The sequence below is a fragment of the Oncorhynchus kisutch genome, linkage group LG30 (genome assembly GCF_002021735.2).
Source record: "Oncorhynchus kisutch isolate 150728-3 linkage group LG30, Okis_V2, whole genome shotgun sequence".
NCBI classification, from domain to species: Eukaryota; Metazoa; Chordata; class Actinopteri; order Salmoniformes; family Salmonidae; genus Oncorhynchus; species Oncorhynchus kisutch.
In genome coordinates this window covers 14,007,993-14,078,765 of record NC_034203.2, presented here as the reverse complement: position 1 = coordinate 14,078,765, position 70,773 = coordinate 14,007,993, and the positions used below count along the sequence as shown (strand labels likewise).

General features: G+C 40.8%; 3 protein-coding genes across 3 annotated transcripts in view; all 3 read left to right on the top strand.

The window, feature by feature from the left end:
- The first annotated feature begins 11,609 nt into the window (after window positions 1–11,609).
- On the top strand, window positions 11,610–24,597 carry penka (proenkephalin a). Its single transcript, XM_020467283.2, has 3 exons — window positions 11,610–11,865; window positions 12,083–12,223; window positions 22,390–24,597. The coding sequence occupies exons 2-3, from the start codon at window positions 12,086–12,088 to the stop codon at window positions 22,936–22,938; spliced, it is 687 nt and encodes a 228-aa protein (XP_020322872.1). The 5' UTR covers window positions 11,610–11,865; window positions 12,083–12,085; the 3' UTR covers window positions 22,939–24,597.
- A 222-nt stretch (window positions 24,598–24,819) lies between these two features.
- On the top strand, window positions 24,820–36,716 carry LOC109875424 (epidermal retinol dehydrogenase 2-like). Its single transcript, XM_031810486.1, has 4 exons — window positions 24,820–24,928; window positions 34,248–34,377; window positions 34,623–34,722; window positions 36,272–36,716. The coding sequence occupies exons 2-4, from the start codon at window positions 34,315–34,317 to the stop codon at window positions 36,418–36,420; spliced, it is 312 nt and encodes a 103-aa protein (XP_031666346.1). The 5' UTR covers window positions 24,820–24,928; window positions 34,248–34,314; the 3' UTR covers window positions 36,421–36,716.
- A 31,146-nt stretch (window positions 36,717–67,862) lies between these two features.
- LOC109875284 (epidermal retinol dehydrogenase 2-like) overlaps window positions 67,863–70,773 on the top strand; it is a 9,885-nt gene continuing 6,974 nt past the window's right edge. The window contains exons 1-5 of the mRNA XM_020467583.2: window positions 67,863–68,163; window positions 68,570–68,901; window positions 69,451–69,582; window positions 69,877–69,976; window positions 70,591–70,735. Of these exons, the coding sequence (XP_020323172.2) occupies window positions 68,581–68,901; window positions 69,451–69,582; window positions 69,877–69,976; window positions 70,591–70,735 (698 nt within the window). The 5' untranslated portion in view covers window positions 67,863–68,163; window positions 68,570–68,580. The remainder of the gene's footprint in view (window positions 68,164–68,569; window positions 68,902–69,450; window positions 69,583–69,876; window positions 69,977–70,590; window positions 70,736–70,773) is intronic.

Here is a 70,773-nt window from a genome sequence, read left to right as displayed (position 1 = left end):
AGAACATCCCTCTCTCCCCCTCAGTTTCCACTCTGGGTGTAAAGCTTGATTCCTCCCTGACCTTTGACCATCCCATCAAACAACTGTGTAAAGTGTCATTTTATCACATCAGGAACATTGCCAAACTTCGTCCCACCGTCAATCAGTCTGATGCAGAGAAGCTTGTCCATGCCTTTATCTCCTCAAGGCTACTACAACTCGCTCTTCATCGGGATCTCTGGCAGGAGACTCCAGAAGCACCATTACATCCAGAACAGTGCTGCCAGGATCCTGATGAGAGCGTGGAAACACCATCACATCACCCCGATCCTGGCATCTCTGCACTGTCTCCCCGTCTCATTATGGATTAAATTCAAAACCCTCCTGCTGGCTTTCCAGTGTATTCATGGCAATGCGCCTCCTTATCTCAAAGAACAGCTCTCCCTCCGTAACCCCACCCGCACCCTCAGTTCAAGCGATAGCCTGCTCCTCCACTCCCCCAGGACCACGCTACGCTCAGCTCGACAGCTCGGCTTCAGCTCGACTGCCCCCATCCTCTGGAATGGCCTCCCGGACCACCTGAAGGCACCGCAGACTCTGGGTTCCTTTAAAACGGGCCTAAAGACCTATCTCTTTAGGAAGGCATTCGGTTGATAGCTGTATTCCTTGGTGTTCTTGTCCCTTGTAGTGTCAGCTGGGTTCTTTGTGTCACTGTCTAGTTGTCATCATTTTTTTCTATTTGGTTTTTCTTTTATGGAACTATGAGATTATTCTGTATAATGAAAAGCTCTTTACAAATGTAATAAATTATTATCATAAGATCTAACCTTGTACCTCGATCAAACCTCTTGAATTTGTTATGTCATTGTTTAATGTTGTTTGTGTTCGATCAAAAGGTGTTAACAATATGAAAAATAATGTTCTCAGCCCGGTACGTTCTATTTAAAAAAAAAAAAAAGAAATCAGACTCAAGCCATAATCTCTGCTCTTTTAAACACGATTTTCTTTTTTTTGTGTGTTGAATTGAATGTGGTATGAATTTCCAAGAACTCTTCAGTCTTGGTACATGTGTAAATTGTCTTTGTAGATGTGTGAATGTAGAAGTAAATGGATGGTGGCTGTCCTTCAGCCATCACTTGTCTCCTCGGTAATTGTACCTATTTGATAGACAGAAAACAGTGAAAGGTTTTCCTCCTCATACATATTCAAGAAGTGGATGAAAAGACAGAGGAAAGATAAAGAAACGTAGTCAATCTGAGGCTGCAGAGAGAGAACCCGGCAATTACATGTCCTTAAATGAATAGATAAATGTTCCGGGAAGATTTTTTTGCCCAATCACTCTTGATAGAAGAATTATGCAAATCTACAGTTCCATTTTGACTTTCCCCTATTATCATAGTTTCCACTGAGACAGGTCTCATTCCGAGCTGAGGATGACTGTCAATACTGTTAACAGATCATTTTAGGTATGATCGTGTCTTCAGAAATTATTCACACCTCTTGACTTTTTCCACATTTTAAAACGGATTAAATTGAGATTTTTGTGTCACTGGCCGACACATAATACTCCATAATGTCAAAGTGAAATTATGTTTAGGGATATTTGATATTCATTACACATGAAAAGCTGAAATGTCTTGAATCAATACGTTGTTAGGGAAAGCCTAAATAAGTTCAGGAAAAATGTGCGTAACACATAAGTTGCATGGACTCCCTCTGCGTGCAATAATAGTGTTTAACGTGATTTTTGAATGACTACCTCATCTCTGTACCCCACACATAGAATTATCTGTAAGGTCTATCATTTGAGCAGTGCATTTCAAACACAGATTCAACCACAAAGACCCGGGAGGTTTTCCAATTCCTCGCAAAGATGGGCACCTGTTGGAGATAGGAAAAAACTTTTTTTTTAAAGCAGTCATTGAAAATCCGTTTGAGCATGGTGAAGTTATTAATTACACATTAGATAGTGTATCAATACACCCAATCCCTACAAAAATACAAGTGTCCTTCCTAACTCAGTTTCCGGAGAGGAAGGCAACCACTCAGGGATTTCACCATGAGGCCAATGGTGTCTTTAAAACAGTTACAGTTTATTTACTGTGATAGGAGAAAACTGAGGATGGATCTACAACATTGTAGTTACTCTACAACAGTAGCCTACATAACAAAGTGAAAATAAGGAAGCCTGTACAGAATACAAGTATTCCAAAACATGGATCCTGTTTGCAATAAGGCACTAAAGTAAAATGTGGCAAAGAAATGTACTTTATGTCCTGAATAAAGAGTGTTATGTTTGGGGCAAATCCAACACAACACATCACTGAGTACCACTCTTCATATTTTCAAGCTTGGTGGTGGCTGCGTCATGTTATGGGTATGATTGTCATCAGCAAAGACTCGTTTTTTTTGTGTGGATAAAACGAAACAAAATAGAGCTAAGCACAGGCAAAATCCAGTCTGTTTTCCAACAGACACTGGGAGACAAATTCACCTTTCAGCAGGACAATTACCAAAAACACAAGAGTACCTGAAACACAAGGCCAAATATAAACTGGAGTTGTTTACCAAAATGACATTGAGTGTTCCTGAGTGGCTTAGTTACAGTTTTGACTTAAAATGGCTTGAAAATCTCTGGTATGACTTGAAAATGGCTGTCTAGCAATGATCAACAAGCAACTTGACACAGAGCTTGTAATAAATAAAAAGTACAATGTGCAAATATTGTACAATCCAGGAGTGCAAAGCTCTAGAGACGTACCAATAAAGGCTCACAGCTGTAATCACTGCCAAAGGTGATTCTAACATGTATTGACTCAGGGATGTGAATAGTTATGTCAATTATATATTTCTGCATTTCATTTTCAATAAATTAGCAAAAAGTTCTAAAAACATGTTTTCACTTTATCATTATCGGATATTGTGTGTAGATGTTTGAGAGAATAAATCGACATAATCCATTTTGAATTCAGGCTGTAACACAACAGAATGTGGAATAAGTAAAGGGGTATGAATACTTTCTGAAGGCACTATACCTGTTTACCTCAGCCGGTTGATCTGTAGCTCTCAAGCAAATACACTTATGCAACAATGAATCTACATTGTTATTCAACTTTGGGAAAACTATTTTATTATTGGATCCCTGGTGATCATAGACACTGCCCACGGGACACGCGCTGGTTGAATCAACGTTGTTTCCATGTGATTTCAATAAAATTATGTTGAACCAATGTGGAATAGATGTTGAATTGACGTCTGTGCCAAGTGGGTGTTGATTTTGTTAATTTAATTTAATCTAATTGCTCATTATGCAGTGTGGTAATTATCCGGCAGCCATAGCTCAGTGGACAGTCCCGGATTCAGACTGACAGGTAACCTTACTAAATGTCAAAGTGGCTAATATAGAGGGTTTTCATTTATCGAAAGGTTGTAGCACTTTGCTATTCCAATTCATCTCATAAAGGTCATCCTGGTTTTGATTTGCCTTGACAGAAGTTTACTTTTGTTTCCAGGAATACCTGGAACCTGATGCTAATTTGTTGTTGCATGTACATGTAGAATCAAACACAAAACCCTTTGTTCCAATTTATTTGTTTATTTATTTATTTATTTATTTGTTTTAGACATGTTTTGTTAAAACATGTACTGACACTTGCGCCTTAGATGCATTAAAGGGAATTATGAAACAAGATAAGGCCAAGAACTCACCTAATTTCTCAGGTCTAAAACAACCACTTATACAAAGGCAAGAGCTGAAAGCAGTGGATATTGTGGCCCCCGGGGAACCTTTATCTGTAGGGGATAATCTGTTAAACTGGACTTTCTACTCTCAAGTTCACAACTCTCAATCCATTTTTCTATATTTCTACCAACTAATGCCAACATTCATCTCCACATTTAGGGTCATTCACAAACATGAGATGCAGGTGGAAACCTGTCAGAATAAAGTTAGTATACTCTATGGATGTTATGTGCATCAATTTGTTTACTAATTGAAAAATATTTTTTTTTTTATGGTTTGTCCTTAAAAAATTATATTGAGTGGGATTGCATTTATTAATGTCCCAATATTGAATAATGCATAAGTGAGCTGTGTGGTCGAAAAAACCTACAGCAAAGCCACAAACGTCTTGTAAGTGTCGCTGACCCCAAATGGATTTTCAGGATTCAAACAAAATATGTTTTTCAGGTTCTGCCTCTTACTCAAATGGCATCTTGTTTTCACATTCTATTAGACTGGGGGAGTTGAATCACTCTGTCATTGTGACATTTCTCTTTATTCCTGGGTGGGTTTGCTGAATATATCTGGTCCAGCGAGAACAAAGCCCCCGGAGTCTAGACTCTAAAGCAAGGTTTTCCACCTTAGTCTGAATTCCAACAGGCAGTTGAATGAAAAGACAAGTATCCCCTGAACCATGTTCTTTCTGTTAATGAAATGTTTCACTTTCCCTTTTCATAGACACTCTTCTCCGGTGACCCAAATGCAAATGTGGCAATAGGGCCTTACACATTTGTGTCCTGCACGCATACAGATTTGTTATTATTGCATCTTTTATGTAAATGTTGAACTTTGAATAAATACATTAAGGCAACAGACAGCCGCATTTCTAAATAAGGTTCCAATTAAGACCGCAATTGAGGTTACTACAATTATACAAATCAGACGCCTTCGGTAGAAATGGATTGTGTTGAGGACATTTAAGATACCATTAGAGTGATCCGAGAGGATCCTCTATTAAAACCTGGGCAGTGGAACAGTGTAAAGTGGTTGGTTAGATAGAGCAGACCCTTTGATGGCTAACCATATGACGCATCTATAGTACAAAACATATTCGGGAAAAACAGTTGAGCTTGAGCGAAGCTCCTTGCTGATGATAATGGTGAATACATCAACTATGTTTAAGTTCCCTTTGATCCATTTCTTTGCGATATGAGGTCCAACTTTCCCTATTTAACATACAAAGCACACTCAGATGATAATGAGGGATGGATTCAATCTGTATCGCAGAATTATCACGGAAGATCTGCGTTGTAGCTCGACTGAAATGTAAAGGCAATGTTCCCGCGTTCGCTGAAAACGCTGCGTATGTCAGCTCAATCGGAAATGTATATACAGTGGGGCAAAAAAGTATTTAGTCAGCCACCAATTGTGCAAGTTCTCCCACTTAAAAAGATGAGAGAGGCCTGTAATTTTCATCATAGGTACACTTCAACTATGACAGACAAAATGAGAAAAAATAATCCAGAAAATCACATTGTAGGATTTGTAATGAATTTACTTGCAAATTATTGTGGAAAATAAGTATTTGGTCACCTACAAACAAGCAAGATTTCTGGCTCTCACAGACCTGTAACTTCTTCTTTAAGAGGCTCCTCTGTCCTCCACTTGTTACCTGTATTAATGGCACCTGTTTGAACTTATCAGTATAAAAGACACCTGTCCACAACCTCAAACAGTCACACTCCAAACTCCACTATGGCCAAGACCAAAGAGCTGTCAAAGGACACCAGAAACAAAATTGTAGACCTGCACCAGGCTGGGAAGACGGAATCTGCAATAGGTAAGCAGCTTGGTTTGAAGAAATCAACTGTGGGAGCAATTATTAGGAAATGGAAGACATACAAGACCACTGATAATCTCCCTCGATCTGGGGCTCCACGCAAGATCTCACCCCGTGGGGTCAAAATTATCACAAGAACGGTGAGCAAAAATCCCAGAACCACACGGGGGGACCTAGTGAATGACCTGCAGAGAGCTGGGACCAAAGTAACAAAGCCTACCATCAGTAACACACTACGCCGCCAGGGACTCAAATACTGCAGTGCCAGACGTGTCCCCCTGCTTAAGCCAGTACATGTCCACTCCCGTCTGAAGTTTGCTAGAGAGCATTTGGATGATACAGAAGAAGATTGGGAGAATGTCATATGGTCAGATGAAACCAAAATATAACTTTTTGGTAAAAACTCAACTCGTCGTGTTTGGAGGACAAAGAATGCTGAGTTGCATCCAAAGAACACCATACCTACTGTGAAGCATGGGGGTGGAAACATCATGCTTTGGGGCTGTTTTTCTGCAAAGGGACCAGGACGACTGATCCGTGTAAGGAAAGAATGAATGGGGTCATGTATCGTGAGATTTTGAGTGAAAACCTCATTGAAGATGAAACGTGGCTGGGTCTTTCAGCATGACATGGATCCCAAACACACTGCCCGGGCAACGAAGGAGTGGCTTCGTAAGAAGCATTTCAAGCATTTCAAGGTGGCTGATGTTTTGGTCACTTTTGAATGCTGGCGGTGCTTTCACTCTAGTGGTAGCATGAGACGGAGTCTACAACCCACACAAGTGGCTCAGGTAGTGCAGCTCATCCAGGATGGCACATCAATGCGAGCTGTGGCAAAAAGGTTTGCTGTGTCTGTCATTGTTAAAACACTTTGTTTGTGTTTCCTTCATTTTGGCAGTTACCTGTACACACGGTACAGTAGACGTAAATGTTACAGTGCACTAGATCCTACATTCGCCCCGTGGTTTCTTCAGTGTAGGGACGTGAGAGTAAGATTACACCTGACACTTCTGTCTTATCTGTGAACAATGAGTCTCTGTGTGTGTGTTTTTGCGTGCATTCGCCTCTGCATACGTGCATGTGTGCATGCATTTTTGTACGGGAGTGCGTGTATGCGTGTGTGTGCGCGAGAGAGAGCGAGACAGGGTTCTACAGTAATTAACTCTCCTGTCATCTTTCCATGCTCCAGTGTGACTGACACATCCATTACCAGGCTGATACACCCTGCTCTTCCCACACAGCAGGAAATGGGAGATGATTAGAAGCATACTTGCTCAGGCCACCACTGGCCATGTTCTGTTATAATCTCCACCCGGCACAGCCAGAAGAGGACTGGCCACCCCTCATAGCCTGGTTTCTTCCTAGGGTTTGGCCTTTCTAGGGAGTTTTTCCTAGCCACTGTGCTTCTACACCTGCATTGCTCGCTGTGAGGTTTTAGGCTGGGTTTCCGTACAGCACTTTGAGATATCAGCTGATGTAAGAAGGGCTATGTAAATAAATTTGATTTGATTTGATCACTGCACTTTATTTGAACCTGACTATTGTCTGACAGTTCGATTGCAAGAGACGCTGTTTTTCTTCTTCTTGTAGTGTCACGCCCTGACCTTAGAGAGACGTTTTATTTCTCTATTTGGTTAGGTCAGGGTGTGATGTGGAGTGGGCATTCTATGTCTCGTTTTCTATGTTTCTTTATTTCTATGTTTTGGCCGTGTGTGTGTGGTTCTCAATCAGGGACAGCTGTCTATCGTTGTCTCTGATTGGGAATCATACTTAGGTAGCCCTTTTTCCCTCCTTTCAGTGTGGGCAGTTAACTTTGTTAGAGGCATCATATCCCTGTTAAGCTTCACGGTTGTTTTGTATTGTTGTTGTTGTTGTTGGCGACATTCTACTAAATAAAAGGAATCTGTACGCCCACCACGCTGCACCTGTCACGCCCTGACCTTAGTTATATTTGTTTTCTTTATTATTTTGTTTAGGTCAGGGTGGTTGGTTTAGTTTTTGTATTGTCTAGGTGTTTTGTCCTGTCTAGTGTTTTTGTATATCTATGGGGTTTTAATGTCTATGTATATGTAGGTCTATGGTGACCTGAATTGGTTCCCAATCAGAGACAGCTGTTTATCGTTGTCTCTGATTGGGGATCCTATTTAGGTTGCCATTTTCCATTTTGGTTTTGTGGGTTATTGTGTATGTGTAGTTGCATGTCAGCACTCGTGTTATAGCTTCACATTCGTTTTGTTAGTTTGTTTAGTGTTCTTCGTTTAATAAAGAAGAATGTATTCATGTCACGCTGCGCCTTTGTCTCCTCGTTATGACGAACGTGACAGCACCTTGGTCCACTTCTTACAACGCCTGTGACATGGGGCTTATTTAAAAGTGTGAATACTTTATAATCAAGCTACTGAGAGAATGAGAGAGGGGTGACAGAGACAGAGAAAATAATGAAAGAAAATAATAATCTGGAACTGACCTAATGAACTTCAACAAAAATCCTTCACTCACATGAATGCCGTATAGCATCTTTCTGAGAAACAGTTTAATTTCGTGGTGGATGATGCATCTTTGTATTATTTGATAATAATGTAGCATTCTACTATAGCAATTTGGAGAGCGAGAAAGAGATGACAATAATGAAAATGATGACGAGACAAAAGAGGCTGACATTTATGTGTTAGGCATATAACAGGATCTATCATTTCCATAGAAGTGGGAAACCATCATTTGGTGTTTTGGTGATGGAGAAAGCTGTCTCGGGCGCTGCTTCAGAATCTTCCATAAGTGTTTAATTGGGTTGAGATTTGGTGACTGAGAGAGAGAGAGACACACACACACACACACACACTTTAAGCTCCCTTGAGACCTCTCTTTTAAAGTCACGGATATCTCTTCTAGACATGGTAGTCAATAAAGCTCATTGTTATAATTGCTCAGCATCCAGGATATGCAGTAAAAAAAAAATATAACTGATCTTGTTTAGCATGGTGTCATTCTGGATGTGTCCCCCATGACACCCTATTCCCTATATAGTTCACTACGTCTGACAAGAGGGCCCTGGTCAAAGGTAGGGCACTATATAGGGAATATGGTGCAATTTGGGATACTCAGAGTATTTACTTCCAATAACTAATAGACTCCGCATATTGAGTAGGTTCCGACAAGCTGTGTTGACAGGAGAATAATTTCCTGTGATGCTGTGAACACACGTTGCAGAGATAAACGGAGATGTGTTTGAATATCATCATCAGGGATGGTTTGTTTGTACAGTGGACATATTTGTGAAAGACTTAACAATGATTTCCTACGCTACTAATGTTCAGGTGCACACACATCACACTGGGTTGAGCTACACTGTATTTAATTTGTATCATATTCGTCGCCAGACCCACTGGCTCCAGGTCATCTACAAGTCCATGCTAGGTAAAGCTCCGCCTTATCTCAGCTCACTGGTCACGATGGCAACACCCATCCGTAGCACGCGCTCCAGCAGGTGTATCTCACTGATCATCCCTAAAGCCAACACCTCATTTGGCCGCCTTTCGTTCCAGTACTCTGCTGCCTGTGACTGGAACGAATTGCAAAAATCGCTGAAGTTGGAGACTTTTATCTCCCTCACCAACTTCAAACATCAGCTATCTGAGCAGCTAACCGATCGCTGCAGCTGTACATAGTCTATTGGTAAATAGCCCACCCTTTTCACCTACCTCATCCCCATACTGTTTTTATTTATTTACTTTTCTGCTCTTCTGCACACCAATATCTCTACCTGTACATGACCATCTGATCATTTATCACTCCAGTGTTAATCTGCAAAATTGTAATTATTTGCCTACCTCCTCATGCCTTTTGCACACATTGTATATAGACCCCCCCTTTGTTTTCTACTGTGTTATTGACTTGTTAATTGTTTACTCCATGTGTAACTCTTTGTTGTATGCTCACACTGCTATGCTTTATCTTGGCCAGGTCGCAGTTGCAAATGAGAACTTGTTCTCAACTAGCCTACCTGGTTAAATAAAGGTGAAATAAAAATAAATAAATAAAAATTTAGAAATCAGATATCACTGGATTGGAGTGGACTTTCATACATGGCAAAATGGCACTCAAAAACTGCAAAAATAATGGAATAACCATTTCAGTTGAGTTTAAATATCGAGGTTGAAGTTCATAGTTGAAAGAAAACAATCTTATAAAAAAAACAGTGTAGGTTGCAAGGTAATAGTTCGATTTAAACGTTTTTCTCTTGGTTCATACCATTATTTCCACCCAACCACAGAGATTTCCATTAGGGTTCTAGAATATAATGACATTAGGATCCAGGGGGCCTCAGAAGCCATATTGTAGCACAGTAGTATTTCATCTACCCAGCTTGTTGGCCCACTGGCTTCTCATGCTCCAGGAGAAATAACTAATTTATATGAAATAACAGCTATTACGGGGTATCATCCGACATGCCGATCTCATCAGGAGAGCTTAGTGCAGTAATATGGGTGTAATAGCACCATGGGGTTACATAAACTGCTGCTCAACAGGACTCGTCTTCATCATAGGGCACAATTGGACCAACGTCGTTCGGTGTTAGGGTTTGGCCGTGGTATGCCGTCATAAATAAGAATTTGTTCTTAACTGACTTGCCTAGTTAAATAATGGTTAAATAAAAAATATATATAAATAAATTGTCATCTTCACCATTATCATCATTATCACATCTGCATCATTATCATCATTGTCATCAACATTATTATCTGCATGATCATTGGCATTGTTTATCTCACACAATGGCATGCACATTCATATCACCTCAATAGGATTTGAAGAGAGAACCAAACGGACTAATTTTTTGACCACAGTTGTAAACTATTGTATTCAGGTCCAATAGTCTAGACAGAGGCAGAATCAGCTTTAATCAGAGGTGAACATAATTATCAAGTTCCCTCCCAACCTCTCACCTCCCTTTATCTGACTAGGTGTGCTTTTTTGTTTACTCACTCTGATAAGGACAAGACAGCTGTAGACCATAATTATGGTAACTGACTGCTCTCAACTTCATATTACTGTCTGTAGCTCCTCTTTCCTGACAAACAGTTTGACGACAAACAAGGCTGTTAACAGTGTAAGGCCAGTTTTAATTAAAAGCCGAGGTCCAATACAAAATGATCTGTCCTTGCCTGACTAGGACTTTTCTACAGAATTCAGCAAGTAAAGTTTTTCTAAGGAATCAATTTGACATATTTCATTGGACGCCTTTGTAACAAATCCCTGTGTAAAACATACACGGATTATACCAAACATTAGGAACACCTTCCTAATAACACTGATGAAGTGGATTTAGCAAGTGACATCAATAAGGGATCACAGCTTTCACCTGGATTCACATGATCAGTCTATGTCATAGAAAGAGCAGGTGTCCTCAATGCTTTATACACTCAGTGTATATTGACGAAAGAGATTGCTGATCATGATGATTCATATTGCCTTTTATTATTTTTTATACAGGTGCATATATCTTAAAATAGGTGCCGACTCTTGGCCCTATGTGACCTAATCTCCCAGAGCAAGATGAGTGTGTCTCTGAATATCGTAGCTGTAAAGTCTGGCACCATAATCCTATGGCACAGAACACAATCCACTCTATGGAGTGCTCCTTCAACAGAAAGGTGTGTGTGCTATCATCAGGATTATCATCTCATAGTTTACGACTTGACTAAGAAGTCATTTTTATTGATCTCTGTTACCTCATGACATATGTGATGTATTGTGGCAGTGTGACACAAATAACTGGTCCACCATGTTTCAAAATGAACTGAAAATTGTCATTATGTTAAAACAAATAAGTGTGGACCCCATTATTAAATGCAAACACAAAGCTTCTTATAAGAAGTGACTCACATACTACACCTGTAGTCAAAGTATGACTGAATAGCCTACATTTTCCAAACATCCTATTATAGCCTGCAAGGTCAAATAAATCTAAGGAATATGAATTGCGTCAGTCTATGCGTCAAATTCCCCTCTGACGACTGGAAACATAATGATTACGTTTTCTGAGGACTACTTATACCTATCAAGATACTGAACTTGCATTATGAACTCAGCTCACATAAGCATCCATTTTGAGCATCCTCCTGAGTATTTAGCTTCGTGAACGACGAGCTCTTCCATCCGCGAGACTTTAGAGAAAGCTGATAGGCTCAATCGCAACAGTTCTAAATGTGTTTTTTTCCAGCGACTTGGTAAGCACCGGGGGAAATACTATATTTGGTATAAAACCTCACAATCAACAGTTCCTACTGCAACACCACAGGGATTGAACTAAGCATAAAAAACAGAGGCAAGTATTGGCTTTTGATGGTTTGTTTTTTCTTGGCAACTTTGGAATGAGGATAACTGAGTTGAATTTAGAGTCCAATTAAGGATATAAATGGCTTTTTTTTGTATAGTCCATGATTTAGCACTTCGTGAGAAATGAACAGTAAGTAAAACTCTAAATAACAAACGTTTTCTAATCAAGTCTTGGTGGATTCTCTCCCAAAACACATGTTCTCCAGTCTATGGCTGTCCCGGGAAACTCACTATGGAGGCTGCTTCTCTGTGCGTATTTTGCGCTCACGGTCGGAGCGGACTGCGAGAAGGACTGTGCGCTCTGCCTCAACCGCATACTGGGACAACAGACGGCAATTAACACTCTGGTAGGTCCACAATTGGTACATTTTGGACATGTTTTAATTCAAATGTTTTTAAAGTAAAGTAACTGGGTGCTACTTTTTCCGAGTCACTTTTTCGTGGGAAAGATTGCGCAGTAGGCAAACCACCTGTTTATTTTTGTGATTTCAATGTTAGGCAATGCTGTGTGAGGTGCATGTATCCTTGGAACACGACTTTATTAAGCTGTTTTTCATTTATTTTGATGCAGGCAGACAATTAATGAAATACCAATTAAATGAGGAAACCCATCATTTTAACTGCATCAATATGAAATGTCATAATAGTTTCGGTTGAATGTTTAATGTAGGCAACAACTTGTGTTGTTGGTCTAACTGGTGACAACATGTAACCTCGAGACATTTCTATGCACCCATCATTCAGTTTTTAAAATGACATGAGTAGGGTAGTAGGGGGTAACTGCCCCCCCCCCCCCCCATGTAATTCACATAAAGACCACAAGATGTCATCAAATTATTTCTCCAACACTTTCCCCGGCTGGCACTGTTCTTGTTGAACAAAAAATATTATTTCAACAAAAGGATATTTGAGGTAAGTTGATCAATTTTTTGTAGTTGTAGATATATTCCAATGAAAATAGATCTATATATATATATACAAGTAGGAAAGCCTTAAATAATCAACTTATTTAGAGAGAAAAATGTAGATATTCTTTTAGTAAAGTAGTAATATGTTGGATGAGCGTGTTTGGGGCAACTCACAATGACTAGCCCAGTTAGCGCTAGTTTATGCTAACTTGCTTGCTAGCAACTTCTCTAGCAGTAAATGCTAGCCAGCTAACTAGTTAGCATAAGATGCTAGGAGTACTAGCTAGCAACCTTACTACCAGATCGTCTGAGGTAAAATACATAAAAAAGATTACGTAACTTAATTGCAGTGGTAAATGTTTCCACTAGTTACTGATAGCTTTACAGTTAATGCAACTTTATAGAATTTTAGCTCTTTTACACAGCATTTTATGTCATATAAATAGATAGCTTTTCAAATGATATCTCTCCCATTGTTTTCAGTCACAGGTGGGGACTGGATTAGGTGTGAGCAGTGCAGGAGGTGGGCTCATGAGTTGTGCTCCAATTTTACTGGGGATAGCTTTATTTGTGACCTACAGGTACAAACTAGAATCGTGCAATAGCAGAGCATAAGAGAATTGCCACATCAATGTTACACTGAGTTAATTACTTAAGTTATTGTTATTAAATGTTATATTCCAATGTTATTTAATGTTATTATTTATATTCCATTCCAATATTATATTCAAAAAATTTTTTCATGAATTAAAAACAACTATTAAAAACCTTTTGCTCCTGAATGTAATTTTAAAGACGGCTGGGATTTAAAATCTTGCATATTTAAGTGCAATTGTACATGATGGATTGTATGGAAAAGGAACAACAAAGAAAGAACATAAAAAATGAATGTGCAGGTGAGTTAAAAAGAGGGACTTTACATCAAATCTCCTCGTAGTGCGGATATTAATGGTGACATGTATTTTTTTTAATTCATTTTATTAGGATCGCCATGAGCTGTTGCAAAAGCAGCAACTACTCTTCCTGGGGTCCACACAACACATGAAACATGACATAATACAGAATATTAATAGGCAGGAACAGCTCAAGAAAAAAAATAAAGGCACACATAGCTTATATATCAATGCATACACACACAAACTATCTAGGTCAAATAGGGGTGAGGGGTTGCTTTATCTGTTTGTTTTTTTTACCAGGATTGCTGTTTATTTGAGCAATATGAGACGGAATGGAGTTCCATGCAATCAGGGTTGGGTAGGTTACTTTCTAAACGTAACCCATTACAGCTACTAGTTACCTGTCCAAAATTGTAATCAGTAATGTAACTTTTTGATTACCCAAACTCAGTAACATAATCTGATTACATCCAGTTACTTTTAGATTACTTTCCCCTTAAGAGGCATTAGAAGAAGACAAAAATGTATGTTACCAATTGAACCACATCTATTGCAGGATAAATCAATGTTAAAGTTCACCTGGCCTGCCATCTATGGATGTAACATTTTACTTTATGGGTTGGTTATGTAGGCTTCTTCTAAACCATCGCTTTCTACTACATATAATATGTTGATTCAATTATATCTTAATATTAAAAACCAAAGTCTATCAGAATTCCAGTCATTCCAATAAATGTTATACCCCTTGATCTTCAACAATAGGACTTAGAAAATATGGAAGTATAGATTAGCCAAATTGTTTTACCTGAGCATGACCCCAAAACTAAGGACTTATTAGCCAGCCCTACTCCGTTGTTTATGATTTTGTTGTCATGGAGGACTGATTGTGCTCATTGATTCGATTTGAAAAATAAATGCTGCGCTCATAGAATGGCATGCTTTGAGCACCACTGAAAGTGCTATTTACATGTGAAAAATGAATGCCATATGCTGCATTTGTTATAGGCCTATTGTTGACTTTTTTTTTGGTGACACTTTGATATCTTGATAATATGCAGCTGTTTAAAGTGTAAAACCACAGATGAAACAATAACAAAACCCCACCTCACCTCTGTTTTGGTAAAAGGCTGAGGGATGGGCCTGGAGAAATGTAACCACTCTCAGATTAATAGACAGAGCTATGGATGCAAGGACTGACCATCCATGATATCAAAATGATTTATTAACCATGTTATGAGGATATACAGTATATGTTTACATTTACAATGTTTACAAACATTGAAGAAAAACAAGCTTATATTTTGGGTTCTCATGTAGTGTGACAGTTGAATTAAGTTATATTCTTCAAGAATCAATGGATAAATATATATATATATATATATATATAAGTCCAAAAGTGGATGTACAGTGCCTTGCGAAAGTATTCGGCCCCCTTGAACTTTGCAACCTTTTGCCACATTTCAGGCTTCAAACATAAAGATATAAAACTGTATTTTTTTGTGAAGAATCAACAACAAGTGGGACACAATCATGAAGTGGAACGACATTTATTGGATATTTCAAACTTTTTTAACAAATCAAAAACTGAAAAATTGGGCGTGCAAAATTATTCAGCCCCCTTAAGTTAATACTTTGTAGCGCCACCTTTTGCTGCGATTACAGCTGTAAGTCGCTTGGGGTATGTCTCTATCAGTTTTGCACATCGAGAGACTGACATTTTTTCCCATTCCTCCTTGCAAAACAGCTCGAGCTCAGTGAGGTTGGATGGAGAGCATTTGTGAACAGCAGTTTTCAGTTCTTTCCACAGATTCTCAATTGGATTCAGGTCTGGACTTTGACTTGGCCATTCTAACACCTGGATATGTTTATTTTTGAACCATTCCATTGTAGATTTTGCTTTATGTTTTGGATCATTGTCTTGTTGGAAGACAAATCTCCGTCCCAGTCTCAGGTCTTTTGCAGACTCCATCAGGTTTTCTTCCAGAATGGTCCTGTATTTGGCTCCATCCATCTTCCCATCAATTTTAACCATCTTCCCTGTCCCTGCTGAAGAAAAGCAGGCCCAAACCATGATGCTGCCACCACCATGTTTGACAGTGGGGATGGTGTGTTCAGGGTGATGAGCTGTGTTGCTTTTACGCCAAACATAACATTTTGCATTGTTGCCAAAAAGTTCAATTTTGGTTTAATCTGACCAGAGCACCTTCTTCCACGTGTTTGGTGTGTCTCCCAGGTGGCTTGTGGCAAACTTTAAATGACACTTTTTATGGATATCTTTAAGAAATGGCTTTCTTCTTGCCACTCTTCCATAAAGGCCAGATTTGTGCAATATACGACTGATTGTTGTCCTATGGACAGAGTCTCCCACCTCAGCTGTAGATCTCTGCAGTTCATCCAGAGTGATCATGGGCCTCTTGGCTGCATCTCTGATCAGTCTTCTCCTTGTATGAGCTGAAAGTTTAGAGGGACGGCCAGGTCTTGGTAGATTTGCAGTGGTCTGATACTCCTTCCATTTCAATATTATCGCTTGCACAGTGCTCCTTGGGATGTTTAAAGCTTGGGAAATCCTTTTGTATCCAAATCCAGCTTTAAACTTCTTCACAACAGTATCTCGGACCTGCCTGGTGTGTTCCTTGTTCTTCATGATGCTCTCTTTTGCAGACTCCATCAGGTTTTCTTCCAGAATGGTCCTGTATTTGGCTCCATCCATCTTCCCATCAATTTTAACCATCTTCCCTGTCCCTGCTGAAGAAAAGCAGGCCCAAACCATGATGCTGCCACCACCATGTTTGACAGTGGGGATGGTGTGTTCAGGGTGATGAGCTGTGTTGCTTTTACGCCAAACATAACATTTTGCATTGTTGCCAAAAAGTTCAATTTTGGTTTAATCTGACCAGAGCACCTTCTTCCACGTGTTTGGTGTGTCTCCCAGGTGGCTTGTGGCAAACTTTAAATGACACTTTTTATGGATATCTTTAAGAAATGGCTTTCTTCTTGCCACTCTTCCATAAAGGCCAGATTTGTGCAATATACGACTGATTGTTGTCCTATGGACAGAGTCTCCCACCTCAGCTGTAGATCTCTGCAGTTCATCCAGAGTGATCATGGGCCTCTTGGCTGCATCTCTGATCAGTCTTCTCCTTGTATGAGCTGAAAGTTTAGAGGGACGGCCAGGTCTTGGTAGATTTGCAGTGGTCTGATACTCCTTCCATTTCAATATTATCGCTTGCACAGTGCTCCTTGGGATGTTTAAAGCTTGGGAAATCCTTTTGTATCCAAATCCAGCTTTAAACTTCTTCACAACAGTATCTCGGACCTGCCTGGTGTGTTCCTTGTTCTTCATGATGCTCTCTGCGCTTTTAACAGACCTCTGAGACTATCACAGTGCAGGTGCATTTATACGGAGACTTGATTACACACAGGTGGATTGTATTTATCATCATTAGTCTTTTAGGTCAACATTGGATCATTCAGAGATCCTCACTGAACTTCTGGAGAGAGTTTGCTGCACTGAAAGTAAAGGGGCTGAATCATTTTGCACGCCCAATTTTTCAGTTTTTGATTTGTTAAAAAAGTTTGAAATATCCAATAAATGTTGTTCCACTTCATGATTGTGTCCCACTTGATGTTGATTCTTCACAAAAAAATACAGTTTTCTATCTTTATATTTGAAGCCTGAAATGTGGCAAAAGGTCGCAAAGTTCAAGGGGGCCGAATACTTTCGCAAGGCACTGTAGCACCTACAGATTGCCCCTTTAAGTCTATAAAAACTGTACAAGTTTGAACATGTGTTCATTAGGCCTATGGATTACATTTTTTTATCAGCATGAATTAGATTGAGCAATAAAAGCTCATAGTCTGGGATCCACACTGTGCAGCTGTTGCAAGAGCACATTTTTCATTGGCTGTCCACTGGTTTCAAAAACAGTGATTGATAGGCAGTTTATACTTCTTGAATTCAACCATTATTGGGTTCAAATACACATTTAGATTTGTGAACAGCCATCCACAACAACCACAATCCGTAAGGCGCAAATAGCTAAATGAGAGAGCAGCAGTGTGATTCACATCAATGCTGTATGTAGATAACAATAATAAGCGATATCCGTATCGCCTCAGACTACACCACTGCTGTCATCCTTACCTCCAAGGATTTATTCAAATAGGATAATCTTTGAATGCAGACAGCAGTCGTACCAGTAAGACATAACTTGGACTGTAGCCTACAAAAGCCTATTCCTGCTCTTTTCCTACAATCCATCAAAGCCACTTGGTATGTCATCATAGTGGTCTCTGACTTGTGGTCAGGCTCGCTCAGGTGGAACAAACATAAACTTGCGCCTTTTTTCAATTCTGATTTGAATGTCATTGAGAAAACAGAGGTGTCACTTTTTTTTTTTGCAAACCTCCTTTCTGAATTTAAAAGTAATCCTCAAAGTAATCATCTAGTTTTTCAGTATCTATAATCTGATTACAATATTTTTGCTGGTAACGTAACGGATTACAATTACCGTTTTTTTTATAATCCGTTACTCCCCAACCCTGCATGCAATAATAGCTCTATATAATACTGTATGCTTTCTTGAATATGTTCCAGATTTGGGGATTGTGCAACCCCATTTCCCCCCATATTTGATTTAAATCATTAAAATAAAATAACTAGACTTAGCTTTTAAGTATTACTTACTAAAGAATTTCTAAATCAAAGTGATAAAATGGATTTTAACTCACTTGTGTGAAACCCTATGCCTTTTCTAAAAACAACATTTCATGAAACAACTAAAAAAGTGTAAACTGTAGCCATTTATTTCCCTTTATAGTTCATTCACCCAAGCATGACCTTCATCCACATACCATTTTTTTTCCAAACGTTGCTTTTTTGTGTCAGCAATTAGAGATTGTTCTTAGGGGGGGCTAGTTACCCCCTAGTACCCTATTTGGTTTAATTGAGACATTTACAACAATATAGCTTGTACTAAAACCAAGACTGTTGCGCATTATCAATTTCCAGGGACATTTTCACTTTGTTTAAAGTTTAAAGGCAGGTTTCGGAGTGTCTGAATCAGATTAGACAATTAGTAGTACTAGTTTATCCCAAATGGTCAACATCGAACAACAAATTACAAAAATGTACCACGATGAAAGGTAAGAGGGCTCAGAGTTGCGCAGCGGTCTAAGGCACTGCATCTCAGTGCTAGACGCGTCACTACAGACCCTGGTTCGATCCCAGGCTGTATCACAACCAGCCGTGATTGGGAGTCCCGTAGGGCGGCGCATAATTGGCCCAGCGTGGTCCGGGTTAAGGGAAGGTTTGGCCGGGGTAGGCCATCACTGTAAAATAAGAATTTGTTCATAACTGACTTACCTAAATAAATAAAAAGAGTTCAGTCTCCAGAAAACCTGTCTTTATTTGTGACCTTAGTGTGTTTTAGCCTCACCAGGGGGCAGCATGTTAGTAGTTATGAGCTTCAATACAGCCTCGATTAAATGTTACTCTTCATTAATTCAAGCATTTTCTCAGGGTTTGATTGACATATTTCAGAGAGAGTTTATTTAAGCAAAAAACCCTGTGGTGCCTTATTGCTATTATAGACTGGTTACCAACATAATTAGAGCAGTTAAAATAAATGTTTTGTCTTACCCGTGGTATAAAAGGTCTGTTATAAACTTGGTGGGCCGAGCCCTGAATGCAGATTGGCTGACAGCCATGGTATATCAGACCATATACCACGAGTATGACAACACATTTATTTTACTGCTGTAATTACGTTGGTAACCAGTTTATAATAGCAATAAAGCACCTCGGGGTTTTGTGATATATGGCCAATATTCCACAGCTAATGACTGTCCAGGCACTCCACGTTGCGTCCTGCGCAAGAACAGCCCTTAGCCGTGGTATGTTGGCCGTATACAAAATTCAAAATGCACTCGCACATCTGAGCAATCTTATTTGCAGGTGCATGGCAACAATTGAACAAGATGAAGGAAAAAGGAAACCGCACACTGCTCTTGATAGTATCACTGATCCTTAATAAGCTTTATGTATCGGCCTCACGGCCTTCGTCAGAGCTTTAGTAAAAAAAAAAAATGTGCACCCTTATGTAGACTTAGCCCCACCCACATCCGTTCCACACACATCGAAGGGGGTTGGAGGCAAAGGAAAAACAAATAAATGCTACCAAATATAACAATATGCATTTCATAAATATTACAAAAGTGTATAAATAAGACGTATGAAACACGTCTGTAAAACCACAATGAGGACATAGCAAGTTTCCATTAGTCATTGGGTACATCGTACGAAAAACAAGAGTCATCTTAAATAGGCACATAATTCATGTTCAAATTCACAACATAACATACATAGGCATTTCATCATGAAGCCCTTTAGGAAATAATGTCTGGCTGGTGAAAATCCCAAAACATTATCTTTTTCTCAGAGTATTATTAATATCACCTGTCTGATATCTTAACTTTCTCTATGCCACAAAATCTAAAGGTAAAAATGTCATGCTTCAGGTCATTGAAATGTACTGGGACTGGATAATCCCTGTCGTTTCTCCTGATTGAACTTTTATGTTCACTAATTCTCTGTTTGAGAACGAGAAGTTTTACCGACATAGCAGAGCCCACATGGACATTTAATAATGTAAATAACATGGGTGGTGGAACACGTAATAATGTAATTTATTTGGAACCGTTTTCCTGTGTGTGGGTGGCAGAAATATTCACACTTCATCATATTGTTGCACTGTGCGCATCCTCTGCATTAATAGCTACCATTTGGTAGAGGGCGTAAAAGAACCTGTCTGATTTTCTTTTGTGGCTGGCAGTTGGCATGAACCAATTTATCGCGTAAATTGCGACCTCTCCTATACACAATAAGTGGCGGATTTTTTAAATCAGCCAGCAAAACTGGGTCCGATGATAAAATATGCCAGTGTTTTTTGACCACACCTCCCACTTTTCGCGAGTTCAAAGTATATGTAGTTGTGGACATTACAGAGTGTTCTTTAGCTTTAGCGGGTCTTTTTTGTAACAGTTCATCTCCTGTTTTTCCCAATGCCAAATTAAGAGCTTCATCCACACATTGTGGCGAATAGCCTCTTCTTAGAAACCGAATGCGCATCTCCGCTGCTTTTTCTAGGTAATCTTCTGTGGAGTGGCATATACGGCGCAGTCTGAAAAAGTGGCTTCTTGGAAGTCCCCTTTTTAATGGCTCAGGATGGAAGCTGTCCACCTGCAATAGAGTATTCTGTCCGTTTCTTTTCTATACAGAGTTGTAAAACAGGGTTCCATTTGATTTCTCAATCCACATATCAAGGTAATGAACACGTTGAGTGTCACGTTCAATAGTGAATTTGAGATTGGGGTCAATGTCATTGAGTAGTGCCATAAAATCTGACAGCTCTTTTTCAGTTCCTTCCCATATGCAACATTTTTTGTCAATATATCGATACCACTTCAGAACTTTATTCAAAAATTGATTTTCGTTTTCATTATTAACAAAACTTTCTTCAAAAAGACCCACATAAAGGCGAATGTGGAGTCCATCAATGTTCCATTCGTTTGGAGGTAGTATTCATCATCAAACCTAAAATAGTTATACGTTATGTACCCAATGACTAATGAAAACTTGCTATGTCCTCATTGTGGTTTTACAGACGTGTTTCATAAGTCTTATTTATACACTTTTGTAATATTTATGAAATACATATTGTTATATTTGGTAGCATTTATTTGTTTTTCCTTTGCCTCCAATCCCCTTCTATGTTTGGAACGGATGTGGGTGGGGCTAGGTCTACATAAGGGTGCAAATTTCAGAATATTCACAAAAACTATGCCATAAGTAAAGCTTATTAAAGATCAGTGATACTATAAAGAGCAGTGTGCGGTTTCCTTTTCCCCTATTCCTTCATGTTGGCCATATACCACACCTCCTCGTGCATTATTGCTTAAATTTACCATGGCTGTCAGCCAATCAGAATTCAGGGCTCCAACAACCCAGTTTATAATAGTTCTTAGAGATCATTTTTTCATATTATTCAAATAACCTCCAATAAAATAAAGTCAAATAAAAATGAATCTGAGACGTTTATTTTCCATGAGATAATGTATTCAGAATTATCTGTAGGCTATACAAAAGCCCTCTTCTCTGCTGCTTTGATGTGCTCAGAAATAAAAAAGACAAGTGCTATGAGGCATTAGATGTAGGGTAGTAACAGGCTTTCTCATTAACTGTGTTTGCCAGAAGCTGTTTAATGAACCAGATAAAAGTGTCCCTCCATCTGTTTTCCATCTTACTTATTTAATTATTCTTAAAACTAATAGAGAAGTATCATAACATATTGGTATAGGCAAATAGAATCCATTTGTTTGTACATCCAACTGTGTCTCTCTGGCATTGGAGAATAGCGGCCGCACCCAGTTATTTCACGCACCAGAATTGGACTTGTTTCTGCTCCTGTTAAATATTGTCTAATTAAACACTACTCTATATGTACAATTTGCCTTTATATGGCAAAACATATATCACTATATCACTATATCACTCCAGACAATATATTATTTCTTCACGGCTGTGTACCATGTGCCCCTTGATAGAGACAAGTCTCAAATTAAAACTAGATTTACAGAAAGGAAATGGGTTTGTGAGCCTCTGCTACACTTCTGTGTTTTGAGGTTCCCCTCCCCTTCATATCTTTGCAGACATGCTCAATAGAATGTGAGGGCAGCATGGACACCACGAAGCTCCGCCTCTGCCGAGACGTCCTATTGGAGGAGGAGCCTGTCGCTGTTGACGAAATCAAACAGGAAGGGGTGGAGGGCGAGCAGCACCAGCTGGCCAAGAAGTATGGTGGCTTCATGAAGCGCTACGGGGGGTTCATGATCAGGAGGAGCCCACCCGTACAGGATGGAGGAGTGCAGGGAGGACAGAACAGCCCAGTGGCTGAGGAAGAGGACATCCGTCTGGAGATCCTGAAGATCCTGAATTCAGAGGCGGAGGCGCAGAGAGACGGAGAGTTGGCCAAGCGCTACGGGGGGTTCATGAGGAGAGGGGGGGACTTCGGGGCTCTGGAGGTGGCGGGCAGGCCATTGAAGAAGCGTTATGGGGGCTTCATGAGGAGGGTAGGGAGGCCTGAGTGGCTGGAGGATCAGAAGAACAAGGGGGGGCTCCTGAAACGCTCCTGGGAGGGGCAGGGGGTTGACTCCCCCCTGGCTGAGATACAGAAGAAATATGGCGGATTCATGGACTAGGGGCAGCCCCTTCTCCAACCCCTCCTGATGAGTCTGGACTCTCAATATTGATCAGATGATCCATTCTTATTCTGTTGTTGTGCTTGTACTGTGCTGCTTTTTGTTTGTTTGGGTTTACTGTGACAAAAAAAAACACTAAGCCTATCAGGTGATGATAACTACATTTATGACAACCAGTACTGTATGTTTTATGGGTTTGGTTATTTATAAATTAACCCGTGTTCATTGTGGTGTGCGCGGGCTGGGGCATGTGTGGAAAACCAATCATGGCATGACCTGTTTGCTCTCTCTCTTTGACTTGCCACTGTTTTTAAATCGATAGTTAACTTTTTTGAAGTGTTAGTTAATTTTAGACTTACCTAGGGTATTGTTGTGTCATCCAAACCATTTTTAATGGTGGGTTATTTAGTATTGCCCAGAATCTCTTGGCAAGGCAAGATGAAAATATGTTGGTGGCTAGACCTACTTTCCACCGTGCTCACACTTATCTCAGTATGCTGATGTCGAAACATGTTGCTTTCAGTTGAAAATGTCCTCGTTTTGTGTTCTTTCTATAGAGAACAGAACAGCATTTGAGACCAATTAGTTGTACAAAACCTAATAAACCCATGAATCCTGCAGAAATAATTGGACTCCGCTCTGTCTTGTTCTGGCTGTTTGATGTGTTTGTCAGCTTGGGAAGTGGAGCTAATGCTACTGTCTCACTCTGCCAAGCCCACCTGATAATAACTATGGTGTTAGTGTTGAGGATTGGATTCATTTGACAGATTCACTCAGCTTGGGGGGAGATTTATTAAGCAAATGTAGGTGCTTTGTGGCCTGTCTATATTTTTGTACACATTGCTCACGTGAACACAAAATATTAACAGCAATTGCCTTTAGATGTTGTCTCTTAGCTCCCCCAACTTCACGCAGTACCAAAACTTCACAGCTTGGCTAGATATTTTGCTTAACTTAATCCCGCTAGAGGTCTATATGAAGAATGCTCTTCATAACAATAAGGCAGTATTTGAAATATGATTCACAAGTTAGATTTCTACAAAAGGGGATTGATAGCCCCGCTCCATTCTGCCACATTCATTAATATCTTCAATTTCTCTAGTTTCAGTGTTCAGAGGCACCACCATATCTACACTGAGTGTAGAGAACATTAAGTAAACCTTCCTAATATTGAGTTGAAGAGATCCTTCTTTAACATCCCTTCTCCCCTTCATCTACACTGATTGAAGTGGATTTGACAAGTGACATCAATAAGGGATCATAGCTTTCACCTGGATTCACCTGGTCAGTCTATGTCATGGAAAGGAGCAGGTGTTCATAGTTTTTTGTATACTCAGTGTATAGCCACAGATTTTCACTTCCAAAATGTTGGCAGATGCAGACATCATATAGATAAGTCCTTTATCAAATGTATAGATTAATATCTATCATATCTATCAAATCTCTATATATGGTTATGTCAAATAGGAAGATGTCAAAATATTAATGGTATTCATTAATCAATGCATATTAATTGAATGTCTTGTCAGCCCTCATTAGGCATATGCTATGCTTTATCTTGGCCAGGTCGCAATTGTAAATGAGAACCTGTTCTCAACTTGCCTACCTGGTTAAATAAAGGTAAAATAAAAAAAATAAAAAAAATATGCTTAAAGAAAATGTTAATTGTTACTTATGTATCATGTGATTATGTATGTATCTAGTTGGTCATTTATTTTCTGTATGGAACAAAATCTGTTTTTATTTTTACATGCAAAAATATAAATCATCTAAAGAACGTTTAAAAATGTAGCCTGCGGGACCTTTTGAATGACAAACATACATACCTAAATCCCATAATTCCTTACTCGAGTTTTGATTGGGTGTCATGTGACCTTACATAGAGGCTCCAGATCAAATCTAGGGTATGCTCGGCTGCTCTGTTCAGGCACTTGAAGACGGGAAAAGCAACGAAGAAACCACGCAGAAGGTAGTTATATGTCAACAAGAAGTAAGTAGACAAATTCCTGTTTTAGTGAGTATCTTTTTTGCTTTAATTACCGTGCGCTTCACCGCGGAGTGCAAAGGTCGATTAAAGACCCGAATGTCCAGTGTTGAAAGGAGGCGATACAAAATATCCAAGGTTGAGCTGATTGTCTATTGAGGTAAATTTGCATTGGTTACATTTTGATACATTTTTAAATACGGAAATGATGTTGACCTAATTTGCTACTTTTTATTCGCTATATCCTATCATTCAGTGCTCCAAATGTTTGTCTACATCACTGAATTGAGGTTGTGTTTGGCGTATGGATTCATGAGGACATTTCATGAATCATGAATATATTATCAGTTGAAATTGGACCTTTTTAGATCAAATCATGCTAATCTGAAATCTATTCATTGGGTTTCTTGCTTATTAGGATCTCCAACGAGCACAAACAAATTTGCCAGCATACAACAGTTAAACCAAAACAAACAGAACTGTCTTTCCAGGGGTCAGCAAAATTAATATCCTCTTGGAAACTTTTGTTCATTGTAATGTCCATCTATTACAACATGGAGGCATTTGTCAGACCGTTCATCTGACTCAAGAAGAAAAATGTCACTGGGGAAATCGTCCTTATCACAGGGGTAGGCATTGGCTGGCTCATGGCAGAGAATTTTGCCCCCCCCCCCCCCCCCCCCCCCCCCTGCAAGACTAGTGAAGGAGAAAGGGGCAACTAGGGTCCACTACTACCTGTGTGACTGCAGTGACAAGGCGAAGGTCTACAGAGTGGCTGACCAGGTAATCAATTGATGACTCATCTTCCATTAGGACTTTGATTACTTGAATATGGTGTATCTGGAGCCGGGGGACCTGTACCGATCCTCAGTGATGAAGATTTTTCACCTGTTAGCAAGCATGCGTTCACCTATAAATGCAAGCTGGGCAATTCCATGAAATTATGCTTAAACTCAGATTATTAACTTTAAAATGTATACCAAACAAAAAACATTGATTTCAAAGTTTAACAAAGCATACAACTCTATGCACAATGACTACTTTGAACAATTGACAGTAAATAAATAAATAAATGTTCCACTGGAAAACTGCAGAGGCAATGTTTGGTAACCAAAATTTGTATCTGCACAGTTCTTCCTGTAAATGTGTTTTTCAGGCTAAATGTTAAAAGTAGCCCTTGTGCATAGAGTTCTATGGGTTGTTCAACTTTGAAATCAATGGTTTTTGTTCGGTATACATTTTTTAAGTGAAAAATCTGAGTCTCAGCGTAATTCCGTTACAATGAACTTGCCCGGCTTTGTCTTATGCTGCTGGTGACTTGTTCATTATTACTACAGTCATCATGGAGGTTGACCAACCCCCCCCCCCCTCTCCTCTTCTTTCCATTGTGTGAAGTAAACTGTCTGTCAAAGCAAACTGATGTTTGGAAAATCCATTGTGCTGGAGGCACGTTGAATAAATGGGAAACGAGGGAGTAGCTGGTTACCAAATGTCCAGTGTTGCTGAGAACGTAAGTAAAGCCACATGACAGATGGTGATTCCTTGCAAAACTAGAACTAGTAAAAAAATACCATGGTCTTTTGGATTTTCACAATGTAATCCATAGTATGCTCCTTTGGAGGAAGGATTGTTTACATATATTTGACATTTGTAACCTAAAGCATTATAAAACGTTTATTGATTTTAGAACAATGGTGACATTTTGACCTTACCCAGGACTCCTTCAAGACTCCGCAATGTTTCATCTGTTGGTGCTACAAAGCAACAAAAAAGTTATAGTATGAAGCTTTACCCCTTGCCCTGTAATATGAGTACTATTTCAATTAAATATTTAAAAAAATGTACATTTTCAATAACTTTTTCAACGTTAACACCTATTTTATACAGAGGAATTGGCATAGTAGGCAATGCAACAAATCACAGCACTCCTTTTACTTGCACATATCATTGCACATCCTGAAAATTAGTAACAGGGTGACCATTTTGAATCCATTTTCACATTCACTCTGTTGGTCATGTTCACAGATTGGATTATAACTCTAAAAGTAGCAGAGATCCCACTCTGGAACTTTGATATGGCCATAGTGTGTTTAATAATACATATAACCATTTGCTCAATCAAAAAATGTACATTTTCTACATTAATGTTTAGACTTTTCAATATTCATAAATTAATGTAAGAATTGTTATTTAGATCAAAATGCTACTCAGAGCAAGCTTTGTAACACTTCCAGATGATCATTATGGAGTCTTAAAGGACGCCTGGGTAAGGACAAGATGTCACATTTGTACTTAAATTAATTATTTCTCAGTTATGCTTTAAGATCCAAATGTCGCATATACAGGTAACTGCCAAAATACAGTAAACATTTGAGTAAATGAGGGATACAAAGTATATTGAAAGCAGGTGCTTCCACACCGGTGTGGTTCATCACTTAACATCCCATCGTGCTTAAGGTCATGTATAAAAATGCCCAGTGTTACTGAATATCCCGGTATGGCACAAGGTCGGTATGACAATCTGGATACCGCCCAAACCTACAAAACACCAAATGATGGAACAATGGTGTCACATCAAATGTAAAAGTCTGTTTTAAACTCCAGGCAATCTTTTAAAACCCCTTCAACCTGTTACCCATGTCCATAAGTACATAGCAACAATGTTAAATATTCCTTACCATAACTGGGTTGCCAGGATGTAAGAGACAATGTCATGTGTGTTGATTCAAGATGTGTTTTTAAATGTTAAATCCTTACGTCTATGACACACGGGTGCGTCAAATCTACTGCAAGTGACATAATTTAATCAGTCTAATTTATCAGTCTAAAATGGATATCTATGGGCTTGGTCTCATTCCACCGCATCCGCCTGTGTCTGCCTTCCACATCCGCGGTGGAAGGTTGCTGAGCTAAAGCGGTGCTTGTCAGATCATGAGACATCCTGAAAATCGGTCTTCTTACAAAATTCTTAGGCCTACAAACTAATATGACCACTATGGAACGATGGTGTTCTCCATTTTGCTCGACGACTCCCCCACAAGCCCCAAGGGACTCATTTGAAGTCTGTAAAGGGGATGCGTTAACTTCTGTCTGAGGGGTTCTAACCGTATGACCTACAAACTACACATAATTTAACAATTTTATTTGAATTTACAGATGGCATACAAGTTTGTTATTAAGGCACATACAAGTTCACATGTTCCAGAAGGAATTTCTGCCCCCAAAAAAACATTTAGATTTTTTAAAAAAAGTTTACGTTCAAATGGCTCTCCTGTGAAGAAGTGATGTGCGACATACGCCTAGTTTCCTGAAACGAGTCACAGAGGTTCTTTAAGATGCCAGACGCATGACGGAACCAACCCTATGAACTATGCCTATGTAACATGTCTGTAATCAGTATTTAAAGAAACTAAACTGGACTGCCCTGTGGGAGCTCCTGACAGACGTTCACTATGGTGCATCAAGTTTGTTGGAACCTCTCCAGCATGCCGACAAAGAATTGTTCATTTAAGATTGACTTTGAGTGTCCCTGTGTAAGAATTTTGACAATTTGGTGTCAACGAACAGAATGATTGCTTCTGCCTGTGGGGGTCTGCGAGAAACCGGTGGGTGGCGCATTTTATGAAGCATTAGGGAAATTCCCGTCTGACCAAAAGACGAGGAGACCCACCCAGATCCTTACTGTGAGCTGTCCAGGAGGAGATGCATCAACCACAAACAAAAGAGGGACATGTCTTCTGATTTCAGTAAGTCAATTTAAATGAATCTGTATAAAACATTTAAATTATTAAAAATAAAATCCCACCCACCGGTTTCTCGCAGACCCCCACAAGTAACGCATAAAAAGGTACCCATACTTTTCTAGAGAGAAGGCTTATGAAAAGACTAGAGCGAGGACCGTAACGGTACCCTGGAAAGCCCCGCTGACAGCTGTCTGTAGGCATTTATAAGAAATGTCTACGTGGTCTGCTGCCACTACAAATAACACAAGTTGTTTATGAATACGTGTTGTTATTAAATATGTACAGGAGATACATACGGTGCATAGCAAGTAACAAGATCATCGCTGAAGATGCACATGGGGTAATAAGTCATTAGTCATTCTTTTTACTAAGTGAATGCAGATGTGAAAGTTGTGTATGGTTGAGTAAGTGTGGAAGGACGTGTTAAACTGATTGAAATATGGATAATAAATGGATTGAAATTATTACTATTAAGATTGAAATTTGGATAATAAGAGATTGAAATATGGATAATAAGCTGATAGAAATGTAGCTATAATGTACTGAGTGAATAAGAGCTGTCAGGGGACTACCTCCAGTGTGAATGTAAGCTGAGTTTTCCAGTTCTGTGTGAGCTGAGTTTTTCGATCTATAACATTATCTACGGTTCTGGGGGTAGGGGGATGGGAGGTGTCTACAGGTAGAGGCTAACTTGTCTCAGAAATCTCATTCGAGTAACATGTCTCAGAGGATAACATGTCACAATTAGTAACGAGGAAAACATGATTACACGTCTCATTAGTAATGAGGATAAAATGTTTCTGAGGGTGACATGATTTTAGATTACATGAGGATAACATGACTCATCAGTGGTGTCTGATCCGTGTATATTAGTAGTAGTAGATTGAGAAGAGAGTCCTAGTTGAAAGAAACAGATATGGAGATTAGTGAAAGTAACAAAGTGAATTGTAATTGGCTTTCAGATAGCACTCCAATAATGCAATGTCTTAGTAATTTGAACAAGTAAAATGGAGGGATTGAGCATTGGGACTGATATTAAATTAGAGGACGCTCACTCTTTAAGGTCTGGTCCATTGCTCTTGTGTTTAAGTCATCTGTTGTTTGGGTTAGAGATGAGCTTCTGTTGGAATAATAGATTGCCTCGAGTACACACTGAACTCAACAGGTTGTAAGAGAGACAGTGTGGGAATTTGGGACAGAGGTATGAATAATTGAATAAGACAAGTTTTAGACAATTACTCAATTGTATAGTTTAGGTAGCACCAGTGATGTAAATAAGCTAATCTAAAACAATATTTTTTTTCATTACGTTGAACTGTGTCGAGAATTGAAGTAGATCCAATTAAATGGTTTTAGTCCTGAATATTGAGCTGATAAGCCAGCACCAACTTTTTGAAGGTCCTAGTAGATTTGTTAATCAACAGGCTTCATATTGACATGTTTATCAATGATTATGTACTGTATCTCGCCCTTTGAAAGGCTTCCTAAGGCAAGTGCATTGGGAGAGCAGTTAAAGGTGCCCAGATCATTAACAAGTTTATAATTGATCAATAGTCCTATGTGTGCTTCAGGCCACGTGAATGTCAGGGAGAGAGCGCTGCCCCTGAATGTGGGACACCTGTCTCTGGTCTGTTTTACCATTACCTTATAAGATACAATTATTTCCTTTATGGAGTTGTAATTTGTTATTTTTTATTTAACAGGCAGTGTTATTGTTTTTTTGGTACGCATGAGTCACCATGTGAGTCTCGATGTGAGTCATGTATCCAAAGGGGTATTACCGATCCCCTATGGTAAATATGCAAATTTGGTTCCCTGGGTCTTTGGAAAATATGCAAATAGCTTTTCTTCACACGCCTTCCAGTAAACGGAAAAATGTGTTGGTAATGGTTGAGTTACTCCAAATGGGTTGAAGTTTTCCCCACCTCGAGTGATGTTTTGTTTTTATCTTGCTTCAATAACAAATTTCTCCAGATTGGGTCTGCTGGATGGTCGGGATTTCTCCCTAAGGATTAGCCCTCTGACTCCCTGACCCTGTAACTCTGCAATGAGATCGCCAAGATGATCGGTGAGTAAAATACACTTTTGAGGTAATGGCGAAGGTGACCACAGATGATATCTAGATGCATGGAAGGGATAATTTGACCAAGAACTGGGTGAACCTCAACCTTCCCTAACCGGCTGAAGCAATGACGACAATGGCGTTCATTATGGTCCTTCACCACTTCTACCGTGAGACCCGAGTCCAAGCCAGCAACCTGTACACAGCATCCAGTCAAAACTATCAACTGCCTTTGCTCTCAGGAGTGCGACATGAGGAGTGAGCATGGAGAAAGATCCATCCAAACACGCTGGTGTACTGGTAGGAAAATGGACAAAGACATAATGGACTGTAAAGGACAGTGGCGGCTCAGGTGAGACATTATCAAGGGTCATCCACTTTGAGCATGTGCCATTGGGAGGATGAACTGAAACACTATCTGAAGAACATGTAGAAACACCAGAAGGATGGGTGTTGAGAGGGGGGTGGTCAACAGTGCCCGTAATTTATTTAGGCTTATCCAAAATTGTCAGGTTTATTGTGGAGGTCTGCACATTGCAACATTTATAGTAATTTAGACTAAGAATGCATTGAGATACCAATCTGTCATTACTACAATTGCTGAGAATTTCATGCTAGAAAAATAAGATAAATATACTGTACAATGTACATTCTGCTAAGTTGACGGTCTTAAATTAAAGTGACAGAACCAACATGAAGCACTAAGGACTGTCATCCTAAATTTGGGTTGGATAATTTAGCAGTAGTTATAATTATGATTTGGAAAGGCTTCTAGAGACAGAAATGCCCCTAAAATGTGAGGAGAGCCACTAGATTGGGGCAAGGATAGCCCAAGCTACAATCTCATTCCTTTCAAGGTTGGTGTGAAACTGTTATAACGTGTTCTCTCTCTTTCCTGTGAAAATCAATATGCATTTACCCTAGACCATATATGGGAGATCTCTAAGAGACGCAGAGAAAACTGGAAATGCTAAAATAATTGCGGAAACTGGCTCTGCAAAACAGAGGCTCGACTATCTTTTGGCAGGTCAAGGGGGCAGTTGTGCAATCAATGGCAATGGATGTTGTACTTTTGTCCCAGATCACTCTTCTAATATGACTGATCTCGCTGAATACATTGTCACTGTTGCTGAGAATAATTCCCCACAACTGGAGTGGACTCCTGCAACTTGGTTGGAATCCCTGTTTGGAAGTTAGGGATCCCAAATTCCCAAATGGGCTGCGGCGTGTGTTTTTGTCTCTTAGTTTGTATAAATTGTGTTATTTAACATGCTGTGTGCGTGTAGTTTTGATAAATTCACTCCCATTTAATAGAAGTAGCTTAATTATGATAGTATTACCATACTAATTGGATTGTACAACCCAGAATGAAGGGATTGAAATGAAGTGTCTGGTTTTATGTGTTGATTTCCCTTACTTCAATATAAATATGGTATGGAAGTTAAAGAATATTTACCTTAAAATGTAATGATTTATTTTCATACAAGTGATAAAAGGGTGGAATGTGAATTTTACTTTGTACATGTTGTGGGAAAATTCTTACACAGGGACACTTGAAGTCAATCTTAAATGAGTAATCGTTTATTGTCAGTGCGTTGGAGAGATTCCAACCAACTCAATGCACCATAGTACACATGTCAATCAGGAGCTCTACCTGGGCAGACCCAGCAGTTGTCTTATATATGGCTATACACAGACAAGTTATATTTGCATGATTTCGCATAATTAATTCATCATTACCGTTTTGTTTCATTTATGTGACCGACCAATACTGGTTCATAACATGTGACAGACCAACACCTCACGAGGCTTCTCTCTAAGCTGAGACCTTGAAACTGAGATGTCTTTCCTTTGTTCTCAAAACACGGTCTGGACGTACTGCAAAATTGCAGCTACTGATAAGAGGAAGATTTGTTCAGTCAACAACTTCAATGAACACATGGGTTTATAGAACATCACATGAATAAAACACAGAAATTTGTTATAAGAAAAGCACACATTAAAATTCCCATTACATGCATCTTGTCTTTGGTGTCATAAACAATCCTTGGTTCCTACCTGTGCCTGGTAAAGATATGAGGGTGGCCGTCATGACCTCCTACTTTAGACTATTTGGCAGAACGCCCAGAATATGTTCTTTAAGATAGGAGAGGGTGCCAGACACATGACAGAACCAACCCTATGAACTATGCCTATGTAACGTGTCTGTAACCAGTATATAAGTGAACTAAACGGGACTGCCCCGTGGGAGCTCCTGACAGACGTTCACTATGGTGCATCAAGTTTGTTGGAACCTCTCCAGTGAGCTGACAATAAAGAATGATTAATTTCAGATTGTCGAATTTTCACAACACCATACACACCATCTGCCCGGTACAGTTGAAACCGGGACTCATCTATGAAGAGCACACTTTTCCAGTGTGCCAGTGGACATCGAAGGTGAGCATTTTTCCACTGAAGTCTGGGTTACAACGCCAAACTGCAGTCAGGTCAAGACCCTGGTGAGGACGACAAGCACGCAGATAAGCTTCCCTGAGATGGTTTTTAACAGTTTGTGCGGAAATACTTTGGTTGTGCAAACCCACAGTTTCATCAGCTGTATGGGTGGCTGGTCTCAGACGATCCCGCAGGTAAGAAGCCAGATGTGGAAGTCCTGGTTGGTTACACTTTGTTGGACATACAGCAAAATTTTCTAAACAACGTTGGAGACAGCTTATGGTGGAGAAATTAACATTACACTCTCTGGCAACAGCTCTGGTGGACATTCCTGCAGTCAGCATGCCAATTGCATGCTCCCTCAAACCTTGTTACATCTGTGGCATTGTGTTGTGACACAACTGCATATTTTAGAGTGGCCTTTTATTGTACCCAGTGCAAGGTACACCTGTGTAATGCTATTTAATCAGCTTCTTGATATGTCACACCTATCAGATGGATGGATAATCTTAGCAAAGGAGAAATACTCACTAACAGGGATGTAAACAAATTTGAGAGAAATAAGCTTTTTGTGCATATGGAACATTTTATAGGGTATTTTATTTCAGCTCATGAAAGACAGGACAAACACTTTACATGTTGCATTGGTATTTTTGTTCAGTCTAACATGACAACTCTATGGAAAGGGGAGATGCTTATGAACACCATTCTCCATTTTGCTCTACGATCACGGAATTATGGAGGTAGTTTTGTGCCAACAAAAATAAGGGGTTAAAACTGTCAAAAAACGAATATTTATAGAGATTTCTTGTATCTCCTAGATATAGGATAGATGCTACTGTCTTTTTTTGCTATTTATAAATGATATTCAATGCGTTTTATGGGCTGTAGTAGTAAAAGACAAATTCAATATTTTTTGGGGATACCTAAAAGTTGTATTAAAATTTAAAATCGAATAACTAAATAATGAGCCATGGTATCTTAAAACCATTCTATATGTTAGTTTAGTATACTAACCCCCCCCCCCCCCCCCCCCCCCCACCCAAAAGACTTTTAGAGGATTTATTAACACATCTATGTTCAGGTCGAGAGAGGTGGGGGATGTGAGCATTCTCATAAACAACGCTGGCATCGTCACAGGCAGGAATTTCATGGACGCGCCAGACTCCCTCATTGAGAAAACCATTGAAGTAAACACCATGACACACTTTTGGGTGAGCTAATGCGCTTACAGCTCACATCTGCTACACTGACATCAACACAACTATCTTGTCGGTTTTCCCTCCCTTGCTGTCTTTATCAATGCAGGCAGTGAAATGTGAAAGCAATATCCTAAATCTTCTCCCTTATTGTGGCAATTCCACTCACTCTCCCTCCAGTGAACACAGATCTGAAGCAAACTGAAATTCATATTTCATTGTGGAAGTTCTTATCCTGATTTCTTCTCCTTTCTCTCTAGACTTATAAAGCCTTCCTCCCAGCGATGACTGTCAACAACCATGATCACCTGGTCAGTGTTGCTAGCACAGCGGGTCTGATTGGTGTCAATGGACTAGCAGGTAAATCACCTACTATGCATGTGTGCGCATGACTTACTCCAATGTTCCTCAATACTGGTCCTGGAGAGCAACGGTGTACAGGCTTTTGTTCCAGTCCAGCACCAAGAAACCTGAACGCTAATCAATGTTTGACTGACTAAATCAGATGTGTTTGTGCAGGGCAAGAACAAAGCCTACACTGCCTGTAGCCTAGCCTGGAAACGCAACATTGAATTTCATGGAGAGCATCGCTGCACAGCTATGTTCGATCGAGTTCAAAACCGGGCTCTGGCTGTGCCACTCAAGGACATTCAGAGACTTGTCCCAAAGCCTCTCTTGCATTTTCCTGGCTGTGTGCTTAGGGTTGTTGTCCTGTTGGAAGGTGAACCCTCGCAGGTTTTCATAAATAAAGAATCTCTCTGTGCTTTGCTCCGTTCATCTTTCCCTCAATCCTGACTAGTCTCCCAGTCCCTGCCGCTGAAAAACATTCCCACAACATGATGCTGCCACTACCATTTAAAAAAAATATATATATTTATTTTCAATGACGAACAGTGGGTTAACTGCCTGTTCGGGGGCAGAACGACACCGTAGGGATGATGCCAGGTTTCCTCCAGACGTGATGCTTGGCATTCAGGCCAAAGAGTTCAATATTTTTTTCTCCAGACCAGAGAAGCTTGTATCTCATGGTCTGAAAGTCTTTAGGTGTCTTTTGTCAAACTCCAAACTCCAAATGGGCTGTCATGTGCCTTTTACTGAGGAGTGGCTTCCGTCTGGCCCCTCTACCATAAAGGATTGATTGGGGGAGTGTTGCAGAGATTGTTGTCCTTCTGAAAGGTTCCCCATCTCCACAGAGGAACTCTGGAGCTCTGTCAGAGTGACCTTCAGGTTCTTGGTCACCTCCCTGACCGAGGCCCTTCTCCCCCGATTCTGCAATTTGGCCTGGCGGCCAGCTCTAGGAAGAGTCTTGTTGGTTCCAACCTTCTTGCATTGAAGAATGATGGAGGCCACTGTGTTCTTGGGGACCTTCAATGCTGCCGAAATGTTTTGGTACGCTTCCCCAGATCTGTGCCTCGACCCAATCCTGTCTCTGAGCTCTACGGGCAATTCTTTCGACCTCATGGCTTGGTTTTTGACATGCACTGTCAACTGTGGGACCATATACAGAAAGTGTGCCTTTCCAAATCATGTCCAATCAATTGAATTTACCACAAATGAACTCCAATCAAGTTGTAGAAACTTGTCATCATGGGGTATTGTGTGTAGATTGATATAAAAAAAAGTAATACATTTTAGAATAAGGCTGTACAGCAAATGGTTAAAGGACAATGCAATTCCACAATTTAGTTAGTATTATCTTGATGTGGAGACCTGTTTATATATCCTCTGTTGTAGTGTTCTACTTCTATTTCTCTGTTTTCTTTATCTGATTGTTGGGAAGGGCCTGTAAGTAAGCATTTCACTGTTAGTCCACACCTGTTTACGAATCATGTGACAAATTCAATTTGATTTGAGAACTTTGTTTATCCTGCTCTATTGTATGCCAACACATGTGTTTCTCTCCTGATAGATTACTGTGCCAGCAAGTTTGCTGCTATTGGCTTTGCTGAGTCTGTGGCTCTGGAGCTGCTGGCAACAGGGAAGGATGGTGTCAAGACTACCATTGTGTGTCCACACTTCATGAACACTGGCATGTTCGATGGCTGCAATTCTAAGTAAGTTATCAGCCATAAGAAGTGTTACTGTATATGGGATTACATTTCCCACTTTAAAGTTGCCATTGTGTTTATAAGAGGTTATTATCCTCATTGCATATTTGTAATAGTTTTTCTCATGAAAAGTTTGAGATGACCCTGCTGAAGGGTATTTATTCATCCATGAATAAATTAATATGCAATCCCTTTAAGAGCCAGGGCCAGTTCTGTTTTTATGGGACATGAAACTGAACAAGATACTTTTTAAATTGAGATTGGTTTTATGAAGCGTGAAATGGAAGGCCTTGTCTCGGCATTGACAGGGTGGAATTGACTATTGTGTTATGACATTAGTAACGAAGGTGCTGGGAGACTTCCTCTCTTAGAGTGTGTACACAATCACTATCAACAACAAACATGTAAGTACTTACTTTACACTAGACAAAATGCTGCTTACTGTGGACTGGTGGCCTCTGTTGTTGCCTATCCTAGTTCTCTAGCCTGCCTCCCCACCTAAAGTAGATTAAAGTATTTCAATGGTTAATATCGGCCCTAGATGTCACTTTTGCTTTTGCAGCTTGTTTTTACTGTTCCTGATCCAAGCTAGGCTGTTAGTATGAGTCTTCAGACAGGCCAGGAATAGCCAAACAGAATAGCGAGGTGTCCTAATGTGGTCAGATTACAGTAGACTATGTATGGTAGGGATTTACGGATGGACCAAATGGTCACAGGTGGCTTGAGTAAGGTCAATAGGTTAAGTTGACCAGACGTCCCTGTTTTTTCCGGGGACAGCCCATAGTTTTGGTAGCCTGTCTTCGGCTAGAGCTGTCCCCGATATAAACCAACCCCCCCCCCCCGGGAGGCTGAACGTTTGATAAATGATACATTGTAACCACCGTATGAGCAACCATGGCCAGAAAGTGCATCCAACACCATAGGCTACCGGACTTTATAGGCTAAGATTAATATAACTGTGGAGGGGTAATACATTTTGGGGTTATAATTAATACAAGGATTTGACAGGACTGTGGGGAAAATTGATAGTTAAATATAGTTCCATGCCATTTAAAATAATCAATATATATCAGCAACACCCCCTCCTTAAAATCAAATCACCTTGCAATAGGTCAACTTCAGATTCTGCTGTTGAAACGCCTTGTGTAACAGCAAGGAAAGTTAGAGGCACAACTTTGAAAGTTAGAGGCACAATGATCATATCCCCCGACATTCTAACCTCTCAACATTACCAATAACAGGAGGTTCGATTTTTTTTTGGGCCGTATGATAATTATAATGATATATTATATAATTATAAGGGTTTAGAAACATGTTCTATTCTTAATGACATACTGACTCTAAAATGACACAATACATTATTTACCATTGATTTCTATTGGGCACAAAATTATCTGAAATGCAACTTAAACAACCAAAACCCCCACACTTTAAGACAATAGTCAAACATTTTCATACCGTTAGTGTATGTGGACCTAAGCTTTTGAGCTGGGTTGCCAAGCAACAGAACTTTAGTATTTTGACTATGGACAAATGCATAGCCAGGCTAAACTGCGAGCACTTATGAAGTGTGCTACTTCACTGCATCAGGCAGGCTCAATAAGATCAGATATAGTCAAGATAAACATATGTTTTACAAAAATGCGATGTTTCTTCACTAGAATAAAGAATACTACATTCAATAACGTGGTTTTCTTCAGATATTGTGAGAGACACTGGTTGTTATTTGGGAGCACACATTAACGATCACAGGTTCTAGTTGAAAACTTCACTTCTGATCCACTATAGATGGTCATTTATCCAAGAGAGTTGATCATGCACAAATGGTGACGTGAGTATTTAATAAAGTGGCTGACCTTTCCTCACCGTGTCCTCGTAGTTCCTTGAGGTGGCAGCAGACTGCTCTCCTGGGGAAGTACCTGGGTTGCCTTCGAGAACACAGAGCACTAGAGCACTATGAGACAACATGCCTTAAGCTGCGTCGGTCCCTTGCACGCTGTTTGGCCCACGTTTAACCGATGGCCATTGCCAACACACAACTCAGACTGTGAATTGTGCTTTCTGTTCCATTCGAAGCCATTCGATATGAGCATCAGCGTCATTGGCTACTGATAGCAAAGTGTAGAAATGTGGTTTTAACAGCTGTCTGCATTTCACACTGTTGGAAGACTCCAGGGGTATATTTGTTAGTATAACATAATTTCCCAACATTTGGATAATGGCTCTAGGTAAATTGTCAGCATTCAATTTTCACCAGATGGGCAATGGGAGGTATCAGGGAATTCCATCTGCATAGTGTTGGTGCATCATCATTGGTACAAAAGGTAGATTCTATCACTTTTACTTATTTATTTGTGATACACAGACGTCACCCAAAGTCCCGCTGAAGGATTTAAATGTGCATTGATGGATTTCCATAACGATATATTTTAGGGAACTAGTGAGTGAAGGAGTTGATTATTCCCAAAACATTTTTACTACTGCATTACAAAAACATGTCAGTGCTGTTTGAATGTGCCTAATGCCACTGTAAATGAAAAACCTCTTACATTATGTAGATATGCAGTTTTGTGGTTGGGTGTGAGTATGTTGAACTTTTTATATGGCCATAATTCTGAATCTCCTTTTATGTGAATACTCAAAAAATTATAATAAATATTTTGTACGTTTTTGTCATCTGATAGTGTGCGATCATTCAGCAAACACTCATACCCAGTGCAAACCTAGTCAGTGCTAATACAGTAGTTACTGGGGTGTATTCAGTTAAAGCAATCTGATGCACAACTGGTATGATTCTCATTCTATGGCCATATATTATTATCTACACACATCTACATTTCTATCTAAACTTTCTGTAACATTGTACCCTCCTGAACAAGCCCCTGGTGATGGGGGAACCGTTTTTTGCTGTAAGAGCTGGGCCATTTGGGTACTGACACTCAGCTTGACCCCTCTACAACCTAATCAGATGGCTACTGGGAACAAAAGTCCTCAAGTCATTGGCTTAATTCGCATATTTTGCATATTCAACAACTTACAAAAAAATTGAGGCTGAAGTTGGGATTTTGATTTAGAAATAAGGCCTGTTTTTCATTTGAAGCCAGAAGGAGGCTAGTATCAGCTACATTTTAAATATGAATGCTTCTGCTCAGTGTTTGAGATCAATTGACACCCTTTACCATGGAGCATTGAGATGTATTTTAAACTGCAAAACCCTTACCGCACCACTGCACTTCATATACAAGGGTTGGCTGGCCTTCTCTAGTCAATCGTAGGCTCAGTCACTGTAATAATTTATTTATAAAGCCATTTTGGGTTTACTACCATTTTATTTGGGCATTTTTATTGTTCAGAAATGTGGTGGGTACTCGCTTCGTTCGGCAGGAGTTTATCCTGCTAACGGTTCCAAATGTCCAAACTGAATTTAGTAAAAGGGTAACGCCTTACAAAATCAGTTCCCGGAGAGGAAGGAAACCGCTCAGGGATTTCACCATGAGGCCAATGGTGACTTTGAAACAGGTTCAGAGTTGAATGGCTGTGACAGGGGAAAACTGAGGATGGATCAACAACATTGTAGTTACTCCACAATACTAACTTAATTGACAGAGTGAAAAGGAGGAAGCCTGTACAGAATAAAACTATTCCAAATATGCATCTTGTCTGCAACAAGGCACTAAAGTAATACTGCAAAAAAATGTGGCAAATCCATTCACTTTTTGTCCTGAATACGAAGTGAAAATCCAATACAACACATTATTGAGTACCACTCTGCATATTTTCAAGCATGGTGGTGGCTGCATAAGAAGACAGTGAATGTTCCTGAGTGGCCGAGTTACAGTTTTGACTTAAATCTACTTGAAAGTCTATGTCAAGACCTGAGAATTGTTTGTTTAGCTATGATCAACAACCAATTTGACAGAGCTTGAAGGATTGTTGCCCAATCCAGGTGGGGAAAGCTCTTACCCCAAAAGACACAGCTGTAATTGCTGCCAAAGGTGCTTCTACACAATATTGACCCAGGGGTGTAAATATTTCTGTATTTCATTTTCAATACATTTGAAACATTCTAAGATGTTTTTTAAATTTTTTATTATGGGGCATTGTGTGTAGATGGGTGAGAAAAATAAATATATTTTGAATTCAGGCTGTAACAAAACAAAATGTGGAATAAGTAAAGGGGTATGAATACTTTCTGAAGGCACTATATGTGGTTAGCTGATACAAAGGCAAGCCTGGATAGGTATTTTATGTATCTCCATAAGACTTGCAAGTACCAGTAAACACTTATCAAGCCATTACTTATGCATTGATGCCAATTACGGCTCAGTCACTGATAAAGCAGCACCTGGTTGAGTGGGCGGCAAGACTCTATTTATCTGGAGACAACACAGATTTATTCAGACCTACACCTGATTTGTACTGCAGCCGAATATAATTATCTCCAACCTCAACATTTAAGTCTACACCAAAGCCTTTTTGTGTTATGGAAATGTCCTTGAGACAGGTGTGAGAGAAAGAGGGCTTTTAGAAACTTGGATAGGTTCTGGTGGGTGAAGTCTTAATTTGGAGCGATTTGCAGAGCTACTTTCATTCCTTGAGGCCTTTGAGAGTGAGTTGTTGGCTTCATGTTGAACACAACACAATACAGCCATGACTAATACAGTAGACTTAATCACTCACCACCAATTAGACTGAATTATCATGACGTGAAATGGCTGCTTCCTTATTATTAACATCTTAAACCTTTACCCTCATGGCAATTGGCCTGTGTATGGGGCTAAATAGAAATGTCTCTTACGGAAGAAATGTGAAAAGCATATGCGTAACCATGGTAGCAATTGAAATTGAACATTTTGGAGATAATGGGACAATTATTAGACCGAAGGTGAGTACATAGCAGTTCACCTGACAAGACTGAATCCAAATATTACACTGTTGATTGTATGTGCATTTTACATTTAATGTACTTTTATCTGCATTTGTTGATAACAAAATCTGAAAGACCATTCCTGGAAAATGTGGGGTAGGTGCAACATAATACAAAGAAATGACAAGGGTTTGAGTGAGAGGACTAACTGGTGTCTCCAAGTGGACACATCTCTCCAAAGTCCAGTTCCGAAGTCATTTCAATGCACTATTACGACTCAGAGTCTTCAACTAGAAGGTACTTTTTTCAGCTCACTTAATTGTGCTGTTGAGGAACTAGAACAACCCAGACTCGTAGTTGTTTCATTTTGAACACAACCCTGCATCCCCCATCACGCAATTGCTGTTGTTGTTTACACAATTTAAAAAGGGTCCATTATAAATCGCAATCTGGGTCAGGTAGGCATGATTTGAAAGCTTGTTCTATTGCCAACATGACTAGCTAAGTTATTAAATACGATCTTACATTCTCAGGCTTTCACAAGGTAGTTCAGAGAAACCAATTGTAATTTTGGGGAGCATAGAAAGCAGTCATGAGCCACAGTGAATTTTCTAAATAAACACTGTTCAGAACAACCTGGGGTATGACACCATGTCCTCTTGTAACTGTACATGAAACATAATGATCATAAACTTTGACCTTGTATATGACATGACATGAGTTTTATTTGGAAATGTGAAGTGCACATTTGGACTCGGGTGTTTGGCTTGCTTGAAATACATTGAGTCATCTTCATTTACAGGATTTCCATCACTCAGACAACAACAAAAATTAGCAAAAGTTGCCCAATCACCGGGAAGGATTGGGGCAACTTCTTGTCGTGCGTGGTGCTAAAGTTCAGAATGTCTGTCAGTCAAAACCCATACTGCGCTGTGAAACGCAGAGCCAGAGCTCTGGCGTCATATATAGCATGCTACTGTACAGCCACTACGTTCCAATGTAGGTGCTTATTAGTGCCATATGTATTATTAGTGCCCGTATGTATACTGGTACGACTGTAAAGTGTTAAAGATATTCTCCGGTACTTTTGTATACCTTTTAGCCAGTAATTCTGAAAGTAGAGCTCATGAGCCAGAAGTGGTCACCGAACATTGTGTACTACATTGTGTATACAGTACCAGTCAAAAGTTTGGACACACCTACTCATTCAAGGGTTTTTCTTTATTTACATAAAGGGTTTTGAAACAAATCCAAATATATTTAATATTCTTCAAAGTAGCCACCCTTTGCCTTTGACAGCTTTGCACACTCATGGCATTCTCTCAACCGGTCCAACTTATCCCAAACCATCTCAATTGGGTTGAGGTCGGGTGATTGTGGAGGCCAGGTCATCTAATGCAGCACTCCATCACTCTCCTTCTTGGTCATATAGCCCTTACACAGCCTGGTGGTGTGTTTTGGGACATTGTCCAGATGGGATGGCGTATGCTGCAGAATGCTGTGGTAACCATGCTGGTTAAGTGTGCCTTGAATTCTAAATAAATCACAGACCGTGTCACCAGCAAAGCACCATCACACCTCCTCGTCCATGCTTTATGGTGGGAACCACACATGCGGAGATCATCCGTTCACCTACTCTGCGTCTCACAAAGACACAGTGGTTGGAACCAAATATCGCAAATTTGGACTCATTAGACCAAAGGAAATAGTTCCACCGGTCTAATGTCCATTGCTCATGTTTCTTGGCCCAAGCAAGTCTCTTCTTCTTATTGGTGTCCTTTTTTAGGCCCGATTCACGTTGTTTCGTCTGAACAGTTCATGTTGAGATGTGTCTGTTACTTGAACTCTGTGAAGCATTTATTTGGGCTGCAGTTAACTCTAATGAACTTATCCTCTGCAGCAGAAGTAACTCTGGGTCTTCCTTTCCTGTGGCGGTCTGTAACGGCATTCGAGAGAAGAAGGTGAGGACCAAGGTGCAGCGTGGTACGTGTTCATAATTATTTTAATAGAACACTGAAAAATACAAAAACAACGTGAACGAACAAAACCGAAACAGTTCTGTCTGGTACAGATACGAAACAGAAAACAACTACCCACAACTCAAGGGCGAAACCAGGCTGCCTAAGTATGGTTCTCAATCAGAGACAACGATTGACAGCTGCCTCTGATTGGGAACCATACCAGACCAAACACATAGAAATACAAACATTGAACAAAACAGAATACCCACCCACATCACACCCTGACCAAACTAAAAATATAAACATACAAAGCAATCTATGGTCAGGGCGTGACACGGTCCTCATGAGAGCCAGTTTCATCATAGCGCTTGATGGTTTTCGCGACTGCACTTGAATAAACTTCAAAGTCCTCTAAATTTTCCACAATGACTGACCTTCATGTCTTAAAGTAACGATGGCCTGTCATTTCTCTTTGCTTATTTGAGCTGTTCTTGCCATTATATGGACTTAGTCTTCTACTAAATAGGGTTATCTACTGTATACCACCCCTACCTTGTCACAACACAACTGATTGGCTCAAACGCATTAAGGAAAGAAATTCCACAAATTCACTTTTAACAAGGCACACCTGTTAATTGAAATGCATTCCAGGTGACTACCTCACAAAGCTGGTTGAGAGAATGCCAAGAGTGTGCAAAGCTGTCATCAAGGCAAAGGGTGGTAACTTTTGTTTAACACTTTTTTTGCTTTCTACATGATTCAATATGTGTTATTTCATAGCTTTGTTGTCTTCACTATTATTCTACAATGTAAAAAATTGTAAAAATAAAGAAAAACCCTTAAATGAGTAGGTGGGTCCAAATATTTGACTGCTACTGTATGTGTAGATATGTGTACCATGTCATTGCTTAGAGTAGAGTGGCCAGACGGAAGCCATTCTTCAGTAAAAGGCACATGACAGCCAGCTTGGAGTTTACCAAAAGGAAACTAAAGGACTGACCATGAGAAACAAGAATTTCTGGTCTGATGAAACCAACAATTGAACTCTTTGGCCTGAAGGCCATGCATCACATCTAGAGGAAACCTTGCACCATCCCTATGGTGAAGCATGGTGGTGGCATCAGGCTATGGGGATGTTTTTCAGTGGCAGGGACTGTTAGACTAGTCAGGATCGAGGAAAGGAGGAATGGAGCAAAGTACAGTGAGATCATTGATGAAAACTTGCTCCAGAGCACTCAAGACCTCAGACTGGGGCGAAGGTTCACCTTCCAACAGGACAACAACTCTAAGCACACAGCCCAGACAACGCAGGAGTGTCTTCGGGACAAGTCTCTGAATTGATCAAACTGATCGATTCCCGATCAAACATCTCTGGAGAGACCTGAAAATAGCTGTGCAGCGATGCTCCCCATCAAACCTGAGAGCGTGAGAGGATCTGCAGAGAAGAATGGGATAAACTCCCCAAATACAGACATGCCAAGCTTGTAGTGTCATACCCAAGAAGACTCGAGGCTCTAATCACTGCCAACAAAGTACTGTGTTAGGAAATTCTGATTCATATGACTGAACAAATCATTTTAAATGGAACTGTAAGTAAACTTATACTCTTATATTATATCTGATTAACAATATGAGTTCATAAGTAGGAATTGTGGGACAGGAGAAAGGAGTAATAAAACCATTCCAACTGGGCAGGAACAAATGGGTTGTGGACTGTGTAAACACATAAGGTCGTTAGCCTATGGTTGACCCAACTGAAACGTAGCTCTGGGGTTTTTAGATAAGGCAGTGAGTGCATTTCTAGGGTTTCTGTTAATTAAAACTGTCAGTTCAGTGGTGATCGATAATGTTGAGGGGTCAAAAGTTATCTGGGAGTGTGTTAGTAAGTTAGAATGAACTTTTCACCTTACTTTGTCCTGTCGAGAGGGGGTTCGGGTTAAGGCAGTGAAATGACGTCATGATCTGTATTTAACCTGATGCATGTTGTTTGAGGGGAGCGCGCTCCGAGAATAAATTCTATTACCTATTATTTAAAGACTGGTCTGCGTCTATTTTATGCAAACAAGGAATCTTATAAATTCTCATAAAATAGATGAAGGGCTCTCAATTGATGAAAGCACATTGGCATAATTAAATTATACTAACTGAGAAAAGGATCTGAATACTTATGTAAATGTGATGCATTTTTTACTTTTAATACATTTGCAAAAATGTCTAAACGTGTTTGTACTTTGGCATTATGGGGTATTGTGTGTAGATTGAGGAATCTGTTACGTAAGGCTGTAACGTAACAAAATGTGGAAAAAGTCAAGGGGTCTGAATACTTTCCGAATGCACTTTTTAAGTGACTTTATTGAGCTACGCAATCAATTTCACGCAATCAATTTCATACTTAAGAATGATTTGAACATGACGCACGAAATATGCTAATATAGGTACCATGACTTGCATAGGATTTGTGCCAGAAATGCTGTAACATTAGCATTTGGAAACATTACCAGGGAAACAAAACCAAAGAATGGATTGCTGTCATACCTTGTCCAGACACTGCTACAGGGTAAGGAAACCAATATGTAACTTTGTAATTTAAGTGAACTATCCATAGAAGTTGTGGTTGTTCACATGGGTGTTTAGGTTACTACATGCACACTCATGCACAATACACATTGCAAAGGCCAAGTATAGACACTCAGGAAGAAGTGCCATGTAAGGGATCATTACCTGTGTGCAGAGCCTTGTATTTTCTAAATATATGCTCTGCCTGTGTGTACTGGACTAGTTTTGTGATGTTAGCCAAGTCTACAGTAGCCATTGAAGATGACGGTTTACTATATGGCCAGTAGGAACGTCAATTAAGTAATAATGCGCATGCATTCAATGGTCACTAAAATGATCCTAAAATGTTATGTGGTTACTTGTTGACTATGTAATCATAGCCCCATCGTGTGGAGAATTACAAACCCTTTTAATCCTGTCAATGACTTGCATGGCTAAAGGGACAGACTGGCTGCACAGCGCTCTCGCTCGCTGTGTACCATGTCATTCTGCTTGTCAGCCAGGATAATCAGTGACTCCAGTAGTACTCAAATCCAGATGTCTCCAAATGCAATGGAGAGATTCACCATCTAGCAACTGGATGCATCTGGGGTAGATTTGATGTATTCATGTCATGTATTAGCCTAGATAATAATTTCAACATTTGATTTAATTAACCTCCTGACCCTTCAGTTGATACTCCGTTTGTTGTGTCATCTGGAGAGAAGTGCAATTATGTTATCTATAGATGTGAAATACAGTTGCCTTATTCAGACAGGCAGTTTGAAGTGATTAAAAAAATAAAAAATTGCATATCCAATTAGAATCTGATATTTTCCCTGCAGTCTAAACTGCCAAAAAGCACATGGAGTCAAATATTTCCAAGTCAGATTTAAACCACATGCATAGGTGGTTTGAAATCAGATATAAATCTGATTCCTGGCCATGCGACTTGTGTCTGAACGGTCAAATCAGATTTATTTGCCCTCAATTGTTTTTTAGACCTGTTTGGCATTCAGTATCTTGTTGCTTTGACCAGAACATGTGATAGCTAACTAGCGTGTTAATTGTATACAAACAAATTAGTGAGTGTGCTAGCAATCTAAAGGGATAGTTCATCCGAAATCTATATTTGGGTTAAATTATACTTACCTTCAGTTGTGTCTGAAGGACCATGGTGAAAAAATTCACAATAATACACTATTTACTTCTGGCTGCAGCCTGGAGTTAGCCTATTAGCATCGACAGATTTCATCAGTGGTTCCAGGCGAACCGATGTTATAAAAGCTGCATTGCAAGCCGCAACTTCCTCAAAAACATTTCAAACTACTGTAAGTTCGGTAGTTGGTGGAGTTCGCAAGGATATTTTTTACATGCATACAGTTTAAAAAATATAGTTGGAATTTGGTTACCCAGAAGAGGATCTCGTCACGGTATCTCTGTGCATTCAAATTGCCAATTGTGTTCATAGTCCGTAGCTTATGCCTGCCCATACCATAACCCCACCTCCACCATAGGGCACTCTGTTCACAACTTTGACATCAGCATACCACTCGCCCACATGACACCATACACGTTGTCTGCTGTCTGCCCGGCACAGTTCAAACTGGAATTCATCCATGAAGAGTACACTTCTCCCCCATGGCCATCGAAGGTGAGCATTTGCTGTTACGGTTACGACACCAAACTGTAGTCAAGTCAAGACCCTGGTGAGGACGACGAGCACGCAGATGAGCTTCCCTGAGACGGTTTCTGTCAGTTTGTGCATAAATTCTTCAGTCGTGCAAACCCACAGTTTCATCAGCTGTCCGGGTGGCTGGTCTCAGATGATCCTGCAGGTGAGGAAGCCGGATGTGGAGGTCCTGGGCTGGCGTGGTTACATGTGGGCTGCGGTTGTGAGGCCAGTTCGACGTACTGCCAAATTCTCTAGAACGACGTTTGAGGCGGCTTATGGTAGAGAAATGAACATTCAATTCTCTAGCAAGAGCTCTGGTGGACATTCCTGCAGTCAGCATGCCAATTGCACACTCTCTAAAAACTTGAGACATCTGTGGCATTGTGTTGTGTGACAAAACTGCACATTTTTGTGTATTTTTATTGTCCTGAGCACAAGGTGCACCTGTGTAATGATCATGCTGTTTAATCAGCTTCTTGATTATGCCACACCTGTCAGGTGGATGGATTCTTTTGGCAAGTGAAAATGCAGGGATTGTAAACAAATGTGTGCACAAAATGTGAGAGAAATAAGCTTTTTGTGTGTATGGAAAATTTCAGCCATCTTTTATTTCAGCTCATAAAACACGGAACCAACACTTTACATGTTGCGTTTATATTTTTGTTTAGCATAGAATGTTATTGCAAAAATAACAACATTCTCACAGTGAAGAAAACATGGACATGTTCTTCGAATATCGACGTTACCAAACTTATTTTTAAGTCTTTTTCCATGCTGTGCAGCTTGCAGTGGAGCTTCGCTAACATCGAATCGCCTGGAACCACTTATGAAATCTAAATCCAGGCTGCAGCCAAAAGTAAACAATGGATTTTTGTTACCATGGTTTTTCAGACACAACTCAAGGTAAGGGTAATTTGACCCAAATATACTGTGCCATCAAAGATTATTCACACCCCTTGACGTTTTTCCACATTTTGTTGTTACAAAAGGGGATTATAATGCATTCAATTATATTTTAATGTCTACGATCTACACAAAATACTCTTATCAAAGTGCAAGAAATTCTAAATATATTTTATTTATTTATGGGAAATTAATTTATCTTGATTAGACAAGTATTCAATACATGTTAGAATCACCTTTGGCAGTGATTATAGCTGTGAGTCTTTCTGGTCAAATCTCTAAGAGTTTTGCACACCTGGATTGTACAATATTTGCCCATTATCCTTTGAAAAATTCTTCAAGCTCAAGTTGGTTGTTGATCATTGCTAGACCGCCATTTTCAAGCCTTGCCATAGATTTTCTAAAGTAAGACACTGGTAAGAAACTCCAGTGTATATTTGGTCTTGTGTTGTCCTGGCCTTGTGTTGTAATTGTCCTGGTGAAAGGTTAATTTGTCTCCCAGTGTCTGTTGGAAAGCAGACTGAACCAAGTTTTCCTCAATAATTTTGCCTGTGCTTAGCTCTATTCCACCAACATGCTTGAAAATATTAAGAGTGGTACTCCGAGATCAGTTGTGTTGGATTTTCCAAAATAGTATTTAGGACAAAAAGTTTATTTATTTGACCATTTTTTGGGCAGTGTTATCTTGGTGCCTTATTGCAAACAGGATGCATGTTTTTTTATATTTGTATTCTGTACAGGCTTCCTTGTTTTCATTCCTTGTTTTCACTATGTTTGTATTGTGGAGTAACTACAATGTTGTTGATCCATCCTCAGTTATCTCCTACCACAGCCATTCAACTCTGTAACTGTTTTAAAATCACAATTGGCCTCATGGGGAAACCCCTGAGTGGTTTCCTTCCTCTCCGGCAACTGAGTTAGGAAGGGCTTCTGTATCTTTGAAGTGACTGGGTGTATTGATACACCATCTAAAGTGTAATTAATAACTGCACCACACTCAAAGGGATATTCAATGTCTGCTTTTTTTTACCCATCTACCAATAGGTGTCCATTTTGCGAACCATTGGAAAACCTCTCTGGTCTTTGTGCTTGAATTTGTGCTTAAAATTCACTTCTCGACTGAGGGACATTACAGATAATTGTATGTGTGGGTTACAGAAATGGGGTAGTCATTAAAAAAATCTGTTAAACACCATTATTGCACTGTGTCCATACAACTTATTAGGCCTGTTAAGCAAATTTTTACTCCTGAACTTATTTAGGCTTGCCATAACAAAAGGGTTGAATAGTTATTGACTCAATACATTTCAACTTTTCATTTTTAATTCATTTCTAAAAACATTTTTAACATTTCTACACTTTGACATTATGGGGTATTGTGTAGATCAGTGACACAAAATCTAAATTGAATCAATTTTAGATTCAGGATCTAACACAACAAAATGTGGGAAAAGTCAAGAGGTGTGAATACTTTCTGAAGACACTTTAGATTTAGAATGAACTATCCCTTTAAAGTAACTTTCCAGTGAAAATCTAATTTTTAAAGGCTCATTATGTTTACCCAAATCATGTTCTTGACTCATCCTTTACTTGAATGTGTGGCCAAAGCAGAAAACTGAGTAAACCTACTGTAAGGGTTTTCCTATGGTGAAGGAGAAGCTGACCAAAATGCAGCGTGGTGGTTATTCATGTTCTTTAATAAAGGAACTAGACATGAAATAACTAACAAAACAATAAATGTGCGAAAACCTAAACAGTCCTATCTGGTGCAAACACAGAGACAGGAACAATCACCCACAAACACACAGTGAAACCCAGGCTACCTAAGTATGATTCTCAATCAGAGGCAGGTGTCATTAGTTGTCTCTGATTGAGAATCATATTTAGGTAGCCTGGGTTTCACTGTGTGTTGGTGGGTGATTGTTCCTGTCTCTGTGTTTTGCACCAGATAGGACTGTTTTAGGTTTTCGCACGTTTGTTGTTTTGTTAGTTTATTCGTGTACAGTTTCTTTATTAAAGTACAATGAATAACAACCACGCTGCATTTTGGTCCGCCTCTACTTCACCTAAAGAAAACCGTTACAGAATCACCCACCACAACAGTACCAAGCGGCGTGGTAACGGGCAACAGCAGCGAAAAGAGGAATGGACATGGGAGGACGGTTTGGACGGCAAGAATATGGACTATACTACTTGGGAGGAAATAGACAGGTGGGCGGTCGACCCAGGGAGAGTGCCGGAGCCCGCCTGGGATTCGATGGAGCAGTGCGCGGAAGAATGAGGTTGGCGAAGCAAGCACGGCGGCGCGGACGGAAGCCCGAGAGTCAGCCCCAAAAATGTATTGGAGGGGGGGGCACAGGGGGAGTGTGGCAGAGTCAGGAGTCAGACCTGAGCCAACTCCCCCCGTTTATCGTGAGGAGCCAAGGAGGAGCTCAGAACCAGAGCTGGTGTTGGAGGTGAGCGAAGCAGAGACTGTGAAGGAGTTAATGGGGAAATTGGAGGAGAGAGATATGAGGGAGTTGCTGGTTTGGTGCATGAGGCACGACATTCGCCCGACTGAGCGTGTCAGGGATTAAATGGCACCTGGGTCAGCTCTCCATACTCATCCTGAGGTGCGTGCTAGGGGTCTGCTGAAGACTGTGCCAGCCTCACGCACCAGGCCTCCTGTGCATCTCCCTAGCCTTGCACGTCCTATGCCATCTCAGCACTACAGTGCTCCTAGCAGTGCTAACCGTGGCGGGCGTGGTGCTGGTCAGGCACCATGTTATGCGGTGGTTCGCACGGTGTCCCCAGTACGCGTGCTTAGCCTGGTGCGCTACATCACAGCTTCCCACATCTGCCGGGCTAGGGTGAAGATCCAGCCAGGGCGGTTGGTGCCAGCCCTGCTCTCAAGATCTCCAGTACGCCTTCACGGTTCGGTCCATCCAGTGCCAACGCCACACACCAGCCCTCCGGTGGCAGCTCCCCGCACCAGGCTTCCTGTGCGTGTCCTCGGCCCAGTACCACCAGTGCCAGCACCACGCATCAGGCCTACAGTGCGTCCCGCCTGTCCAGCGCTGCCGGGGCCTTCCTCCTCTCCAGCGCTGCCGGAGTCTCCCGCCTCTCCGGCGCTGCTAGAGCCTTCCTCCTCTCCGGCGCTGCTAGAGCCTTCCTCCTCTCCAGCGCAGCCGGAGTCTCCCGCCTGTTCGGCGCTACCAGAGCTCCCGCCCTTCATTCCAGAGGCGCTAGAGCCCCTCATTCCAGAGGCGCCAGAGCTACTCAGTCCAGCGCTGCCAGAGCCTTCCTCTCCAGCGTTGCCGGAGCTTCCCGTCTGCCCAGCGCCATCTGAGCCTCCCGTCAGCCCAGAGGCAGCCAGAGCCCCTCAGCCCAGAGGCAGCCAGAGCCCCTCAGCCCAGAGGCAGCCAGAGCCCCTCAGCCCAGAGGCAGCCAGAGCCCCTCAGCCCAGAGGCAGCCAGAGCCCCTCAGCCCAGAGGCAGCCAGAGCCCCTCAGCCCAGAGGCAGCCAGAGCCCCTCAGCCCAGAGGCAGCCAGAGCCCCTCAGCCCGGAGGCAGCCAGAGCCCCTCAGCCCGGAGGCAGCCAGAGCCCCTCAGCCCGGAGGCAGCCAGAGCCCCTCAGCCCGGAGGCAGCCAGAGCCCCTCAGCCCGGAGGCAGCCAGAGCCCCTCAGCCCGGAGGCAGCCAGAGCCCCTCAGCCCGGAGGCAGCCAGAGCCCCTCAGCCCGGAGGCAGCCAGAGCCCCTCAGCCCGGAGGCAGCCAGAGCCCCTCAGCCCGGAGGCAGCCAGAGCCCCTCAGCCCGGAGGCAGCCAGAGCCCCTCAGCCCGGAGGCAGCCAGAGCCCCTCAGCCCGGAGGCAGCCAGAGCCCCTCAGCCCGGAGGCAGCCAGAGCCCCTCAGCCCATTGAGAGGGGTTGCCATGGTTAGAGAGCCACGGAGGCGGACAATGAGGCGGACTAAGACAATGGTGAAGTGGGGTCCGCGTCCCGCGCCAGAGCCGCCACCGCGGACAGAGGCCCACCCAGACCCTCCCCTATAGGTCAAGGTTTTGCGGCCGGAGTCCGCACCTTTGGGGGGGGGGGGGGACTGTCACGTTCTGACCTTTTTTATTTCCTTTGTTTTGTATTTATTTAGTATGGTCAGGGCGTGAGTTGGGTGGGCAGTCTATGTTTGTTTTTCTAGGTTTTGGGTATTTCTATGTTTCGGCCTAGTATGGTTCTCAATCAGAGGCAGGTGTCATTAGTTGTCTCTGATTGAGAATCATATTTAGGTAGCCTGGGTTTCACTGTGTGTTGGTGGGTGATTGTTCCTGTCTCTGTGTTTTGCACCAGATAGGACTGTTTTAGGTTTTCGCACGTTTGTTGTTTTGTTAGTTTATTCGTGTACAGTTTCTTTATTAAAGTACAATGAATAACAACCACGCTGCATTTTGGTCCGCCTCTACTTCACCTAAAGAAAACCGTTACACCCACTCAGTGGACGCATAAATTCTGGCATATATGACAATCGCCAAATGTCATTACACTTTTGGGGGTTTTGGGTAAAAGATATCTCATTCCATTCACAACTGTTTGGAGGCTGGATATTTTGCAAGTGGATGAACATGCGCGGGTAGCATAGTAATGGTGCCCTTTTGTAACAGTATTTTTATTGGAATTTCACAATTTTCACCCATATTAAGAGATACAACAACAGAGACAAAGCACACAGAAAAAAAACAAGAAAAACAGCACCCACTTACACATATCTACGCGCATATATATATATATATATATATATATACACGCTTCTCACCCCATCACCATCATTGCGTCTCTCAATACATTTTAAACAAACTTACAAACAGAAATTAAACAAAAAAGCTCAGTTTAATCCAAGAGGTTAGGTTCCACACATGGAACGTACAGTGTAGTTCTGAAATACATAGATCCCCGCCATTCTACGAGAATCCTTGCAGCATAATAGCTGATACTTCAGGTTCTAGGTAATTTAGATAAGGTTCCCATACTTTGTAGAACTGGTCCGTTTTAGAATGCAATGTACATGTCAGATATTCCAGAGGCACCCATTCAAATAGTATCTTATGCCAATCTTTAATAGAAGGAACCTTATCACTAACCCACTGTAAAAGGATGTTTTTCCTCGCTGCGAAGGTAAGGATGTTGTAAAGCCTCCTCATACCCACAGAAGTAACATGCCTACTAGGGAGACCTAACAGTAAAGAAACTGGGTCCAATTCTAGATCAACCCCTAGGATCTTTTCAATTTCTTGCAGAACACCAGACCAGTATCTTTGTATTTTGGTACATGACCATAAACAATGTGTTAGAGTGCCTGTATCAGTTTTGCATTTAAGACACTGAGGGGAAGAGGAAGTGGGGCTAAAAGCATGTCTGCGATTTGGGGATATATGCAATCTGTGTATTATTCTTAATTGGATTGCTCTAGTACGATTACATATAGATATTGTTTTTGCATATCTCCAAATGTCCTCCCACATCTCTTCGTCAATAGTAACAGACAATTCTTTCTCCCACACTTGTTTCACCCTCTGTGTGTTGACAGCAGAAAAGGACCTTAAAGTATCATAAAACAGACTTACAGACATTTTCCTTTATGGGAAAAAAAGCATTCTTTCAATGACAGACACATCAGGGTTACCAATTAAGGTGGTGCTCTTCAGAATATAATGTCTTACTTGTAGGAAGTGGAAAAAGTCCTGCTTTGGGAGTCGATATTTCTCGACCATCTGCTCAAATGACAACAAAATCTTATCAGCAAATAAGTCATTTAGCCTGCGTATGCCCTTATTAAGCCAAAAGTTAAATCCAGCATCCAGCAATCCTGGACTGAAATCTGGGTTGTTAAGAATTAGGGTAAGAGCAGAGGTTAGTTTAGACCTTCCCAGGAAGCGTTGAACTGACCTCCATACTTTGAGTGTGTTAAGTGTAACGGGATTATTGCAGTGATCTTCTACAGACTTGAAACTTCTGAAAAATAAAAGATCCTGTAAGGGGTATTTTGAAAGAGAAGTCTCAATGTCTAACCAAATAGAGGAGTCATCATTTGTGATCCAGTCAGAAATATAACAAAGGTGGGCACACCATTGATAGAACCTGATATTGGGCAGGTCCAAGCCGCCCATAGAACTTGGCAGCTGCAATATTGCCATCTTAAGTCTTGGCTTGCGTTTACTCCATATAAAGGAACTTAGCCATCCATTTACATCCTTTATTACCTTATTGGAGAGTAATACTGGGATCATTTGGATTGGGTAAAGTAGTCTAGGTAAAATGCTCATTTTCAAGAGGGATATTCTACCCAACCAAGAAATCGGGAGAGAGTTCCAGCGCTCCAGATCCTGTCTTACTGTATCAAACAAGGGAACAAAATTGGCTTTGTACATTTGCTGGAATTTAGGAGTTACAAATATACCCAGATACATGAAACCTGAGGGAGACCATTTAAAAGGGAAGGGGGGAGAAGTATTAGGTACAGAGTGTAGGCTACCAAGTGGCATAGCCTCTGACTTAGTTAGGTTAATCTTGTAGCGTGAGAATTCGCTGAATAATTCAATAATATTAATAAGAGATGTAATTGAAGTCTCGGGACTAGAGATGAATATCAGGACATCATCAGCATACAAGCTTATTTTATGGTGAACATCACCAATGAGCAGCCACTGTATAGCAGGCGTTACCCTGATGGCCTCGGCCAGTGGTTCCATAACGAGTGCAAAGAGGAGGGGGGATAAAGGACAGCCCTGTCTGGTACCTCTGTGTATAGAGAAGCTATTTGACCGTAGCCCATTAGTAAGGACAGCAGCCTGAGGATCATCATATAGAACTTTCACCCATTTTATAAAGTTGTCCCCCAGACCAAATGTATTTAGAGCAAATAATAGGTAAGACCACTCCACACAATCAAATGCTTTCTCAGCATCTAGGGAGAGCACAAGACCATCCACAGCACTTTGTTGGTAGGCTTGAATTACATTAAGAAACCGACTGACATTGTTGCATGACTTACGGCCCTTAATGAAGCCAGTTTGGTCTCCTTTCACAATTAGTGGCAGTGAGTCCTCTAATCTTGTGGCTAGAATTTTAGAAAGCAATTTTCTATCCGCATTCAGAAGGGAAATTGGTCTGTACGAGGAACAAGACTCTGGACATTTCCCTTTTTGAGAATAAGTGAAATGTTGGCTTCTCTCCGCGTTTGAGGGAGTTGGTCATTTGAAAATGAGTGGTTAAACATATCACGCAATGGCTCAAGGATCAGGCCATGGAACTCTTTATAGAACTCACTACAAAACCCGTCTGGTCCTGGGGCCTTACCATTTTGCAGATTCTTAATTGCGAACATTATCTCTTCCTTGGTAATAGGGGCATTAAGGAGGGACCTCTGCTCTTCGGAGATAGTAGGGAGCTCAATCTTACAAAATAAGTTCTCCATTAATTTGGGTGCATCATTTGGCAGTTCTGAGGCATATAGGTTTGTATAAAATGTCTTAAATGAGTCACTTATCAATTTATTTTCATATAAATGATTACCATCAGAATCAGTAATAGTAGCAATTGACTGAGAGTCAGCTCTCTTTTTAGCTAGGTATGCCATGTTCATATATAGCTTTTGCCTGACAAATCTCATTTTCTTTTCAGCGTCCTGTGTTAGGAGAGAGTCTAACGTTGATCTAATGACTGATATTTCCTTTAATAGGGCAGGAGTGGGCGTTTTAATGTAGTCCTTCTCTTTAGTTCCTAATTCACCCTCTAACATCTTTTGCTTTTCACGCTTTTTCCGTCTCTTAGTAGCTGTGTATGACATAATCAGACCCCTGGCATACGCTTTACAGGTCTCCCAAAGGAGCGAAGGGTTATCTGTTGATTGAGAGTTAATAGAGAAAAATGCTTTCAACTCTGTAATAAAATATGATGTGAATGTATGGTCTTTAAGAATGGTTGTGTTCAACCTCCAATGTCTTGACCGATTGAATGCCCCGTTGAGTTTTATGTCCAGGATCACCTCAGCATGATCAGATATGACTATGCTTCCTATCCTAGCGGATAAAACAGACTGCAGAGACGTCCCGGGCATAAAAAAATAATCTATTCTAGTCTGGCATCCATGAGGTGCAGAGAAAAAAGTGAACTCTCTGTTGGAGGGATGAAAAGCTCTCCAGACATCCGCATACCCCAGATCATCACAAATAGCATTAAGTGACTTAGCTTGAGGAGAGAGTGAAGCTATACCGCTGGGAAACTTATCAATAAGGGGGTTCAACAAGCAGTTAAAATCTCCTCCAACCACTGCAGTGTCCGAGTTTAATTCTGAAAAGTCTAGAAATACCTTAGTGAGGAAATCAGGGGGGTGAGCAGGGGGGAAGTAAATATTCATTATGGAAATGTTCTGCCCTTGTAAAGTACCATTAATTATAACAAAGCGACCAAATTTATCTTTCACACAATTCAAGACCTTAAGTGGTAAGTTCTTTCTCACCAGAATTGCTACACCTCTACTTCTGGATGTAAATGATGAGAAAAACACTTGACCAAACCCCCCTTGTTGTAATTTCAGGTGCTCCTTATCATCCAAATGAGTTTCTTGCAACAGGGCAACAGGGCAATATCAATATTTTTTTTTTTTTTTAAAGACAGTACTTTCTTCCTCTTAATGGGGTTATGGCTCCCTCTAATGTTCCATGTACATACAATGGCAAGTAACGGACTGCGTGTATCTTGACCATTCAATATCCAGACTGGATCCTACTGTAAAAGTGGGGTGGTACCTTTTTCCATGTGTTGAACTCTCCTCTATCTCACTGAGCATAAACAAACGATATGAACCCTGAACTCGAACTATACGAAAGCCAAAAATTAAACATGTAAAGATCCAAAAGGGGGTTTTCCCACTAGCTAACATGCAGGGGATTTCAACTCTCCAATGTAGACTCTTAAGTCCGCATTGCCGCTCAATAGCCTCATCCTTTATATATATGAAAAAGAAAATCAATAGAAGAAGATTGAGGCTCTTCCACCTAAAACCAAGCCTGGGCACCAATATGGATTCACACATATCTCAGCCTGAGCTATAGCGGCTATTACTTTAGCAAGAAAAATAATAAAGATACGAATATTACTGAGCCGGAGTACGTGAGGACTCACACCACTGTTTCATGATCAGATTCAACCAAAAATAAACAAAGTTATTCAATGCTGTGGAGGTGCAGCTTAAAGTTATTTACCCGAGAGAGTCAATAAACGCAGCAGCCTCTTCAGGTGTGTAGAGCTTTTTAGGTGATCCGTTGACCATAATCTTCAATGTGGCCGGGTACAACAGTGCGTAGTCCATCTTCATTCTCCTGAGTCGAGCCTTCGCTTCATCAAACGCTTTGCATCTTCGTACAACCGCAGTGGAATAATCATTGAAGAATGAGACCTTAGGACTTTTACGTTGACTACCATCAGAGCCGATGTTTCTAGCTGCGTACATGACGCGCTGCTTGTCGGTGAAATTGTGGAACTTTATAACCACCGGCCGTGGGAGCTTTAGTGTCCATTTGTAGGTAGCCAGGGATCCATTCCTCAAAGAACAGGGATCCATTCCTTACTGAACATGTCCCTTCAGAATTTTCCGGGAGTCCCACAACAATAATATTGCATCTGCGTCCTCGATTATCCAAGTCGTCAATGTGCTCCGCCATTTCGCGCACCTGTTTCTCAAGTGCTTTTATCTTAGCGTCCATAGATGTAGTTGAAGTTTCCACTGCATCAATTCTTCCTTCCGCCTCAACAACACGTTTCACAACCCTCTGTAGTTCAGCTGAATGGCCTGCTATTGCTTCCAAGACCGTTCTTATCTTAGCATCGATCATTTTAGTAATGTTATCAGTCATCTTTTGAATCACCAGGTCCATTGTGCCTGGATCCGCAATGGTGTTAGCCTCGCTAACGTTAGCTAGCTCCTCATGCACATCCACAGGGGTGGTGGTTTTGGTCGACTTCTTAGTAGTTCTGTTGGGCATGTTGTCGGAGATTTTTGCGAAATTGCCGTCAAGACTCATTATATGGTAACTTATTTAGCCAATTCTACCACTTTTTCAAGCTAGGAGATTCATGTTAAAATATACATTTACGAATGCCACGAGAGCTCACTGAAACACCGTGTTCTCTCTACGGCGCCATTTTGTCCTCTAAAGGAGCCCTTTTGAAGTGATTGTTTGACAATCAGATGAAAAAATCATGACTGGTTGTGGTTATGCCACAATAAAAGGTAACACATATTTTAAAAGTTAAATAACAAATATTTTACAACTAGGTCCACAAAGATTATATTGAATTAAAATGTTTAATGCACGCGCTTATAGGTCCATACTGGGGGAAAATATATTATCCTTTACCCCTGGATATAACCAAATACTTTTGGTATCCATTACTGGACGTTACAGGTTTGCCAATACCAAAAGGTTCGTAAAAAAACCTGGTATTGGCGTTATTCTCTTCATTGTCGATTCTGGAAAACAGTTATCTAATACATGTCTGTCTAGTTGCAGGTGGTTCTACCCGGGCTGGCTAGCTGAACTATACTAGTTTTCGCCCTCATTGCCAAACTTCACATACTGGTAGTTTTACAATTATTTAACAATTATTTAACTAAGAAACAAGAAGATGATTTGTTTTTTTGAATAGTCATGACTAGTTCGAGCTGTCTGTCGTGTCGTAAGACAATGGTGACGAAGGATATCGTTGCTATTTAACATGGATCCAAGTTCAGTTTTGAGATCCACTGGCTTCATTGGTGTAGGGTTAGCTGGACGTTTCTGACTGGTCTTGAAACTAAGATAACGGGCAGCCTATTCCTGCTTGGCTCGATGGGACATGAGGTGATTTTGCCAACACAACCAGATACAGTTGAAGTCGGATGTTTACATACACCTTAGCCAAATACATTTAAACTCCGTTTTTCACAATTACTGACATTTAATTCTAGTGAAAAATCCCTTTCTTAGGTCAGTTAGGATCACCACTTTATTTTAATAATGTGAAATGTCAGAATAATAGTAGAGAATGATTTATTTCAGCTCTTTTTTCTTTCATCACGTTCCCAGTGGGTCAGAAGTTTAAATACACTCAATTAGTATTTAGTAGCATTGCCTTTAAATTGTTTAACTTGGGTCAAACATTTCGGGTAGCCTTCCACAAGCTTCCCACAATAAGTTGGGTGAATTTTGGCCCATTCCTCCTGACAGAGTTGGTGTAACTGAGTCAGGTTTCTAAGCCTACTTGCTCACACACGCTTTATCAGTTCTGCAACATTTCTATAGGATTGAGGTCAGGGCTTTGTGATGGCCACTCCATTACCTTGACTTTGTTGCCCTTAAGCTATTTTGCTACAACTTTGGAAGTATGCTTGGGGTCATTGTCCATTTGGAAGACCCATTTGCGACCAAGCTTTAACTTCCTGACTGATGTCTTGAGATGTTGCTTCAATATATAAACAACATTTTGTTTCCTCATGATGCCATCTATTTTGTGAAATGCACTAGTCCCTCCTGCAGCAAAGCACCCCTTCAACATGATGCTGCCACTCCCGTGCTTCACGGTTGTGATGGTGTTCTTCGGCTTGCATGGCCAAACAGTTCCCCAAGAAATACGATCTTTGACCCATGTGCAGTGGTAAACCGTAGTCTGTTTTTTTTATGGCTGTTTTGGAGCAGTGGCTTCCTTGCTGAGTGGCCTTTCAGGTTATGTCAATATAGGACTTGTTTTACTGTGGAAATAGATACTTTTGTACCTGTTTCCTCCAGCATCTTCACAAGGTCATTTGCTGTTGTTCTGGGATTGATTTGCACTTTTCGCACCAAAATACTTTATTCTCTAGGAGACAAGACACGTCTCCTTCCTGAGCGGTATGACGGCTGCGTGGGTCCCATGTGGTTTATACTTGCGTACTATTGTTTGTACAGATGAACGTGGTACCTTCTGGCGTTTGAAAATTGCTCCCAAGGATGTACCAGACCCTGTGGAGGTCTACAATTTCTTCTGAGGTCTTGGCTGATTTCTTTTGATTTTCCCATGATGTCAAGCAAAGAGGCACTGAGTTTGAAGGTAGGCCTTGAAATACATCCACAGGTACACCTCCAATTGACTCAAATGATGTCAATTAGCCTATCAGAAGCTTGTAAAGCCATGACATAATTTTCTGGAATTTTTCAAGCTGTTTAAAGGCACAGAAAACTTAGTGTATGTAAACTTCTGACCCATTGGAATTGTCATTCATAATGTCATCAAAAAGCATTGCTCCTCCTTCACTAGAACTAGAATGTTCCAACTACAGAATATATAATGTTGGGGGCATTAAGTGATGCTATGTTTTCTGTTGTTTCTTAGATTTTGTTTTGTTTGATACAACGTATTGGAAGATTTTTGGCCCCCCTGAAGGCCTAAGTCCTATAGTCACAGTTCATCACTGGGTTTTACAAACACCAGATATAACTCAGAAAGATAGTAAATCCATGTTTTGTATTGAGTGCGATATGCCTTTTGGCTGTGTATAGATCTTAGTTTTGGTAACTTTGTGTGACACGCTGTCCTCTACTTCTACACATGGCCGCGGCTGCGTCGCATAGAAACAACTCATTCTGGCAAAGATGCTGGGAAATTCTGGTGTAAATCTGTAGCTAAGTGGGAGTAGGCCTCTCTCCCTGCCTCTATCCTTTATCCCAGTAGGTGTAATTTCTTAGACTGTCAGGATGTTCATTTCTAGCTCAATCTACAATCCTTTACTGTGATGATTTCATTGATTCTGTCTTCTCTCACTTTTGTCTCCCATGATCTATTCAGCTGTCCTTTCCTGTCCTGCTCCCAGAGATCAACCAAGTGCTATTCACCAAGCATGCTGTCACAGATGCCATAATGGCACAGATTCAAAGATGAGTCCTCGATCTATCTCTATGGCCTGTCGTTCACACGCTAATCTTCCCACTCATTGGCTAAAATGGTCCAACCTGATCTCACGTCCTCCCGACTGCCTTCCATCTTTGAGGACATGTATTTATATTGTTAGAGCAGTCACTTGACTATCTTGTCAATATAGTAGACTATCTTTGCTCTCAGTCATAGGTGGTTCAAGAAATTTCAATGAATTATCTTTTAGCTGATTCACGTTTGCTGTACTGCTATTCTTCTTTATTGGTTCACCTTGTCTTCCTAAAGCCTATCTGAAGACCGTTTCAAATCTCCCTCTATACTCTGTATTAAAAAGGTAGAGGTGGTGAACCAAAAAACTGAAAACTGAATAGGTCAATGCCCCCACCCAAAAGTCCTTGAGTAGTCGCCCAATAGTCATCTTCTAGTCCCTCATTTGTTTGCAGTTTATCCACCACTTGTAGGTCTTCTATCCCTCAACCCTGATCTTATTCTTCTCTCTCTGCATCAACGACTATCTGTCCACTTCAAACGTCTTGGAGAGAGTACAGCGGTTTCTAATGGTTCTTAATTGGTTCTAATCTTGGTAAATATCAAGGCTCGGGAGAAGCCCCAGATGGAGACAGTTTCGAAGTAACAAAAGTTTATTACAGAAACAGGGGGGCAGGCAAACGACAGGTCAAGGGCAGGCATAGGTCAGTAGTCCAGAGCAGGGTACGAAAGGTACAGAACGGCAGGCAGGCTCAAGGTCAGGGCAGGCAGAGGTCAGTAATCCAGAGCAGAGTCCGAAAGGTACAGAACGGCAGGCTCAAGGTCAGGGCAGGCAGAGGTTGGTAAATCCAGGGTGGAGTGACAAGGTACAGAAAGGCAGGCAGGCTCAGGGTCAGGGCAGGCAGAGGTCAGTAATCCAGGGTGGTGACAAAAGGTACAGAACGGCAGGCAGGCTCAGGGTCAGGGCAGGCAGAATGGTCAAAAAACAGGAATGCTAGAAGACAGGAACTAGAGAAAGACAGGAGCACGGGAAAAATGCAGGTAGGCTTGACGAAACAAAATGAACTGGCAACAGACAGAGAACACAGGTATAAGTACACTGGGGAATATAGGTGACACCTGGAGAGGGGTGGAGACAAGCACGAAGACAGGTGAAACAGATCAGGATGTGACAGTACCCCCCTCCCCTCTCTAGGGGCGCCAACTGGCATCCTACCTGGATGCATACCGGGGTACCTGCGTTGAACTCAGCGATGAGGCCTGGGTCCAGGATGTCCCTAGCGGGGAGCCAGCCCCTCTCCTCCGGGCCATAACCCTCCCATTCAACCAGGTACTGGAATCCCCTGCCCCGCAGTTAAACCTTCAGGAGGCGCCTCACCGTGTATGCCGGTTGGCCGTCGATGAGACGGGGAAGAGGGGTGGGTCTAGAAACAGGAGACAAAGGGTTGTGAGACATAGGTTTTAATCATAGACACATGAAAGGGGGAATGTATACGGAGGGTACGGGGCAACAGAAGAGGAACAGCAGAGGGGCTAATAATCTTGGGAGCCGGGGTCCCCGGTATCATGACAATTACAACAATACTAAATTAACACTTTTATTTTAACTTAATAGATTAATAAAAATCCATTTAGTCTCAAATAAACAATGAAACATGTTCAATTTTGTTTAAATACTGCAAAAACACATTGTTGGAGAATAAATTTAAAGTGCAATACGTGCTATGTAAAAAAGCAAACGTTTAAGTTCCTTGCTCAGAACATGAGAACATATGAAAGCTGGTGGTACCTTTTAACATGAGGCTTCAATATTCCCAGTTAAGAAGTTTTAGGTTGTAGTTATTATAGGAATTATAGGACTATTTCTCTCTATACCATTTGTATTTCATATACCTTTGTCTATTGGATGTTCTTATAGGCACTATAGTATTGCCAGCCTAATCTCGGGAGTTGATAGGCTTGAAGTCACAAAAGCAAGGAAAGTGCTGTTTGAATGAATGCTTATGAGCCTGCTGCTGCCCACCACCGGTCAGCCAGAGTGCTCTCTCAAATATCAAATCATAGACTTAATTATAATATAATAAACACACAGAAATACGAGCCATAGGTCATTCATATGGTCAAATCCGGAAACTATCATTTCGAAAAAACAAAACGTTTATTCTTTCAGTGAAATACGGAACCGTTCTGTATTTTATCGAATGGGTGGCATCCATTAGTCTAAACATTGCTGTTACATTGCTCAACTATCAATGTTATGTCATAATTATGTAAAATTCTGGCAAATTAATTACGGAAGAAATGGTCTTCACACAGTTCACAACGAGCCAGGTGGCCCAAACTGCTGCATATACCCTGACTCTGCTTGCAAAGAACGCAAGAGAAGTGACACAATTTCCCTAGTTAATATTGCATGCTAAGATTAATTATTTTAACTAAATGTGCAGGTTTAAAAATATATACTTGTGTATTGATTTTAAGAAAGGCATTGATGTTTATGGTTAGTTACATTGGTGCAACACGAGTGCTTTTTTTCACGAATGCGCTTGTTAAATCCTCATGCGTTTGGCGAAGTAGGCTGTGATTCGATGATAAATTAACAGGCACCGTATTGATTATTTGCACCGCAGGACAAACTAGTTAAACTAGTAATATCATCAACCATGTGTAGTTAACTAGTGATTATGAAAAACAGAAGGAGGGCATTAATCAGAGAGGCAACAAAGAGACCAAAGATAACCTTGAAGGTGCGCAAAGCTCCACGGTGGAGATTGGAGTATCTGTCCATAGGACCACTTAAAGCCGTACGCTCCACAGAGCTGGGCTTTACGGGAGAGTGGCCAGAAAAGAATAAGCAAAAATGTTTGGTGTTCGCCAAAAGGCACATGTGAGACTCATCAAACATATGGAAGAAGGTACTCCGGTCAGATGAAACTAAAACTGAGCTTTTTGGCCATTAAGGAAAACGCTGTGAATGGTGCAAACCCAACACCTGTCATCATCCCGAGAACACATTCCACACAGTGAAGCATGGTGGTGGCAGCATCATGCTGTGTGGATGATTTTCATCAGCAGGGACTGGGAAACTGGTCAGAATTGAAGGAATGATGGATTGCGCTAAATACAGGGAACATTTTGAAGGAAACCTGTTTCAGTCTTCCAGAGATTTGAAACTGGGACGGAGGTTCACCTTCCAACAGGACAATGACCCTAAGTATACTACTAAAGCAACACTTGAGTAGTTTAAGGGGAAACATTTAAATGTCTTGGAATGGCCTAGTCAAAGCCCAGACCTCAATCCAATTGAGAATCTGTGGTATGACTTAAAGATTGCTGTACATCAGCGGAACCTATCCAACTTGAACGAGCTGGAGCGGTTTTTCCTTAAAGAATGGGCAAAAATCCCGGTGGCTAGAAGTGCCAACTTGTAGAGACATACCCCATGAGACTTGCAGCTGTAATTGCTGCAAAAGGTGGCTCTACAAAGTATTGACTTTAGGAGGGTGAATAGTTATGCACACTCAAGTTTTCTGTTTTTTTTTTCTTATTTATTGTTTCACAATCAAAAGATATTTTGCAACTTCAAAGTGGTAGGCATGTTGAGTAAATCAAATGATACACACACCCCAAAAAATATATTTGAATTCCAGGTTGTAAGGCAACAAAATAGGAAAAATTCCAAGGGGGGTGAATACTTTCGCAAGCCACTGTACATTGTCATATTGTAGTTGACTGTCCATACTGTAGTAAGTGGGAATATTATTTGGGACATTGCCGTACTACATTTTGTTCACTAGAGGGTACTGTGGTCATACAGAGGGGGGTAGATTGTTCTTGGAACCTGAAGAAGCCTTGTAGACTAAGACAGTGAAACAAAACTATAGTCTGGTACCAACATTTTGTTTTCTCTCACAGAATTGAATTGAATTCCTTGTTTAATACCTTGTCTGTCTGTCTGTCACAGCAACGGCAGCATCACATCCACCCATCTCAATAACCCAAGAATGTAAAAAAAATGCATAAATATACGTGGTAATAGTGCGTTCCAGAACAGATATTTCACACCGTAACACTTCATGACACATTTTATCATAACAGTACTGCACAGTAGCCTATAATTAGGCACATACAGTAAAGACACATTCCTCCACTAAGGTGTGCTATGCCCATACTCTACATCCCTTCCTAGGCTCTTTGGGCTCCCGAGTGGTGCAGCAGTCTAAGGCACTGCATCTCAGTGATAGAGGTGTCACTACAGACCTTGGTTCGATCCCAGGCTGTATCACAACATGCCGTGATTGGGAGTCCCATAGGGTGGTGCGCCCCATTGGCCCCGCATCGTTCAGGTTAGGGGAGGGTTTGGCCGAGGAAGGACGTCATTGTAAAATAACAATTTGTTCCTAACTTGCCTAGTTAAAGGGTCATAAAAAAAAGACAAAAAAGGCTCTCTTGATGACACTCCATGCAAATAACAGTGCTGACGCTGAGCAGCATGTGTGCATCCCTTGGGAAAAGGAGGGAGAGTGGAGGAGCCAAATACAAGAGTGTTCATTCTCCCCAACATTCGTGCCATCATATCACTAACCAGCTGGAGCTGGTAGATGGTCTACCCAGCTGGAGCTGGAAGATGGTAGATGGTCTACCCAGCTGGAGCTGGTAGATGGTCTACCCAGCTGGAGCTGGTAGATGGTCTACCCAGCTGGAGCTGGTAGATGGTCTACCCAGCTGGAGCTGGTAGATGGTCTACCCAGCTGGAGCTGGTAGATGGTCTACCCAGCTGGAGCTGGAAGATTGTCTACCCAGGGTGTTTAAACTGTTCTTCCCCAGGGAACCCCAACCAGGCATACCAGCGACCCAGGAACCACCACCATATTTTAGCAAACAACATAATAATCACGTCTTGTCTTATCATCAGGTGAATAGTGGAAAGTAGAAGTAATCAACATTTAAAAATTAATAGATTTGGTAGACAGTTTCATAATTTTGACCTCCCCGCCGTTCATTGGAAGAGGAAGTGAAAACTGTAACATTATCTAAAGGTACAGTATCAATTGGCGGCAAAGAGAACATTTCTCTGTTGTGAAACAAATTTTCTGCAATTATACACATTTTACCCATTGACTTACCCAGAAAGATTAATTAGCTGTTTTTAAGCTAATATACAGCAATTCTATGCATTTTGCTATTGTTAAGGGTGTGTTCCTCTGCTCAAACATTATGGAAAAATCTATTGGCATATGCCCTGAATGCCCGGTATTTGAAATGTTTGATTCTCCCTGACTGTCTAGCTTTTATTTGATTGTTAGTTCTCAAAGATGGTATTAAAAAATATATATTGTTAAATATCTTTTCTGCATGCTTTCTATCTGGTTTTGGTTGTTCAAGTTGACACTGAAACAGTTTTTCCATCTTGAAAATTACCACTGCCCACCTAAGAATTAGCTCCAATGACTGTAATTTCCTCCATATTAATTCGAGATTTTGGCAATGAAGTCATTTACCTACTCCCCCAGTGTCAGATGAACAGGAACAGCTGGCATGCAAACTGTTCCTGTAGACTACCAGTCATTGGCTAGTTAGCATTGGGTCGTGAAACTACATCTAAAATCCTTCATACTGGACTCAAAGACATACACATTTTATTTTGCAGTTTTACAGGGGAAATCTGCAGGTGCTACATCCATCTTTGGACTTATAATTGAATGATATGTACCCATTGATTCTGAAAGAATATAACTATGTCCTAGTTCTTCAACTGTTGCACTCTATTAGAACCCCAAAATAAGCTTGTTTTACTCCTTTGTTTGCAAACAAAATAAATGTAAACAAACACTATATAGCCTCAAAACATTGTTAACACAATTATTGTTGATATCATGGATGGTCAGTCCTAGCATCTATAGCACTATCTAAGAGTTTGTGAGTAGTTGCATTTCTCCAGCCCCATCCCTTAGCTTTTTACCGAACCTTGGGAGCAGAGAACGTTTTATTGTTTCCTGCAATTCTACACATTTTACCATGTTTTATGTGACTTCATATTATACTTGAGTGATTTAACAAAATCAATGGGGGCCCCCAAGGGGTCGAGGCCCCTAGGCACGTCATTTTTGCCTAATGACTCAAAGTGAATTCTTCTACTGCTCTATCTTTCGTTCGCTACATACTAAGGAATGTACACCCATGGGTGTAGCGTTTGGCCTGAGCAAGGAGTTTAATATAATCTGGCCATGATAAATACAAGATATAGATGGCTGGTTAGCCTAATTTGCCTACGTATCTAAAACGGGACAGTAGTTGCTCAACGGTATATTTTTCTAACAGGTTTGCCTATGAATGACGTAAAAAGAGGAAAAGTGCACAACCATGGTTTTCGAAATAGGACGTTGTGCATTCTAGTATTTCTATTTATTAGGGATCCCCATTAGCTGCTGCTCTTCCTGGGGTCCAAACACACCAAAGCACCCCCATTACATATAAAACAGTGAACTATGTTTGTACTAAAAAACCGGTCACCCGTCTGAGCTGGTCAAACTGGATTATCCAGCAGGGCGTTCCGGGCTGGAGCTCGAGTTTTGGTTGGGTGTCATGTGACATTAATTAGCCATGCTCCAGCACAAATCAATGGAACAGGACTAGCCTCCGTGATTTGCAGAAGGGATAAGTAGGAGGAACCATGCTGAAAGTGCAGATAAACCCAATTGAAGAGCTCATCACTCTAAATGAAGATATAAGTAGAGAAAATCCTGTTTCACTGCGTGTCTTTTTTGTTTTTGTTGTTTCGATTACTGTGCGCCTTGACACGGAGTGCAAAGATCGGTTAAAGACCCCCCCCCCCCCCCCCCCCCAGTGCTGAAAGGAGGCGAGAGTTGTTACAAAATATTCAAGGTTGAAGCTGATGTTCTATTGAGGTAAGTTTGCGTCGGGTACAATTTTATACGTTATGAAACACTAAAATTAGTTTGACTTTTTAAACTTTTTATTCGTACTGTACTATCATTCGGTGTAGCATGGATGTTTGTTTACATCACCGAATTAAAAATGGTTTGCGTTTGTTGCGTGATTTGAGTAGTCTAGGCTACCTTTAACACTATCGGTTAAAATGTCCTTTTAGATTGTAGTTATAAATACATTTGCCAACTTCGAAAGCAGAACACTAAACTGCAATGTTTATGGTAGGCTATAAAACGCTCATCTGCAACAATCTATTCACTAGGCCTATTGTTTATTAGGATATCGACGAATAACCCAGCATGCAACAATTTCACCAATATACAAACAGAAGTGAACTTTAAATGGTGACAACTGTCTTTCCAGGAGCCAGCAAAATGAATTTCCTGCTGGAAACCCTTCAGTTGATTGTAATGTCCATTTATTACAACATAGAGGCATTTGTCAGACTGTTCATCCCATTTAAGAAGAAAAATGTCACCGGGGAAATCGTCCTGATCACGGGGGCGGGCAGCGGCATTGGCCGGCTCATGGCAGAAAAGTTTGCCAGCCTGGGCGTCTCTCTGGTTCTGTGGGATGTCAACCAGGAGGGCATGAAGGAGACTGCAAGACTAGTGAAGGAGAAAGGGGCAACTAGGGTCCACTACTACCTGTGTGACTGCAGTGACAAGGCTAAAGTCTACAGAGTGGCTGACCAGGTAAACCACCTGATTCTAATCAACTAGTCCTTAATCAAGACTGTACTTAGTTGAATTGGTGTTGCTGTTTAAAAAAAGAGGGGAAAAAAGCCTGCACTGATACTAGCCATTGGTGAGTAATTATCACCTTGCCTTGTGGTCTATCAAGCATCCATTAACCTGTAATTGCAGGCTATGCCTTGTGAGTAACTGTTTCATTATACTACAGTTGAAATGGAGGTTCACCAACCCCTCCTAAAGTGAGGTAGAGTTTCTGTTCAGTAAACGTCCATTGTTGCTGAGGGAAGGGAAAGCCACATGAAACTCCTTACATGCTATTCAGTTAATGTTTCTCAACTGTTAAAACTGGTTTTAAACTCTGTCACGCATAAGGATCCTTCCCTGTTTAACTTGTTAGTACAATGCAATGTCACATAAGATCCTCCTCACCACAATTGGCTGGCAGGATATAGGAAGCAACAATATGTATCTGTTAATAAAATACAACAAAAAGTTAATTACTGGGTGTGCTGAATGTTAACAAATGTTTTAAACATGTTTTTTGTTCAGGTCAAGAGAGAGGTGGGGGATGTGAGCATTCTCATAAACAACGCTGGCATCGTCACAGGCAGGAATTTCATGGACGCGCCAGACTCCCTCATTGAGAAAACCATTGAAGTAAACGCCATGGCACACTTTTGGGTGAGCTAATGCGCTTACAGCTCACATCTGCTACACTGACATCAACACAACTATCTTGTCGGTTTTCCCTCCCTTGCTGTCTTTATCAATGCAGGCATTTAAATGAGAAGGTATTATCCTAAATCGGCCTATACATTTGTTGGAGCATTCACATTTTTACCTCATTGTAGGCCTATGTCCTTTGTAGTAGCAGTTCCACCCACATCCCCTCAAATTAACACAGATCTGTAACAAACTGAAAATCATATTTCATTGTACAAGTTCTCCCCCTGATTTGATTTCTTTTTTATCTAGACTTATAAAGCCTTCCTCCCAGCGATGACTGCCAACAACCATGGTCATCTGGTCAGTGTTGCTAGCACAGCGGGTATGATTGGTGTCAATGGACTAGCAGGTAAATCACCCACTAGGCATGACTTAATCCAATGTTCCTCAATACTGGTCCTGGAGAGCAAAGGTGTGTAGGCTTTTGTTCCAGTCCAGCAGCAAGACACCTGAAAGCTAATCATTGTTTAATGACTGGATAAATAAGGTGTGTTGGGGTGGGGCAATAACAAAAGCCTACACACCCCTTAACCATAGTGCAGAACATTGCCTTTGTCTTAAACTCTGGGTAGAACATAATGCAATCAAGAGACTTACCGTAGAGCTGATCGATAGAGATGTTATCAATTGACCTTGAATGGGTGACGTCATTTTTAACTTGTTCATATACTGTAGCTGAAGGGTCTTTTCCATAGACTGACTTGGTTACAGAAAATGGTTCAAGGACAGTGCAATTTAGTTAGTATTATCTTGATGTGGAGACCTGTTTTATATATCCTCTGTTGTAGTGTTTTACTTCTATTTCTCTATTTTCTTTATCTGATTGTTGGGAAGGGCCTGTAAGTAAGCATTTCACTGTTAGTCCACACCTGTTTACGAATCATGTGACAAATTCAATTTGATTTGAGAACTTTGTTTATCCTGCTCTATTGTATGCCAACACATGTGTTTCTCTCCTGATAGATTACTGTGCCAGCAAGTTTGCTGCTATTGGCTTTGCTGAGTCTGTGGCTCTGGAGCTGCTGGCAACAGGGAAGGATGGTGTCAAGACTACCATTGTGTGTCCACACTTCATGAACACTGGCATGTTCGATGGCTGCAATTCTAAGTAAGTTATCAGCCATAATAGGTGCTATACAGGATATC

Excerpts from the sequence above, each read along its gene's own strand:
- penka (XM_020467283.2), top strand. The coding sequence starts at position 12,086 with ATGGCTGTCCCGGGAAACTCACTATGGAGGCTGCTTCTCTGTGCGTAT. Across the intron at positions 12,224-22,389 it reads AGACGGCAATTAACACTCTG|ACATGCTCAATAGAATGTGA; the intron begins GTAGGTCCACAA and ends ATATCTTTGCAG.
- LOC109875424 (XM_031810486.1), top strand. The coding sequence starts at position 34,315 with ATGGACGCGCCAGACTCCCTCATTGAGAAAACCATTGAAGTAAACACC. Across the intron at positions 34,378-34,622 it reads ACACCATGACACACTTTTGG|ACTTATAAAGCCTTCCTCCC; the intron begins GTGAGCTAATGC and ends CTTTCTCTCTAG. Across the intron at positions 34,723-36,271 it reads TGGTGTCAATGGACTAGCAG|ATTACTGTGCCAGCAAGTTT; the intron begins GTAAATCACCTA and ends CTCTCCTGATAG.